This window comes from Pan troglodytes, chromosome 3 (assembly GCF_028858775.2).
Source record: "Pan troglodytes isolate AG18354 chromosome 3, NHGRI_mPanTro3-v2.0_pri, whole genome shotgun sequence".
Taxonomy (NCBI): Eukaryota; Metazoa; Chordata; class Mammalia; order Primates; family Hominidae; genus Pan; species Pan troglodytes.
Genome location: NC_072401.2, coordinates 134,455,257 through 134,516,811, shown reverse-complemented (window position 1 = coordinate 134,516,811; position 61,555 = coordinate 134,455,257). Strand labels below are relative to the sequence as shown.

At 34.6% G+C, this 61,555-nt stretch overlaps 2 long non-coding RNA genes across 2 annotated transcripts; one reads left to right on the top strand and one right to left on the bottom strand.

Moving 5' to 3' along the window:
- Window positions 1-9,503: 9,503 nt before the first annotated feature.
- Window positions 9,504-47,196, bottom strand: LOC107974412 (uncharacterized). The gene is made up of 5 exons (XR_001717152.4): window positions 47,110-47,196; window positions 46,729-47,011; window positions 22,592-22,806; window positions 16,054-16,195; window positions 9,504-9,852 (listed from the first exon to the last, which is right to left on the bottom strand). It is a non-coding gene; the product is annotated as an uncharacterized LOC107974412 (long non-coding RNA).
- Window positions 27,753-31,365, top strand: LOC129143774 (uncharacterized). Its single transcript, XR_008547620.2, has 3 exons — window positions 27,753-27,874; window positions 28,756-28,842; window positions 30,772-31,365. It is a non-coding gene; the product is annotated as an uncharacterized LOC129143774 (long non-coding RNA).
- Window positions 47,197-61,555: the final 14,359 nt, after the last annotated feature.

Genomic DNA, 61,555 nt, shown 5'->3' with positions numbered 1-61,555 from the left:
GAAATATGAAGCCTCTATACTTAGTTCTTAAGTTTCAGTATGGGTCCTCACACTTTTTGGTCTGAAATTACATTATTAGAAGTTGTTGAGACCAACCCCAAACACTTTTTTAAAGTTTGTTTTTCTGGCTTTTATCTAACAATGTTTACTGTATTGGAAATTGAAACAAACATTTCCAAAACATTTTTATTGCATATTAACATAAATATTATGGAAAATAATGTCAGTTTTGAAACAAAAATGAGAAAAGTGGCATTGTTTTACATCTTTGCAAATCTCTTTAATGTCTGCCTCAATAGGAGATTCATGGATTTGTATATCTCCTGCATCGGTCTGTTGTCATGTCGTATGTCATGTAGCCTTTAGAAATTTCCCCTGCATTCTTGTGTGAGAAGAAGAGTGTTAAAAGCAAATAATGCCTTATTATTAGAAGAAAAATACTTCTGACCTTGTGGATCCCCCGAAAAAGTGTTGGAATCTCTAGGAGTCCTTTGACCATACTTTGAGAACCACTGCTACTGAAAAATATTATCCTGCTGATTCAATACATCTTGCTTTTCTCTCAGCTTCACATCTCTTATGATCAGTTGCTTGTGAATTTTTACATTCCAGTGCTACACTAATGGATTTCTGATGATATCTAAGTCAAAGTATGGTGTTAGAGTTATCTGTAACTTTGCATGTGTAATTCCTCTGCTAAGGAAGCTTTCACTCATCTTCCAAACATTACTCAGATGTCACTTTCCCTGTGATACATTTATCACTTGCTTATATTTTTCTTTTAATGTACTTCACAATACTTTTCCTATTTCACAACCAGTCAGGTATTAATTACAGTTTGCAAGCCAAGATGTGTTTAAAGTATTACTTTATTTCCTTTAAATAAATTTGATTTTTACTATTATACTCTGGCTTTCTAAATTTACAGGAAATTATATCTCCAGTGTGGTAGGTTCTCCTTCCCCAGCCTAATGTCCATTCAGAATCTGAGATGCCTCCTTTGTGCGCAAGGAATGGACAGGAGTTTCTGATGACTGGTGATGGTCCATACTGACATTCTCACTGCCTGTGCTTACAGTGGTTTATTCAACTAACACTTTTTAGCTGTTCCCATGCCATGTGTGAAGTGTCAAATCTCTGCTGTGCCTGGTGACCAGCCAACGAACATTCTTCTTTGAGGCCTTGAAGCAATGTCCCATTACTGTTTGGATCTGTACCTCTGGGCCCCACCAAACAATAGTTTAAGGGGAACCTCAACTTACTTCTTGCTTTTCCAAGACTCTTATTATCTTGCCACAAAAACTATTATTCTCAGTAGGTATAGGACTTACAAAACAAGTGTTCAGAATTCTGACAAGCTAATTTTAATTTATTTTTAGTTATATACCTATTCCAAGTACATGAGGCTTGAGGCATACTACTTTCTTGAAGAAGAGGCAGAAAAAAGGTAACAATCTGGGAGAGGGAAAAGAGCAATAATTAATATACTAAAGTTTACCCAACCATACATATATTAGACATATTATTTTATTTGGTGAGTATTAGCTTTGTAGAATATACACGCGTGGATGGACACACATGCCAATACTAGATGTGAAGTCCTGATGTAGGTAGATTCTAGTGCCAAGCATAGTGACCAGCATTTATATAATAGGACCTATATAAATGTTTGTTAAAGTCATCTAGAAAAATATAACTAGGTATTTTTAACTACAAATACATTGTTTATATCTTAATTCTCTTTCCTTTCTCTTTTTCTAAGAGGTGGGTTTTTAAGAGATGGGTTAAAGGCTGTAGTGCAATGGCTCTTAAGAGGTGGAATCACAGTGCACTATAGCTTCGAACTCCTGGACTCAAGCATTCCTCCTGCTTCGGACTCCTGAGTATTGGGGATTATAGCCACGTGCTACTACGTTGGCTTTGTCTCTTAATTCTCTTTGAAAAAGGATGTAAGCTATAACTTGTTCTTTATTATTTGAATTGAGAAACTGAAGGACTAAAAGACCACGTATAAAATATTGATACCCTTCTTTAAGGATTTTAATATACTAAACAAGTTTTTAATATACTAAGAACATTTACTGAATATCAATGCACTTTAGACTCTTTATTGAGGTACTGATAGGAAGTATGCAATAGGTAGGCAATATGTTTTCTGATCCAGAATTGTTTATAAAGTAAAATTTCCTTGCCAGTGCTGGAAAATTATACCGAACTAGCATACTGAAGTATGCACACTAATCTATTTGTCTACTGGAGTTTCTTCTGAGCATTAAATGAAATGATATTTTAAAATAGCTAATACAGTATGTCATGGCTGTTAGATTCTGCTCGATAAATGACAGCTATTTACTTTACTTTTTTATTTCCCTCTAACTATAGACCTTGTGGGTGTATAGCTCAGCTAGCTATTATAGAGCTATGAGGAATACCAGTACCTGCTGCTGCCAATAATTCCTTGATGGATTATCTCGTAAAACTAGTCCCAGACTTCAAAAATTTGTTTGAATTTAGGAAATGAGTTAATATTCTTAATTGTAAGTATCATTTTTGATTTCTACCACACAGATTTTTTATTGGCATCACTATTGAAAATACTTCCTTTTGTCTGACAATAAATCAAAACAAACCCTCATTGTGTTTATGTGCATGGTTACATTAAATATGTTTTAAAGGCCTCTTTTCTCTGAACTGGGTCTAAATATGTTTTTAATTCTTAAATAGTTACAGGAATAGATGAGCTTTTCCTCTGTTTTCTTTACCAAATGGTAGTTCTTTCAATCCCAAGGTTTGTTCAGTGATCACTATCATTGAAATTCTGAGATGTATTTCACTTTTATACTCACTGTTAACTTGCCTAACTTAGTTCATCTAAGCTTGTGTGCAGGTCAACTTTGACAAGTAATTTAGAAGGTTGTCATATTTGACATGAAACTCCTGCGATCATGGATTTTCCACTCTATTAATGTTGTCAACTGAGCTGTTTTCTGGCATTCTAAAATAAATGTGAGGTGTATTTACTATTATTCATAAGACAGATCACTCAACTCTTCTGAATGAAAAATTTTTTACTGGCTAGTAAGGAAAGTTATATTAAAAAAATTTAGTGGGATGATCATTAAAATCCCCACGATGTAATTTAATTGGAATTTTCTTTGGATATACTTAAATTTAACCATTGTGTTGTTCTTTCTTAGGCTAAATGAATACAGCAATAATTTTTTAAAACTTCAAGTCAAGAGGTTTTAGGCTGCCTTTGTTCGTTTCCATTTTGAATCAGCAAATAATTTCTCTAAAAGTTGCAGTATAAATGTACCATGGGAGGCAAGCCTCTGCCTCCCCCTACCGCTTGATGGAGAGGGAAAACTCTTGAATGAGTCTTTAAATTAAGCAGAGGCTCTCTTCCAGAATGAAAGGTTTCTGTAGATGTAGTTCCAGGAAGTTTAACTGCTTGCAAGAAAGTGAGTGCAGCAATCTATTAATCAGCATAGAATAGTGGTTAAAAGCAGGTTCTTTATAGCCAGATGTCCTGAGTGTACAGTCCTGTCTCTACCACATTGGACCTTGATTAAGTTACTTTACCTCCCTTTGCTTCCATTTCCTCAGTTGTGAAAGGGGGATAAAAATAAAGCAACCTGATCAAGTTGTTATGAGGCACAAATGAATGAGTTTTCATTTCTTATTTTTAAAACATTAGGAATTATGGCTGGCACACACAGTAAACCCTATATGAGTTAATAATTATATAAATACATGAAGTTATTTATTACTAAGGTATGCCAAGTACTGGGTTTAGAGAAGAGAGACAGACATGACTCTTGTTCTTAGGAAGATTATAGTCTGGGCAGCAGGGAGTCGGTACACGTGAATAGACTGAGATGGAGAGGGAGGGTGCCACAAATTTCTGCAAGTCAGTATACTGTAATGACCTATTGTCCTTCAGCATTTGTGTTAATTCCATATGCTTTACTCACATGGCCTCTGCTGGGGCTTCATTTTTTCCACTATGAACAGCGAACTTACTCCGTTGCATACCCTCACAAGACAACTGCCATCAATCTGTTCAGGAATGATGGTGTCCCCTGCTCATCAATACATGTATTAATGCCTCGGAAAAGGAAAACTCTTAGTCATTATTTCTTTTAATTTTTTATGATCATATTAATTATTATGCTCTTTATTGATTTGTTATCATCCATATTCTTCTAGTATGGAATCTTTCCAGCATGTTAGGGTAAGTCCTTCTCTGTCTTATTCTCTTTTAATTCTGCAGAACCTAGGATAGGTTCTAGTATATGGAGGCACTTAGTAAGGAATGCATGCATTCATGCATGAATGAATATGCCTGTGTTCTCCTGTGTAAATGTTAATGTTGGATAGATTTCCAGAAATTTGAATTGCTTTATCTAAAGTTAGGGACATTCTAATTTTATGATGTACCATCTAACTATCCTTCAAATGGATTTTACTAATGGACATTTTCATCAAATATGTATGAGAATGCACATTTCTATAAATTCTTACCAATACATGACCTTAGTTGTATTATCAGTCAATATGTGAAAAATATTTATATTGATTTAATTTGTATATCCTTGATGATTGGTAAATTTGAGCATTTAAAAAATATATATATTTTTATATGTATATATATGTATACACACACACATATACTGGCACTTTACATTTCTTTCTCTGTAAATAGTCTGTTTACACAATTTGCTCATTTTCTTATTTTTAAAAAATTATTAATTTGTAAGAAGTCATTTTGTTCTATTGATGCTATTCATTATATATTGGTTTGTACTCTACAACCTTTATAAAATCTTGTGTAGTTATAGTATTTTAACTGTGGTTTCAATTGTATTTATGATATAGTATATCTTCTTATTTTTGAATAACAGCCTGTTTTCTTTCTTTCCATTTTTAAGCATTCTGTGTTGTTCTTGCCTACCGCCATAGCTTGTACTCCTATACTCTTCAGAATAGGAAAGGCAATCACCAGCTACCTTGTCTTCTCCTTGATCTTAGAGAAAATGTCTTAATTATGTTTTTATTTGTCGGTTGTTTGTTTTTGCATGCTTTTTATCAAGTTTAGGAAGTCAATTTATTTTTCTAATTTGCCAATAGATTTTTTTAAAGTAATGGATGGATGTTTAATTTTATCACCATTTCTATTGAGAGGACCATATGAGTTCCTTTCATTAATATGCTGATGTAATGAATTATATTAATTGATCTGTAAACATAAATAAACATACTTGCACTCCTGGAATGAACCCCACTTTGGCATAGCTATTTTATTGTTATTGTTTTTAAACTTTGATTGACCTCAGTTTGTCTATATTTTGTACCTAAATTTTGTACCTAAATTTAATCATGAGTTTTGATTAGTCTTTCTTGTGATGTTTTCATTAGTTTTTAATTTCAAGTTTATGCTAATAAGTGATATTTCCTTTCCTTTTTTCTTTTAGTTTCTTATTTTCTGTATATTACTATAATCATTAATACATGATTATATGTATATGTTTATATATATATGTGATTTCAACAACTGTGAAAACATCCCTAAAATCATAGGGAAAATTAATTCTTTTAGTACTATTTGTAAAATAGAACCTAAATTTTCCACTGATGTAAAATGCCATTTTCTTATAATATATTAAGGACAGATGCTTCTGTGTTCTTTTCTGTTTCATTGGTCATCTTTCATCAATAATATATTCCTTAATAATGACTTTTTAAAATAAAAACTCTTTATAGCTAAAAGACCATAACCCCATCTCTAACATTTTGTTTGTTCAAGACTATCTTATGGATTAAATACTTAAATGTAAAACCCAAAACTGTAAAAACCCTGGAAGACAACCTAGGCAATACCATTTAGTACATAGACACGAGCAAAGATTTCATGACAATGTTGCCAAAAGCAATTGCAACAAAAGCAAAAATTGACAAATGAGATCTAATTAAACTAAAGTGCTTCTGCACAGCAAAAGAAACTAGGGACAGAGTAAACAGACAGCCTACAAAATGGGAGAAAAATTTTGCAAACTATGCATCTGACAAAGGTCTAATAACCAGAATCTATAAGGAACTTAAATTTACAAGGAAAAAACAAACAACCCCATTAAAAAGTGGGCAAAGGACATGAACAGACACTTTTCAAAAGAAGACATACATGCAACCAACAATCATGAGAGAAAGCTTAACATCACTGATCATTAGAGAAATGCGAATCAAAACTACAATGAGATACCATCTCACACCAGTCAGAAGGGCTATTATTAAGAAGTCAAAAAATAACAGATACTGGCCAGGTTGTAGAGAAAAAGGAATGCTCATACACTGTTGGTGGGAGTGTAAATTCTTTCAACCATTGTGGAAGACCATGCAGTGATTCCTCAAAGGCCTAAAGATAGAAATGCATTTGACCCAGCAAACCCAGAACCCAATACTGCGTATATACGCAAAGGAATATTAATCATTCTATTACAAAGACACATGCATCCAAGTGTGCACTGCAGTACTGTTCACAATACCAGAGACATGGAATCAACCTAAATTCCCATCAATGACAGACTAGATAAAGAAAATGTGGTACATATACACCATGGAATACTATGCAGCCATAAAAAACATGAGATCATGTCATTTGCAGGGACATGGATGGAGCTGGAGACCATTATTCTTAGCAAACTAATGCAGGATCAGAAAACCAAATACTGCTTGCACTTATAAGTGAGAGGTAAATGAGACCACATGGGCATATAGAGGGGAACGACACACATTGGGGCCTTATAGAGGGTAGAGGTTGAGAGAAGGGAGAGGATCAGGAAAAATAACTAATGGGCACTAAGCTTAATACTGGGGTGATGAAATAACCTGTACAATAAAGCCACATGACAGAAATTTACCTATGTAACAAACCTGCACATGTACTCCTGAACTAAAAATTTAAAATAAAAAAGACTATCAGGTCTGGACATGGTGGCTCAGACTATAGTCCCAACACTTTGGGAAGCCAAGGCAGGAGGATCGCTTGAATCCAAGAGTTCAAGAAGAGTATCTTGGCTATGTTTTTGGCATTTTGCTCTTTCACATGAAGTTTATAATACATTTTCCAGTTACAGAGGGGGAAAATACTAGAATTTGAATTAGAATTTCATATATTCTATCTATTTCTTGGGAGAGAATTGACATCTTCATGATAGTGTGTTTATCTTTGTTTTCCATGAATATAAATAAGACTTTATTTAGGGATTCTTAACTCTCTTTCAATATTATCTTAACATCTTCTGCATTATGGCTGTTTCTTCTTTTGTTAAGTTTATTTTTAGCATTTCACACTGTGTATTGCTATTTATAATGCTATTTAAAATAAATTACCTAGCTACTTCGTGCTTGAAATACATTTAATTTTTGATAAGCCCTGTTACTGAATGCTTACCACTTCTAGTAACTTATCTGATTATTTTTTAGTTTGCAATTCTGGCAATTATATGAATTTCGAATAATTAGAATTTTGTTTCTTTTTTTTTCCAGTGATTTTCTTTCCCCCTTTTTTGTGGCAGACCTCTGTAAGATTTTGAATAAAAGTGATGATAACAAGCATACTTGTATTTTATATTACTTCCAAGTTAATGGTAGTAACTGTTTCTCATTAAAAATAAGGTTTGCTTTAGGTGATTATTTGAACATCCCTTTTGTCAGCCTGTGTAAGTGCCTTTCTATTCCTAGTGCACTAAGTTTTCACTTGTTGACAATATTATTATGTATAAATTTCAGCAAATAACTTTTCTACATTTATTGGGATGATTTTATATTTTTTCTTTTAGTATATTACTGTACATTCATATTTGTAAAATAAACTCAACTTGGTCATGTTGCATTTCTTTATGCTACTCTTGGTTTGATTTTCTAATACTGTTTTTAGGATTATTATAGGTATGTTCATAAACGAGAAACGTTTATTTTTTGTATCAATTTCAAAGTAAGGTATATGCACTCTATCTAGTCTCTAAATTGCCCTATGTATTGAAATATCTTATCCTTGAAAGTCTGTTTGAATTGGCCTATACAAAAATCTAGGCCTGGTGATTTTTGGATTTCTTTTTTTAATTACTATGCTAGTTTATTTAATAGTTATTATAGTACAAGTGAGGCTTTATTTTTTTCTTAATCAGTTTTATATTTAAAAAATATATATTCAGTTTCACTTAACTTTTCAAAACTGTTGACATAAAATTTGTTTATTATACAATATGATTTTATTTAAATCTCTAGTGTATCTATGTGTCTATCCTTCCACCTGACATAAGTTGCCATGCTTTTTTTATTAGCCCAGCCAAAATTTATCGCTTTTAGTCATTTTCTCGTGTATGTTTGTTATTGTTTAAAGAAGCTACGTTATATTCTTTCTTTCTTTTAGCAGGGAGCTATAAGAAAAGCAAAATCTTAGGAAAACATGACCAATGTACAGAAAAAAATAGAAGTGAATAGAGAAAAATTAGTAGGTACATATGATTGGAAACACCTATTTCTAGATTTTAAAAACTATGAAATCAAATTGAAGAGAGATTTACGTAAAAGACGGAGGTCTTAAAATTTCTCAGATAATGTGAATAAGCCTTAAAATAATCACCAGATTCAGCGTATGATATTCCTACTTAAGCCTATTTTCTAATAACTATCCCTGGTAATTTGAAATAATGATCTCCTGAAAGGGGCAAAGGAGAAAAAAATAGTTAGATTCTAGAGTTTTGTCTACGAAGGATCTTTGTGAATAGCTTATTAGCACATGAAATTGACTTGAAAGAAATACATCCAAAGTCTGTTAAGTTTTTGAGGAAATTGTTTTCTCAAAGAAATCCTGAGCTAGGAGGAAAATTACACTCAAAGCAATCCTCTGGCCCCTACATTTTCATAAGAAAGAAACAACGAGTATAAGATGGATAGTTCCCAAGGGTAAAGAACAAGCAAGTGTTTCCCAGGGAGCAGAACCTGAGGTCATGGAGAACAATAAACAAGGAAGTAACTTTTAGCCAGGAATGTGGGTCTCATTAAGGAACTTTCCCCACAGAGGGGCAAATCATGTGTGTCTCAGTAGGGGTGCTTTGTAAGACCTACCCAGCAGGATTGTATGGTTATTATTATCAGGTGTGTGTTCTGTGTTCTTTTTTCCCTTTCTTAAATGTTACTTGTCTACTATAGTTATCTTATCCCTGCTCTACCACTGACAGCATACATAAGACTGATTGTTTTTATATCATGCTTTGCAGGACCACAACAACCACTCCCAGTCATGATGGAGAGAAGTGTTCAATACCCACAGATCCTGAATGTTGAGCTGATTATACTAACTAGATGGGACTTAGTTTTGTCTACCGTGGGGTGAGCGTATACTACCTGAGGGAACAGGTACACATGAATATTTATTATTACAATAACTGTTTTTGCAGAACTTGCTTACTGCTTACCAACATCCTGATTCTCTTCTTATTGATGTTAGAAATAGACTTTTCCTAGCTATTCTTGCTTTTTTTGTGTGGACATTTCCTGAGGTCTAACCAATGAAGTATGAACACAGTGGATATATATCATTTCTAGACTTGACTCATTAAAAACTCCCATGTATGGTCCTTTAAGCTTTATTTGCTTCCTGTCTAGTGGAATAGAGAAGACTGTCAGGGAAGTCTTGGATGGCATAGGGTGAAGATGGCAGAGTATCTGTTGGCCATTTGGAGGAGAATTGTTCTCTGATCTGTTTACTCTTGTAAACAAGAAATACATTTCCATTATGTGCTATTTCATATTTTGAGTCCATTTGTTGCAGTAGCTAGTTGATCTTGCCTAATAAAAACAAGATTATTGAAGAAGTAACCGTAAACACATGTATTAATAAATTCATCCTGAATGAAACATCATTTACTTCTAGCTTCACATTATTGTTTGTAATCAATTTTACAATAATACTTGTATAACTATGTGGTCCTAATTCAATGTCTAAATCACCAAATTATTTTTTATGGTGAAAACAGTAAGTTTTAAGTGAAATAATTAAATTCAGCATGAAAAGAGCTAAATTAAAGGAATATTTCTGGCTTATGTCATGATCTGTTAAAGTGCATTTTATATAATCGGAAATCTGTCCTACTCCTTTCCTTTGGCTTAGATTTCCTCTATGTTGATTTCTTTTCTGCACAGGTTCTCTGTGGTGAAGATGGCAACTTGCTGACTCAGTCTCAGAATGCGTTAAATCCACATATTCTGGCAAGTGGAGTTCTGCTTCTCCAATATCTCTTCCAGACTAAGTCTCGAAAGGACAGTAATTGATCCACCCTGAGTCATATGCCCATGTCCAAAGCAATGAGTTTGGAAAATTTCATGACACACTCCTAATTTTGTGGTAGGAGACACATCAGAACCACACAATGAGTCAGTCCTATTTATGAAATAGAGGTTCATCTATCAGATGAAAGGGAAAAAAGTTGTAAAAACAAAACAGATGTTCACTAATGGGGATCTATCTGAATTTCACCTGTAACTACAAATGCTCACAAGTAGATTTACAGTTCTCCTAGAGTGTCATGAATTTAAAAACATATGCATGGAATCATAAAGTAATATCCTAATCACCTCTCTCAACTTTCTGTTGAATCTCTCCTTAACATAAAATGAGAATATATTAGCAGCAGGAGAAGGATTATTTTTTCATTTATAGACCTTTATCAGACACTAATGTAGGATTGAGTTTGACCTGATACAGTGTTCTATCTCTGAGTGTTGTCACTCAGTTTCATCATAAATAAAATTTATTTTATATGATATATAGAGAACAAATTTACTTATTTTTCTCATGTAATCATGTAATCAATTGTTCCGACATAATCCATTGAATAGATATTGTGGCATTTCCCTAATTATTTATAAAGGTACTGTTACTAGATATGAATATTTATATATGAGGATATGAATCGTGGCTCTCTGATTTGTTCATTATTTGCTTGTCTATTCCTGTGCCAGTATCATACAATTGGTACTAATATAGTGTTCTGATATTGACAGGAAGAAGTGCTCCTTCTAATGATGTAGTTTTAAATTTGTCTTGGTTGTGCATTTCTTTTTATTCTTCCATAGAGATTTGTGGTTCAGTTGTCAGCTTTGAAAATCACTTTTGGGATTTGAATTTGAATTGCATGAAATTTGTAGACTAACTTGTAGAAAATAGACATTTTTATGATATGAATTTACACATCCTTGTAACCATGGGTGTGTTATTTATTTTCACTTTTGAATATTATTGTGGGTATTTAGTAATAAAAATAACAATCAACGAGTTATATGGTGGTTACTATGTGACAGATGTTGTCAAAGTTCCATCCATATATCAACTTATTATATATTCTTATGGGAAGAGACTGTTATTATCTCCATTACACAGGTAAGAAAATCGAGGTACAAAGAGCTTAAGTAACATGTGCTAAGTCATATAAGAGTAAAGCTTTATTTGAATCCATGCAGTTTGTCTCCAGAGCTTGAAATCCATTTTATTTTATTTTATTTTATTTTTACTTTAAAAAAAATTTTTTTTGAGACGGAATCTCGCTTTGTTGCCCAGGCTGGAGTGCAGTGGCACGATCCTGGCTCATTGCAACCTCCACCTCCTGGGTTCAAGCAATTCTCCTGCCTCAGCCTCCTGAGTAGCTGGGACTACAGGTGGGCACCACCACGCCCAGCTAATTTTTTGTATTTTTAGTATTTTTAGTAGAGAATGGGGTTTCACCATGTTAGCCAGGATGGTCTCGATCTCCTGACCTCATGATCCACCTGCCTCGGCCTCCCAAAGTGCTGGGATTACAGGCGTGAGCCACTGCATCCAGCCTGAAATATTTACCAGTATCTGATATTGCCTCACTAAGAACTTTGCCCAACTCCTTAGTGATTCTACCATTGGCTTAGTATTTTGGATTTTCTAGTAGACAATAATATCATGTGTGCATAAAGCAAATACAATTATTATTACAATAAAATTTTTAAACTACTCATTTGTACTTGCTTTCATAAAGCCTTAGCTAATTCCAACAAAATATTGATTACTGTGGGAGAGAGTGGTAAATCTTGTTTTGTACCTAATATTAAATAAAATGCTACTAAATATAAGTGAGATGCTTGCTATAAGTTTTAGTAGTTAAACACTATAAAGTTATTTCTTGTCTATTTTCAAGAATTTTTTATTATTTTAAATGCATGTGCAATTTTTTAAAAAAGTATTGTTTTGCATCTAATGTTAAATAAAATGCTTCTAAGTATTAGTACTAAATATCAGTGAGAGGCTTGTTGTAAGTTTTAGTAGTTAAACACTATAAAGTTATTTATTTTCTATTTTCAAGAGTTATTATAAATGCATGTACAATTAAAAAAAGTCTTATTTGCTCTTATTTTCTAATATTAAAACATTTGTGCTTTCCTGAGATGAATGCTGTGCTCTCATGAAAGATTGCAGAGTCAAAAAGTAGCCTCTGGAGTTAAGACTTTCTGGTTTTAGAGCCTCCTATGGCCACTTACTAATTATGGGTCTTAGGAGAGTTACTGAACCTTCATAATGGGTACCAATCCTAGATCCTGTCAAAAGGGATCCTTCTCTTGGCGATGACTTTGGAAGATCCTTTGCGTGACAATTAAAAAAAAAGTATTATTAGATCTAATTTATTAGATAACACTTGGATGTCTCTAACTGTTATGGTCGTAAATGTTCAATAGGCTCTCAAAAATGCATGTATGTATATGTTTATATAGATACATATACACACAAATGTGTATATATGTATATATACACACTAATATGTTTATCATAAATTTTATTGATATAAAGGTTGTGTAACACAAGTTACAAATAATAATAAAATATTCAATATTATTTATTGTAAATTCTGTATAGCTGATTGCTTTTCATAGAATGTTTTCATTGACTTTTGCTGAACTCCTGTATATGGAGCCAGCTTACAAGTGTATTCACTAACAAGTGTAGTCCTGGCATGAATGTTGGTTGATATTTTCATTTACATTAATAAGACAGTGAAATAACACAGACATGTATTTGAACTTCACTTGTTCATCAGTGATGTGAGCAACTTCTTTGCCGAATTAGATAATAGGTTTAGAATAATGGAATAATATTTTCTCATTTTTTTTTCTACTAGCAAGGTAATAGCTACAGACAAGACACATTTTTAGGCTTAATGCACGTTATTAACATTTTCTCTATGACTTTTTAAAGTCTAGACAACAAGACAGTAAATGCAACCCTGATCTATAGTATTCGCCCTGTTTTTTTATGTAAATTCTCCCAACATGGCTAATTTCAAGCTTCTAGTGTGGGAGGACATGCACAGTGCACACCATTATATGGTAGCCCCATCTCACAGGTGAGATGAGATAAATAATCTCAAGAGCATATAAAACAGCAAACTGTATTAAAGTAATTAGGAATTGATGAATTTTGAATATTCCTTTACTTTCAATATAATTTATTCAAATATAAGTTTATAAAGTTCAATTTCTAGTAGTATCTATATTAAAAATTGGCTTGCAAAATTTTTGAAAATTTAACAGTTCTTGGGAGCCTGTGTGAACACACTCAAACACGTACATCCCTGGCACATCTGCTGGCGGAATACAGCTCCCACTGCTGCCATATGACAACCCATTGCACTAGACAGATACTTTGCTACACCTTTCAGATTCCAGAAAAACATTCTTCACATCTCTTGGCCTATGTTTTAAACCAAAAAGGTGACCACATTCATTATGAAATGTATAGATTGGGCTGCTCCCTTTGTTGGATATGGACTTTGCTCTTGAGCACAAGGAGGATCTGAGAAGCAGAAGTGCAAAGGAAAAATAGAAGACACATTAATTAACTTGGCAAATCTTTCCTTCAGAAAGGACCAGAGCAATAGGTTTTGCACAATGGCATATCAAGTTAAATAGTGCAGACCTTCTTTCTTTTGGGGCTGCAATTCGTGGTTTAGAGTTACACATTCACTAATGTTACACAAAGCAAAAAAAGAAACATTTTGCAACTCTCAACAGTTGAAATTATCTTGAAATTATGTATGTGTCCTCTACACAAAACATGAAAGACAGGTAAAATCATTGACAATGAAATGACCATTGAACATTTAAATTGCAAATAACATTGTCTTATAAAATACACATTAATATTTAATTAAAATTTAAAAATAAATGCATAAAATTACATTTATTGAAATAATATGATTTCAAATTTGGATATTTATTAATTGTAACTTGTATTTTATCTTTAAGTTGTTTGGTATAAATGTTTACTGAACTATGATATACTTCCAGAAAAAGTACACCAAATTTAAATGTTAGTCTCGAATTTTCACATGAAAAAAGCACGTTTGTGGAACCACCACCTGATGCAGAAACAGAACTTCACCAGCATTCCAGCAGTGTTCCACATTACGCTGACCCTTCTGGAGTCACTGTCAATTCCAAAGAGTAATCTTTATCCTGACTTCTTACATCAGAGGTTACTATTGCTGCTGTTGCTTCTTTTCTATGTATGAAACTCTACAGCTGTCTTTTTGTGTGTCTTGATTCTTTCTCTCAGCATTGTCTGTGAGATATATTCATGTTGTAGCACAAAGATTTAATAGTTCATTTTCCTTGCCATATAGCAATCCATTGCTTGAATATGCCACTATTTCTTAATTGTTTTATTGATGGACATTAGAATTATTTTCCAAATTTATGATAAATATTAATACTATGAATATATGTTGTATATCTTTTGACAAATAAGTTTTTAAATTTCTGTAGATATATATGTAGAATGGTAATAATGGAATCGCAGTGCATGTGTGGGTTAACCTATGGAACTACAGCCTAACTATTTTATAAATAGTACTAGTTTGCACTTCCATCAGCAGCATATGAGAGGTCAAATTTCTCTATACACTATACACCTGCTAACACTTGAAATTTGTTTCGTTTTTCATTTTAATATTATGGTGGATATACAGTGGTATTGCAACCTGTTTTACTTTGCATCTCTTTAATAACTATGACTAACGAATTTCAGCATTTTTCATATATATAAATTTGTCACTTGGATTTTTTTTGAAGAGTCTGTGATTTTCCCTTTTGTTTTCTACTTTTTCATATTGATTTTTAAGAGTTTGTTTTTATTTCATTTATGTTTTTGTTGGATATAACAAATATATATCCAACAAAAATAAATATTTGACATAAATATTGAAGATGTATTGATTTTAATATGCAAATATTAAATATTTTTGCCTTTTTTTTTTTTTTTTTTTTGGAGACAGGGTCTTGCTCTCTTGCCTAGGCTGGATTGCAGTGATGCAATCATGGCTCACTGTAGCCTCCACCTCCTAGGCTCAAGTGATGGTTGGTCTCTCCTCAGCCTCTCAAGTGGCCCGGCCACAGGTGTGATCCACCACTCCTGGCTAATTTTTTAAGTTTTTGTAGAGATGGAGGTCTCATTATGTCGCCCAGGCTGTTCTTGAACTCCTGGACTCAAGCGATCCCCCCAAAGTGCTAGGATTACAGTTGTGAGCCACCATGCCCAGACTTTTTTCCATTCTCAATAGTGTATTTTGACCAAATAAATTTTAATGTAACCCAAGGTACCATTTTTTTATATTATTATTATTTTTCTTTCATAAGAAATCCTTGATAACCAAGATCAGAAGTATAGTTGCCTATACTGTCTAATAAAATCCTTGTTGCTTTCCTTCTATATTTAGATCTATAGACCATCTGCAGTTGACTTTTGTTTATGATATGAGGTGTTAAGATTCATTTTTAATGTGACTGCCTAGTTGATTCAGCACCATTTTTAGAATTATCTTCCTTACCTAATGTATTGCTCCGTTGCTTTATTATTATATGACCTTGCATGGTATCTGTTTCTAGACCCTATTTAAACACTTTTAAAATATTTTTTAGGCTTGTCAATAAAACAGTTTGTAAATTGTAGTAGTTAATAATAAGTCTTGATACCTGGTAATGTAGGTTCTCCAGCTTTCTCCTCTGAGATTGTCTTTGTTACTCTTGGCTCTTTACATTCCTGTATATACTTTGGAAACAGTTTGCCAACTTCTATGTAGACACACAAGTACTCACACAGGCACCAACTTGGATCCTGATTAGGATGGCATAAAAGCTATACATGAATTTGGGGAAATTTATATTATTAAAATACACTTCCAATTCATGAATGTGCTATATTCTTCTAGTTAACATTTTGACTGATACCTATCATTAATCTCATGAAGTTTTCAGTGTACTGGTTTGCACATTTACTTTTAGATATTTGATTTTTATGCTATTAAAATTGTATTATATTTAAAATTTTTATTTTTTTAATAATTGCATGTGTTCTATAGAAAGGCACTATCGGTTGTAATATGTTGGCTTTGCATCCTGAAACCTAGCTAAACTCACTTATTTTTTTTTTTTTCTTTTGAGACTGGTTTCACTATGTTACCTGTGCTGGTCTCAAACTCATAGGCTCAAGTGGTTCACCTGCCTCGGCCTACCACAGTGTTGGGATTACAGGTGTGAGCCACAGCACCTGGCCTGACTTATTAATTTTAATATTTTGAAAATATTTTTAGAGGTTCTGCAATAATAGTCATGTCACCTGTAAATAATGAAAGTTTTCATACATATTTTATTTCCAACTTCCTTAACTGCCATTGTTTAAACCTTTTCTTGTCTGGTTGCAGTTGTCTACCACCTCTTGTGTAGTGCTGAACAAATTTTGGTTAGTGAGAATCTTTGTATTCCTCCTGATCTCAGGATTAAGTCTTTTAAAAATTCATTATTAAGAATAAGATTTACTTTTCAAAAGTTTTCTTTTTAATAAATAATGATTTTTGAATAATATCAAATCATTTAAAAATCTATTGGGATAATATTTTCATTGTTAATGTACCAAAATCTGTAACTTTCAAATGCTAAACACACTTAGCATGGATGGAATAGAACCCACTTGGTTGTGATGTTATTTTTCTCTTTCATTGTTTCATCCAATTTACAGATATTTTCTTTAGAGTATTACCATTTGTGCTAATGAGAGAGGTAGTTCTGTAATTTTTCTTTCTTATAATGCCCTTTTCAGGTTTTTGTTTGCAATTTGCGACATGTTGGAAATACTTATTTTTTTCGTTGTCTTCTAGAAGAGTTTATATAAAATTGATGCTATTTCCTTCTTCAATATTTGGATTTGACTAGTGGAGCTTTTTGTGCATGAAGTTTTATTTGTAGAAAGTGTTAGAAATGGATTCAGTTTCTTTAAACATGCTAGATCTAGTATTCTAGTTTTTTTCTAAGTTGTGTTTTCCAAGGCGTACTACCATTTCATTTATATTTTCAAATTTATTAAAGTTTACAATATTCTTAGGTTATCTCTTAATTTTTACAGGATCTATAATGTTCTCTTCATTTAAATTGATATTGGTCTCTTTATTTCTATTTTCTGGACTAGTTCTGCAAATAACTCGTTAAAAATTGCTAAAAATTCATATTTTCAAATAAAAAATCTTTCATCTGAGATGACTTTATTGTACATTTATTTTATATTTCCCTGATTTTACTTTTATGTTTATTAATTCCTCCTTTCTATTTTCTTTGGTAAGATTTCATGCTGCTTTTCTGCCATCTTGAGATGGAAGCATAGATAAATCATTTATTTTCAACTTTCATTCTTTTATATGTGTTTAAAGGTCTGAGTGTCCCTTTAAGTTCTGCTTTAACTGCCTCTTACAAAACTGGAAAGGTTCTATCTCAGTTAGGTTTCAATTAAAATACTTTTTAATTTCTGTAGTGATTTCTTCTTCAATCTATGCATTCTTTAGGGCATTTGGGGATATTCTAGTTAGTATTTTGTACTGATTTCTTGCTTAATTTCACTGTGGTAAGAGAATATTCTCTAAATAATTTAAATCTTTTGAAACACATTAAGCCTTTCTAAAGAATCAAGAAAATTATCAATTTTGGTAATTATTTTATATGCACTTGAAAAGAATTAAAGTCTGTCATTGTATGGTACAGCTTTCTGTTTATGTCAATATGTTGATGTCATTTATCGTATGTCAATATATATGACAATCGTATATGTCTCTGAATCCTTTGATTCTGAATTTACCCATTTCTTCATTTATTACTGCCAATTATTGGTTCAGCATTTTAAAGCTATATTACAAGGTGCTAATATAGTTATAACTGTTATGTCTTTTTGTGGACTGACCATGTTATCATTATGATATGGCCCTCTTTGCATGTACTAATGATTTCAATCTTAGAATCTACATTTTCTGTTCTTTTTGTTTCACACCATCTTTCTGTGCTTGTTTATGGTTTTATTTTTAACATCATTTTATATTCAGTCTTGTTTTCTTAGTTTTAAGTCATGTCTGTTAAAAGCAGCAGATATATGGGAATTTTTATCTCAGTTTGAAAATATTGTATTTAATTGGAGTACTTATTTTCTTTGTATTAAATATAAGAAGTGATATATTTAAATGTATATCTATTGGTTTATTGTATGTTTTCTACTTATTCCACTTTTGTCTGTCTTTATACTGTCTTTCTTTTGTATGAATTACATTTTTTATTATTTTATTTTTCTTACCAGTGATACATTCTTTATTACATCCAATTTAGAAAAAAATTTGGTCATTATCTCTTCAAATATTGCTCCTGCTTCATTCACTTGACCTCTTCATTTTAGGTTTCCATTCAACAGTTATGTTGAATGTCCCATGGAAAAAGCGTATCCAGTCCAGCTTACAATTCAAAAACACACGACTGTTTTTTCTGAAGTTAATACCCTAATTTTTAGAAAAGGGCAGAATTGCTTTACTTATGATTACATTATCATCATAAAGAAATATATTTTTAATGATCGAGATTTAATAAAATTAATACTTTTTACTTCTTTGTCATATGTGAAATTGGCATTTTAAAAAACTGTGTGGGGATTTTAATTGTGGGTCCAAGCTGTGAAGCAGAGTGCAATATGAGTGCTAGTGCAGCTCGGTGCCAGCGCTTTAGTTTGTGTTATGGCACCAACGCTGTTAACCACCATTGCTTTTGGACCATCAGTGCAGATGTCAACAAAATGGAAAAGATAAATAGCATCTTAGTATTATGATGAAAATATTTTTCACATATGCAGATGACGTTTTAAGAAATGTTACCTTAAATTAATCAGGGTCGAACTGGATTGAGGTAAGGTTATGTTTTTTAAGGGTTCCCTTCTCTCCCTTTAGCCATTTTCCTTGGGGATAGTTAGTTAGGAATTGCAACAAATTGCAACAAAAGTCTGGAATATTCCCTGGGACCTTTTCTTAGCTGGACCCTAAAGATAAATCTTTGACTCTTCAGTGTTAACTGATGGTAGAAAGCTCCCTTCTTTCAGTGTGCATTCAACTTAGCTTTGTAACCTTCTACCTCTTGTCACATCAGATTTTGAGCAATAAAGGTAAATCTGACAGCTTGTTTTATGCTGCTCAAATCTCCAATTTTATCTCTAGCACTGGAGACTGCCTAAAGTTCTTCTGATGTCTTTTTGTTCCTCAGTAGTGGTTCTGTCTCAGCTAAGCCTGGATTTTCAGTCTCTTGCTGTGCCCATTTTTGGTAAATACCTCTTGGAAAAATGTGTATGTAGAATGTCAGCTCAATTTTCTATGATATTCTTCTCTTCAGAATGTTGGCCCCACTTGTCCTTCAGGCTTCTGAAACTTTCTGATTTTCTTTAAGAATTTTTTTTTTCCATTTTTCTTGGCTGTTCCTTTTGTTTTTGGTAATAGTAGTACTGAAAGCTATTACATTCTGCTCAGGAGAGGAATATATTGATTGTAGATTTATTTCTTTTTATTCTGCTAAAGATGATGGTATTTCAGTCTCAACAGTTTTCTATATATAACCTTCTGCAATTTATTCTGGGTGATTATGTCTTTTGGAACATTCAGGTCACTAATTTTTTCTTTCAAAAAATAAGTCTATTATTTTAATTATCTATTGAATTTCATTTTTAATAACAAATATATTTTTATTTTTGAAGTTATATATTTTACAAATCACTTTCTTATAGTGTCCTTTTTCTTTAAGGTATTTATTTCTTACTAATTACTTAAAACATATTTATTTCATAATCTCATGTTTTTTACAATTTAGAGTCATGGGATCTCTAAATAACCTGATGGCTATGTCTAATGACAACCTCTACTAGTGTTTCATTCCTTAAAGTAGATGTTGTTTTTTTGTTTTTGTTTTTGTTTTTTTTTTTTTTTGGATATTTTACTTTAGGTAGCCTTTTGTTCTTTGGATTGTACGAACTTTGGTAAAAAGTTTTTTTTCTTTTTTTCTTTTTGCTGAAGTCCTTAGTTGTCTCACCTTTCCCAGACTGATTTTATTTTAATTTCGTGGATTAAGATTTCAGCATCAAAAATATATTCCAAATTCAGACTTCACACTCTGCGTGGATCAAGATGTAAGTTTTTTCAGGTATATTTTTAAACACCTACTCGCCTAAGTAAGAGGCAGGAGAAGGCATCGAAGTAGTTTTTACACCTTTTAAATTTTTTTTAAATCAGGAAAATACCACTTTGGAGCATGATATAAGTCTCTCAGATTCAGCCTACCACCTCATGCTAGTTCAAGGTAGTGCTTCCCATCTTAATGAGCACATTTCAGGGACTTCTAAGGCTGATGCATGAACTCAGATATTCTTAGACCATCAACTCCCTCTCACAAGCAGAGGCTATCAATTTCCCCTGTACTTCTGGCCTGTGCTAATTTTGTTTTTCCTCTTACTTTACTTCTGTTTAAAAAAATTTCTTTCCATTTTTCTTTTTCTCTTTTTGAATTCAGCTATGTTTTTTAAAACATTTTTATGTTAAATTTTATCCACAGTACCTATATGTTTGCATTCAGACTGTGGGAGTGCTTTTCTAATTAGCTTAGTGTACCATGCTGATGGACATTTTGTTCACAGCTTCATTTCAGTATTACATTGTCATATATCTCTTATGGCTTTGCTGGCCTGAGGCAGATTACTTATATCCCATGTATTACTTCTATAATACATTGTTAGAGTACCTGGAAAATATAGTCTGCAGATTTTACTCCTCCCAGCATTTCAGTTTGTGTCCATTATATAGTTTCTTAATAGTTTCCAGCAAACAATATTATAGTGCTTGGTAGGCAGAATAATCCCACCCCCACCCAACCCTTCCCTGCAAATATGTCTATGTCTGAATGTTTAGAACCTGTGGATATGTTAGGTTACGTGGCAAGGGAGAATTAACATTGTAGATGGAATTATAGTTGCTAGTCTTTCGACCTTAAAATAGGATTATCTTGATTATACTAATGGGTCCAATGGGATCAAAAAGATCATTTAAACGTGGAAGTAGTAGGCAAAAGTGTCAGAGCCTGAGTCAGAAAAGTAGATGCAATGATGGAAGTGAGGTTAGAGTGATACAGTGCAAATATTCAACCTGCCATTACTCACTATGCAGATAGAAGCAAACCACAAACCAAGGAACCTAGGCAAACTCTAAGAGCTGGAACTGGCCATGAAATAGATTTTCCCTAGAGCGTCCATAAAGGAATGCTGCCGTGCCAACTCCTCGATTTTAGTCCAATGAGACCTTTGTCAGACTTCTGAACTCCAGAACTGTAAGATATTAAATTTGTGTTTTAAGGCACTAAGTTGATGGTAATTTGTTAATAGCAGCAATAGAAAACACACTGCCAATCCCCAATTTCTGTTTTAATCTAAAATATTTTGAATGTCAAAGCAGTCATATATCTTCATGACATGGAAAACAGAGGATTAATGATAAAAGATAGGATTCTTTAGAAATTAGCAATCTACAGTAATGGAACACTGTCGGCTTTTAAAGTGTGGCTGTTATAGCTTAAGGGTTTCTGGTTTCTAAGCATGCAGTGAAGGAAGGGAAAACCATGTTTCTACTTTGCTGTTTGTGAAGCTGATCCCTCCTAGATGTAAAAGAACAGTGGATATTTTTTTCTTCATGAAATTATTAGACATTTTAATTAAGGTAAACTACTTATAAAGCAGCAATAGTTTTATTTTCAAAAAAGTAAGTTTTCATGATTTTAAAAATATTTTTTCATAGGTATTTTAGTGTGAACTGGGAAGAGCCTGGCAGAAGCTGTTGTCTTTTTGTAATTTTAATTGTAAATTGAATATTTACACAATACCAATACCAATTGGGGTAGCATGTTAGGTAGTATCAATATGTGCCTATGGATTTGTATAAGCATATATTTTATCATGATAACTCTGGCAAACTAATTTACATCAGTATGTAATCAGAGTTGAGGCTTGTTTTAATTTAGATTCTGGATTAGAAAAAATCAGTACATAAATTCAGACCTGAGTGTTTGTAAGTTGCATTATTTCTTTTGAGATACTGAGACATTATTACATATTTATATATCAAACAGTTAAAAATAATTCTGACATTTTTATGTCTCTACTTTAAAAAAAGCTACAACTTACCCCATCTGAAATGCTTTCTTATTCTGCCTCTGTTTCTTTCTCTCTCTTGTCCTCATTTATTAAGTGCCCTGTGAGCAACTTGGGCATGGTCCATCACCTCTAGATATTTTTGTGGAGGACATCCATCAGTTACATTATGCCGATTAAATATGTGTTTGGAGATTGGAAAAAGAGAATGTTCTTTATTATTTCTAATGCTTCCCTGCTCCCCAGTCCTGTATTTAAGAACAGAGTAAAGTTCAAATGACCGCTTTAAATCACTTTTACTTTTTTAAAAAGGTAGAAAAATATAAACAATTTTGGTAATACAGATAATTTATCTCTACAGACATAGAATGTGGTCTTTTAAGTTGAACATGTCAAAATGAATTAAAATGCTGGAATATCCTAGCTGTGGTATTAATTGATTAGTATTATACTATTATGTTGATTATGTCAATGACTCATAAGCTGTGCCATTTCTGCATTCATTGGCAGCATAGCTGGTTTTTAAAGGACTATTTCTGGCTTCATTGACATTTGTAGTGACCACAGTTCCTTTCAGTCACTTGCTCCATTTGATGATACTTTCTTTATTGTCTCAGTGGTAAAAAATATTTTCAGTATTCATATTTGAGTACTCTGAACACAGAAAAACTCAGACATTGAAGGAATGGACTATTTAACATGCTTAATTATAATAATTCAAATGGCAGATGATGAACTTAAGTTTTAAATTATGTTTTTCATTTGTGGGTTTAGTAGGGTCTTCTTCCAGCTTAAGAGTAAAGCAGAAATTCTGCCCCCTGCAAAAATTCAAAAACAAACAATATAAAAAACTCCCCAAAAGATCAAAAGAAAAAGAAAGCAGCCTACTTGGCCTTAAGTTGATTTATGTTTTTGAGCCAGACATGAATAAACAGAAGCAGTAATTATAGTTCATAGAGTATTCAAAACAAAGTAAACATTATTTATTATTGCTTTCCAATTATGCATTTTTAAAATTTATTTTATTGCTTACTGATTATTTCACAGTCCTGCCACATTAGTATACTTAGACTACTTCTTGTGTTAAAACCAATTAAAATGTATGGATTAAATTTTAATTTGCATTCTATTTCAAGTGCAATAACGTTCTGAAAAATCTTCATATTTCCTCTTAGAAAAAAAAATCAATCTCAGCTACCAAGTACCAATTAGTATATGATTCTTTCAACATTTTAGAAATTTTCTAATAACTTTCAATTTTTTTCACATTATAAGCAAAAACATGCAAATAATATTTTAGTGCATTTCAATATATATAAATTTGTTATTAACTGTTGTGGCTATCTTATGCATAAAATGTAATCATAGAATGTCAATTTAGCTCTGAAACACAAATCTCTATACATAGATATTCATACATTAGAAGTAAAGATATTTTTCTTTTTTCAATAGACTCAGCATTAAACTCATAAGACATACTTCTTGTGTTAAAATAAAATTATTATGCTTTTTAAAGATGATAAGGCAGACATTATTCAAGGTGTGTCTGTGGGGAGGGAGGACTACTGCCATGGGTATAGGGACCATTGCAATGGGATTTATCAGGAGTAGAGGGAGGTTGGGCTCAATTCCAAATATAGCATGATCAAATGGAAATTTCAAGCTAAGTAGTTAGGTTGTTGTTGGTGGATGGATAATTACCAAAAGGAAACATTATGGGTAAGAGGAAAATCTAGCTAAACTTACCTAATATGATTCTTGTTGGACATAGGCCACAATGATCAGACATTACCTGGAGGATGGTGGAGGATAAGGACACAAAACAGATGTCTAGGGTGATAAGATACCAACAGTTGGGGGTTCTTGCTAAAATAACTTTTCAGGAATCATGCTAAAACTGGATTTTACAAAGAAGTGCACATATGGGCATAGGGAAAACTAATGTTCACTTCAAGAATCTGTGACTTGGTGAATTAAACAGTTTTTATATTATTTATACACAGAGGCAAAAGACAATGCACCATACATCTTAATTTCAAAACGTTAACTCTGGTTGTTTTGAATAAAATAATAATTTTAGAAAGGATTCTGCAAGATCATGAAATTTAGGAGTACTCTGTAAAACAAGACTTGGACAAGGACCAATGTGAGCAGAACAACCCAGAGAAATTGCCTAGTTGGAATGCTACCATTCATTCTATCTTCAGCTGATTCTTATTGCTGCTGCTGCTGCTGTCCTTGTTATACTTGACTCTAGCACAGGTGACACAAATAATTTCTAGCTGGACTTTGTATCTTTGCACAGCTTTCTCATATTTCACATTTCAAAGCCTCGGCGAGAAGAATCTTAGTGGTCATTTATAGGCCAATTTCCCAATCTCTACCTACCAAGGACATGGAAAGAGGACCATCTTTCCTCCTTCAATCTGTCTCATCTTTCCTCCTTCAATCTATGTCTCAGGTCATTTCTCCTGCAGGTAAAATGGACAACCAAATCTATTGTTTGAAATTCTGCCTACTGGAAAAGATTTCCTTCTCCACTGTCCTTTAATGCCACCTAAATATGATGAGACTGCTGTTTGTATCTGGATGGTATCAACATGCGACACCATCCTTAAGCTGTGTTTCAATTTGGAGCCATAGTTGTGATTTGAGAGAGAGGCTGCAATGCAGCCAGAATAGATAGAACTGAGAATGTGAGCCAGTTCCTCATGCAATTTAGCTGTGCCTGCAGGACATTCTAGGTTTCTATTCTTTATATACTACTTCCACTTGGTATTAATATGTTGCTGGTGTAGGGGAGGGAATGTATCTTTTCCTTCTACCCATCTTAGGTTCACTGAATGAGTCCCCTTTAAGAAAATACAGATTAACAAAAGGAAAGCGTACAAATTTACTTAATATAAATTTTATGTGACACTGTGTCCTTCATAAAGAACTGAAGACTGAATAAACAGTTAAACCTAGGTGGCTTTTTTAGACTGTTTGATGAAAAGTAGAGTGTCATGGAGAAGTATCAGGGGACAAAGTGGGTATGAGCTAAAGGTAAGAAACTGGAGGAAATTTAGCAAGGCTTGTTCATTTAAGTTTCTGTGTCCCTCTTTCTCCAGAGATAATGATACTCCTTTCCTCTGGATATAAAGAGGGTATCTCTAACTTGAGAATCTTATGACCTGCGTCAGGGGAAAGTTAGAAAAGACTTCCTAGGTTTTATGACCTTCAGGGAAGAAAGGTGGGAGCAAGTCACAGAGACATTTTCACATTCGATTTCTCAAATTCCTTCCACTTAAAATACTGAATATACCAAAGTGTCATATTTTGGGATAGCATGTCCTGAAGCTCATCCCTGGTCATGCCTATCTTTATGGTAGGTAAATCTTATGACACCCAACTGTTGATGGACAACTTAGCTCATGTAGTCCTTTGTTGAGTCTCTACTGAACAAGGAAGCCTGGAAATGCAATAGGAATTATTTATTTGCTGTGAGGCTGTGGCATTGGTCTGACATCTAAGTTGCACTTACTATGATTCTACCTTGCGTGGAAAGCATTATATTATTGTAAAGATATTCACTGTGAAATTACCAGTAGGATTGATTTGTGAGTTCTGCTTCCATCACAGCCTGGATAAACTGAAGAAATTCTCTTCCAGTATCCTCATAATACTTTCCAAATGATATAACTCATATATGCCATTTAAGATTTAAAAAATAATGTTAAGATGCATAAACACAAGTCTAATGATTGAGAATCTAAAAGCATACATTTTATTTTAGTCATTAATTATTAATCTGATAGCTGGCATTAGCCAATTATCTTATCTTTGTATCCTTATCATTAAAGTGAATTTTCTTATATTTCTGATGTTATGAGGATTTCCTGTTTAATGTTTAAAAAATACTGCAGCAAATTCTGAGATGTTTACTGTCATTTTTTTTTCTGTTGATTCATTTAATTAGGAAAATAGGAATTTGAAGGTAGCTTTTAAATTGATCAAAATGTTTCCGAGTAGGTCAATTCTAAGAGAAAGAACTGAACAAACTGGGCTGACTGAGCTTGAGTGTTTTAGCTACCTTTAATCTACACTAAATAAGATAGTGTCTTTAGAAACTGCTGGATAAATTTTAATATGTGTGTTCTCTTTAGTCATGTTTATAAATGAGATTTAATTTTGCTTAATTTGCTTTCTTTTGCTTTTTTTATGATATGTTGGAACTGTGCTAAGTTTATATTAATATCATGAACCCTATAGAAACTAGTCAAGCATAGGAGAGCTTTAAGGAAATAACATTGAGGGAGATGCCCATGTGGTTTTGTGGATAGATCAGTAGGAAGCAGTAGCATAATTTTTCATAATCATGTATCAGAATGACTGCCCTTCCTTACTGGATAAATTAAATCTGTAATGGTCTTGAGAGAAGAGACATGTCCTGCTGAGCTTTAAAGGATTGATGTGGAGGAAATTAGGAGTTTGACTCATTGCAACTGAAATTAGTGGTTTACAATATGCAGTTGGTCAAACATATACTTGTTTGGATACACAAATAGATACTAGCTATTAGTAGCAATCCAATATCAATTTTCCCTTAAGGACAAAGAAAAGCCATTCTGAATGAGATGTCAAAATTTAGAACTAATTAGAGAATACCACTGGAAAATTTTTAAAATATAAATAAGAAAGGAAAGGGTTTTATGACTATCCAGTTCAAATGGAAGTTCTTGTCAGAAAGTAAAATTTAATCTGAGAAATGAAGAATGCAATGGGGCATATCAGGAAATATTATTGTGACATGTGTACGACTCCTATGATTTACAACATATTTCTGGGATAACTTCAGTTTTATGTTAAATAACCAAAACAACTCTTTTTATTAAGTAAGTAGTAATGCCAATTCTATTATTATTGCAAACTGTAGATAGTCAACTACCTATAGGTATTCAGACTTCATAACAACATCATAATAAATGCATGTATTTGAATATTTCTGGAAAAGGAGGCATGGTATAATATACTTTTTCTAAAAATTCAATTTATGAAAAATAAGTCATAGCTTTATAGACTCAATTTCTAAATTGCCTTTACATGCAAAAATATTGCTTTTATTTAAAAGATATCTTTTGAAATATGTTCCTGGACATAAGCCCTTCTGATCCTATGCTTTTTTATTTCTCCATCCCCTGCTTAACACCAGAAGTCCTCAGCAGAGTGAAACTTCATATATAATATTTTCTACAGACAAAGTTACCATCAACATCAACAGCAACAACACGGCAACAGCCAACATTTACAGAACTTTTAATAAGTTCCAGTCACCGTGTAAGTACTTTGCAGGAACTCTTCTTTTCACTTCTCACAACAATCCTATGAAGTGATTTCTATTGAAACTGAGACTCAGACAAATGGAATGAATTGTGAATTGGCCAAGGTCATACAACACCTGCCAGTTCAGGGATCAAAAGCTGTCTGACTCCGAAGTCACTATTCATTTAAAATCAGAGTTGAACCTTTGTCTTCTGTTTCAGTTTCTGCTTTTGTGTAGCAACCCATTTTACAATTTAGTGGTTCTAAAGAACAATCACGTTTACTATATCTTATTTTTGGGGGAGTTGACTGGACTGAATTGAGTGGGTCTTCTGCTTCACCTATTGCTTCCTGGGGCTATAGTCAGTAGGAGTTTCAAAGACAGGAACCATAAGATGGCTCACATAACATGGCTGGTAGTTGGCACCAGCTGTTGACTGAACGCTTAGCTGGGGCAGTCAATAGGAGCACTTTGGATGTCCTCCATATAAGTTTCCTACATTCTCTTCACATGATGAGTGAGTTCCAAGAAGGAACTTTCTAATCAAGTTAAAGCAAAAATGGCAAATCTCTAATGGCTCAACCTAATAAGTTGTATAATGTCACTTCTGTTGTGTTCCAGTGGTCCAAGAAAGTTGTGGGTCCAGTCCAGAGTCAAAGGGAAAGGAATTAAACCACCTCTGATATGGTTTGGCTCTGTGTTTGTCCAAAATTTCATGTCAAATTTTAATCCACAGTGTTGGAGGAGGGGCCTGCTGGGAGGTGATTGAATCATGGGGGCAGACTTCCCCCTTGCTGTTCTCCGATACTGAGTGAGTTCTCAGGAGATCTGGTTGTTTAAAAGTGTATAGCACTTCCTTCTTATCTCTCTCTTTCTTCTTCTCTTGCCATGTAAGATGTGCCTGCTTCCCCTTTGCCTTCCACCATCATTATAAGTTTCCTGAGGCCACCACAGCCATGCTTCCTGTACAGACTGTGGGACTGTGAGTCAATTAAACCTATTTTCTTTATAAATTATCCAGCCTCAGGTAGTTCTTTATAGCAATGTAAGAACGGACTAATACAGAGAATTAGTACCGAGAAGTGGGGCATTGCTATAGAGATACCTGCAAATGTGGAAGCAGCTTTGTAACTGGGTAATGGTCAGAGACTGGAAGAGTTTGGAGGACTCAGAAGAAGATAAGAAAGTGAGGGAAAGTTTGGAACTTCATAGAGTCTTGTTGAATGGTTGTGACCAAAATGCTGATAGTGATAGGGACAATTAAGTCTAGGCTGAGGGGGTCTCAGATGGAGATGAGGGACTTATTGGGAACTGGAGCAAAGATAACTCCTGTTATGCTTTATCAAAGAGACTGGAGGCATTGTGCCCCTGCTCTTGGTATCTGTGGAACTTTGGACTTGAGAGAGATGATTTAGAGTATCTGGTAGAAGAAATTCCTAAGCAGCAAAGCATTCAATATGTAGCCTGGCTGCTTTGAACCACATACACTTATATGAGTGAGCAAAGAGATGATCTGAAACTGGAACTTATATTTAAAAGGGAAGCAGAGCATAAAAGTTGAAACATTTGCAGCCTGGCCAGGTGGGAGAAAAGAAAAATCCATTTTCTGGGGAGAAATCTAAGCCAGTTGCAAACATTTGCATAAGTAGATAGGAGCCAAATGTTAATAGCCAAGACAATGTGTAAAAGCCCTAGAAGGCATTTGAAAGACCTTCACAGCAGCCCCTCCCATCACAGGCTTGGAGGCCTAGGAGGGAAGAATGGTTTTGTGGGCCAGGCCCAGGACCAACACTGCCCTGCATAACTATGGAACGCTGCTCTCTGCATTCCGGATTCTCCAGCTCTAGCCTTGGCTAAAATGGCCCAAGATATACCTCAGGTTGAGCTCCAGAGGGTGCAAGCCATAGCCTTGGCAGCTTCCACATGTTGTTAAGCCTGCAAGTGTGCCAAGGGAGAGTTGAGAGAGCTTGGAAGCCTCTGCCTAGATTTCAGAGGATGTATGGAAATGCCTGGATGTCCAGGCAGAAATCTGCTGTAGAGGCAGAGCCTTCATGGAGAACCTCTACTAGGACAGTGTAGAGAGGAAATGTGGGGTTGGAGCCCCCACACAGAATCTCCACTGGGGCAATGCCTAATAGAATTTCCAGAAGAGGGCCACTGTCTTTCAGCCCCCCGGATGGTAGATCCACAGACAGCTTGCACCATGCACCTGGAAAAGCTGCAGGCACTCAACATCAGTTTGTGAAAGCAGCTGAGGGGCTGTACCCTGCAGATCCTCAGGAGTGGAGCTGCCCAAGTCTTTGGGAGCCCACCACTTGCATTAGTGTGGCCTGGATATGAGACATGGAGTCAAAATATATTATTTTGGAGCTTTGAGATTTAATGACTGCCCTGCTGGGTTTCAGACTTGCATGGGACCTGTAGCCCCTTTCTTTTGGCCAATTTCTCCCATTTGTAATGGGAGCATTTACCCAATGCCTGTACTTCCATTGTATCTTGGAAGTAATTAACTTGTTTTTTTTTTAATTTTACAAGTTCATAGGTGGAAGGGACTTGCCTTGTCTCAGATAAGACTTTGGACCTGGTATTTTCAGTTAATGCTTGAATGAGTTAAGACTTTGGCGGACTGTTGGGTAGGCATGATTGTGTTTTGAAATATGAGAAGAACATGAGATTTGAGAGAGGCCAGGGACAGAATAATATGGTTTGGCTCTGTGTCCCCACCCAAATTTCATGTTGAATTGTAATCTTCAGTATTGGAGGAGGGGCCTGGTTGGAGGTGATTAAATCATGGAGACAGACTTCCCCCTTGCTGTTCTCCTAATACTGAGTGAGTTCTCATGAGATCTGGTTGTTTTAAAGTATGTAGAACTTCCTCCTTATCTCTCTCTTTCTCCTTCTTCTTCTCCAGCCATGTAAGATGTTCCTGCTTCCCCTTTGCCTTCTACCATGATTGTAACTTTCCTGAGGCCTTCCCAGCCATGCTTCTTGTACAGCCTGCAGAACTGTGAGTCAATTAAACCTCTTTTCTTTATAAATTACTCAGTCTCAAGTAGTTATTTATAGGAATATGAGAACAGACTAATACAACCTCTTTTGTGGAGGTGTGGACATTTTAATTTGCCATGCTTCTGATTTACTGCATTGTAGGTCATGTTGATTTCAATAAAAAATTCATTTAGTATTTACATGTTAGCATAATGACGTTAAAATTTCCTTAGAGATATAATTATTAACTTGTTTTTTTTATATATCCTTGAATCAGAAGCATGAAAGGTACCTAACACGACTGCATTAACTAACCTTTTTGTAACTATATGTTTATTGGGATACTTTGTTGGCCTACAAAATGAAACTTTTGTTGCTGAAAAACTAGAGCTATTTTAAAACATTATTTTTATCATTATGTTCTTAAATTTTAGTATTGTCTGTCTAATCTGGAAATGTTATTTATATTAAACCATTTATTTCTGTTTTTTGTGCTATTTTTATATTACATTTTTGGTCTTCTTTGGCAAAAAGTTTCACACAACTTTCACTCATGCCAATGTCAAGAAAATGATAGACCTATTATTTTTCCATAAAGAAGAAAAAAATGACACATTTGGTTTCACACATTGTATCCATGAAAACACCATGAATAATGGCTGAAAATATGCATGCCTTTATGAATTATTTAGTAATTGCAAAATTAACAAAAATAGGACTAATTCACATATTTATGACTTTAATCATATTATTTCATGATATTGCTAATAAACCACCAAAAGTATGCCAATAATACTGGGAGGTAATGAAATTATTTAGGTTGTAAATAATGTGATATAATAGATTTAAATAGTTATATAACTCTAACCAGTATGGGAAAAAATACACTTTTGATCTAAGTATTATTGAAAAAAAAAGCCTGGAGAATGAAAGCGGTAGTAAGTAGAGCTTAAAATAATAAAATAAATGTTAAACAAGTGTATTAGTCCATTTTTGCATTGCTATAAATACCTGCAACTGGGTAATTTATGTAGAAAAGAGGTATAGTTGGCTGATGGTTCTGCAGGCTGTACAGAAAGCATGATACCGGCATCTGCATGGCTTTTGGGGAGGTCTCCAGAAACTTATAATCATGGCAGAAGGCAATGGGGAACTGAACACTTCACATGGCTGGAGCAGGAGTACTAGAGAGAGCGGGGAGGTGCCACACACTTCTAAACAACCAGATGTCATGAGATCTCACTATTGTGAGGATAACACCAAGGGGAATGGTGTTAAACTATGAGAAACTGCTCCCATGATTCAATCAGTTCCCATCAGGCCCCACCTCCAACTTTGGGGTTTACAACTGGACATGAGATTTGAGTGAGGTCACAGATCCAAACCATATTATTCCACCCATGACCCCTCCCAAATCTCATGTTCTTCTCACAACAATCCCTCAAAGTCTCAATGTATTCCAGCATTAAGTCAAAAGCCTAAAGTCTCAACTGAGACCAGGAAAGTCCATTTTGTCTATGAGCTAGTAAAGTTCAAATTGAGTTAGTTACTTTCAAGACAAAATGAAGGTACAGGCATTGAATAAATACTTCTGTTTCAAAAGAAAGAAATTGGTCAAAAGAAAGGGGCTGCAGGCCCCACACAAGCCTGAAACCCAGCAGGGCAGTCATTAAATCTTAAAGCTCCAAAATAATCTCTTTTTACTCCTTTTCTTACATCTAGGGCACACTGATGCAAGTGGTGGTCTCCTAAGGACTTGGGCAACTCCACCTCTGAGGCTTTGCAGGGTTCAGCCATCATGGCTGCTTTCACAGACTTGCATTGAGTGCCTGCAGATTTCCCAGGTGCACCCTGCAGGCTGTTAGGGGATTTAACTTTCTGGGGTCTGGAGGATGGCGGCCTCTTCTCACAGCTCCACTAGTCAGTGCCCCAGTGGAGACTCTGTGTGGGGGCTCCAACCCTACATTTCCCCTCTGCACTGCCCTAGTAAAGTTTCTCCATGATGATTCCTCCCCAGGCAGGCTTCTGCCTGGACATCCAAGCATTGCCATACATCATCTGAAATTTAGGCGGAGGCTCTAAAACCTCAACTCTTGTACCCTGTGTACCTTCAGGCTGACCACCACATGGAAACTGCCAAGGCTCATGGTTTGCACTCTTTGAAGCAATGGTCTGAGTTGTATCTGGGGCCCTTTTAGCCATGCTGGAGCTGAAGTGGCTGGGATGCAGGGAACAGTGTCGTGAGGCTGAGCAGGGCAGCAGAGCACTGGGCCTGGACTATGAAACCATTCTTCTCTCCTAGGCCTCCAGGCCTGTGATGGGAGGGGCTGCCACAAAGGTCTCTGAAATGCCTTCAAGGCCATTTCCCCATTGTCTTCACTGTTAGAAATTGCCTTCCTTTTAGTTATGCAAATTTCTGCAGCCTGCTTGAATTACTCCCCTGCAAATGGATTTTTCTTTTCTTCCACCTGGCCCGGCTACACATTTTTCAAACATTTATGTTCTGCTTTCCCTTTAAATTAAATTCCAGTTTCAGGTCAAGTCTTTGCTCATTTAAATGAGCATATCTTGTTAGAAGCAGCCAGGCTACATCTTGAACACTTTGCTTCTTAGAAATTTCTTCTACCAGATATCCTAAATCATCTTTCTCATGTTCGAAGTTTCAATATCTTGAGGGCAAGGGCATAATGCCTTCAATTTCTTTGCTAATACATAAAAAAGGTGACATTTTCTCCAGTTCTTAATAAGTTTCTCATCTCTATATGAAACCTCCTCACTCTGACCTTCACTGTCCATATTACTATCAGCTTTTCAGTCACAGCAATTTAACATGTATCTAGGAAGTTCCAAACCTTCTCTCATCTTCCTGTCTTCTTCTGAGCCCTCCAAACTGTTCCAACCTCTGCCTGTTACCCAGTTCCAAAGTTGCTTCTACATTTTCGGGTATCTTTATAGCAATGCCTCACTTCTCAGTACCAATATTCTGTATTGGACACAGATCCAAACCATATCAATTTTTTTTTATATTTGAACATAGATTCAAACCATATGAACAAGCATGCTGGTGCAATATGAGCTGATCATTTTCTAAACTGGGCTTACTGAATTCAACTTGTTAAGCTAAATATTGTCTTTGAAAGTATGTTATATCAAAGCACAACCAATTTTTTATTTTACTCTTTCCTGAAATTTATTAAATAACTAAATGATTGCTTGCAACTTCCTTTTAAAATATATTACTGAATGTTAAAACTGATCATGAGGTTCTGGAGGCTCTCTACTGGGAGTTATATATTCATCATTGAACTTAATATACATAAACACTTCAGAGGAGAGCTAATATTACACCCATAATAAAGAGAGAAAAGTTACCATCAGAGAGTGGAATAAATTGTTTAAAATCACACATCAAAGATGTGGTGGAGACTAAATTTGATCCTATGACTTTCTGGCTCCAAGCCTGTGCTATTTAGAATATACTATTAAGTGTCTTAAATCAGTTTTTAAAAGGGTTAACTTTGATATAGCTCACACAATACCCATTTTTTTTTATTCATTTGCCTTCTGTCAGGCACCGTTGAGAGCAATGAGGAAAGAGAAATGGACAACACAACTATCATTGTGGCCTTATTGGTTTTATAGGTTAGTGGCAAAATACAGCCACTAATCAAATTATGATCAGAAATTATAATCACATCAATTTATACTCAAAACATGTTAAAAGTGCCAAGAGAAAAAGAAACAGGTTACTTCTAGATCAGATAACAGGAAATCAGAAAAGTCTTCCATAATGAAAATTTTGGAACTGAGATCCAAATTTATTTGAACTGAGATCTGAGGAAGAGAGTTTACAAACATAAAATGCAGGGAGTACTTGGGATCAGTTCCAGCTGGTAAGAAAAGCATATTAAAGGCCTTGTTTGAGAGAAAGCAACGTCTAGTAATTAAAATAAGGACAGTATTGTACAGCCAGAATCCAAAGAATAAAGGGCAGGGCACAGAAAATGAGTTACTGCAGGCAATGGCAAGATTATGTTTTAGATCATGCTAAATACTTACATTTTAATCTGAGCTAATCATTGGGAAGCCATTGATGTATTTTCAAAAGTGGGTAGCAAATGAGATTTGCATTTTTAAAATTCCCTGTTGGCTACATTGTAGAGAATGAAGGGGATAAATTAAATGATTAATAAGTTTAAGATATCTTTATGTATCTGAGTGGTGATACCATATGACATATTGAATAAATGAGACTAGAATTCAGGGGAGAGTGCTAGGCCATGAAAAAGTATTTTGGAATAATTTGGAATATAAGAAAGCTAACTAAAATAAATAAGGGTGTAGATTATAGAGCAGAAAACAGTGGGCTACTTCTAATTCCTGGGAACACCAAAGTTTACTGAACAACTTAAGAAGATTCAGCCAACGTTGAAGAATGAGAGTAGCAAAAATGTCGGAAGAAAATGGTTTTGTAGCAGCAAAACAAAGTGTTTGAAGCAGAAAGAAAATGGTCAACAATGTTATATGCTCTTTAGGAGTTAATTGAGACAGGAGAGGAAAAAGGTGATTTGGATTAAGTAATGTAGGGACCTTGGTTATTCTAGTGCAAACATTTTGACAGAAGTTAGAGGCTGAAGCCAGATTGGCATGAATTAAGGTTAAACACAAGGTGAGGAAAGAAATACAGAAAGAAAAGACCGGTTCTTCCAAGATATAAATCTTACGAAGAGGATAAGTAAATTAGATTTATAGGTAAAAGAAAATGCCGTCAAGATATTTTGTAAAGCTCTGTGGTAGTATAATTGACTCACAATAAATTGTATGTATTTAAAGTGTAGAATTTGACAGGTTTTGAAATATCTATACACTTGTGAAATCCAAACCACTCTTAAGATTATAAGTGTATTGTCAGCCCCTAAATTCCTTCATGCCCCTTTGGAGTACTTTTCTTCTGTCCTTCCCTAATCCTTTGCCCCATCAAAAGGCACCTACTTATCTGCTTTCAGTCACAGTGATTAGTTTGTTCTTTTCTAAAATTTTATATAAATGAAAACATACAGTATGCTTATATTGTTTATTAGACTTCTTCCATTTAGCATAATAACCTTGAGAGTGTGTTTTTGTGTGCATCCAGGGCAGTCTAGAAGGGCTTCAGGATGACTGACTCTAGGCATTTGGTATTTGTCTCTGCCAAAAAGCAGAGTCAAAATAGTGATGAGATAATCACACTTCAGATAGGTCATCTGAGAGAGAAAACTTGAATAAAAAATAGTCAAGTGATAGGAAGAACATAAAGCAAGGAAGGAGAGGCAAGTGAGGTAGCCTCCTCAGCTGGGATCAGCAGGGGGCCTCTGCGGGGAAGGAGAAAGGGTAAGTGAGTGAACTTCAGAGGTTCACATCCCCACTGCAGACTCCTGCATCCTAATTGTGAAAAAGACTCTAGATCCTCATGGACTCAAAGGCTAACATAGGGAGCTGCTTAGAGACTGTGCAAGGCATTGCTTCAGAGAGGGAGCTCATGCTGGGTCCCACATACCTCTTGAGCCCTAGGGAGCTATAGCAAGATGCCATATTGAGAACCCAGCCACCACCAGACTGCATCCTACTCTGGGGCATAACAGAACCTGCATCTCCACATCTCTGGAGACTTATTGACATGCCCTGCCTACAGCCACACACCACAGCTGGCTGCTGCCTTCAAGGATAAAGGTGAGCCATTGGCAAAGACCCTGTTGCCCCAGCAGTAAAGCCACTATGCATTTCCATATGTACTGACATCAGATTTCCCCACCTGCAGCAGCTACAGCTATGGATGCAAAAGTCAGGGCTGAAGTGCAAGTAAAGTGTACTCCCCAGCCACCTGCATATGGCTGCTACCACTGCAAGCAACCCTACCTTCCCTAGTAGCAGGGCTGTAGTGTGGCCACTGATGCCCCAATCCACTGCCTTGGGCCTGGGGATTACTCCACTCCTGCTTACCACAGCCAGTGCCTTAAAGCACCACAAGGGGTCCTGAGAACAGGTTTTCCCAACCTAGCTCTGCCCCTCCAGTGCCTGAGCATGAAGTTTTGGGGTCTGGGAACCATCCTGTCCATCTACCGCAGTAGGTACCCAAGCCCTCTGCCCAGAGGCCTGAGGTTGGGCCCACCCAATGTACTGCTACCACCACAGTGGGGAACCATCTGGATGTGCTACCTGTGGTCCTGGGGACTGGCCCATCAAGCCTGTCACAGCCACCACCAACATCAGAGTAAGCTGCTTTGGACTTAGAGATTAATCCCACCACTTGCTGATATCACTCAAACCACTCATATAGTCCAGGGCCCCAAGGACTCCCTCACTGGCTCAACCCACAATTGCTACTACCAGTACACACACAAGTTGCATGGAGGCCCAAGAAATGGCCCACCTGGATGCTAACATTGGTACCAGAATATACCACCGTGGTGCCCAAAGTCAAGAACACTCAGCTTACCACTACCATCACTGGGGCCTGAGGACAGGCCCACCCAGTGTCCCCATTCTCAATAAAACTTCACCACAGCCTCCACTACCAATTGCACCCTAAGCCACTGAGGAAACTTAGACACCCCTGACCTTGTTTACAACTACAATCGTATGGAGAGTATACTATTGCATGCACCCAGAATCAAAGCCAAAGTGCCCTACCTCATCAACACCATAGATACATCTTCTGGAAAAAGTTCTTTCATACAAAAGCAAATTCAAAAAATTAAAAGAAGTGGCTGTTACATCACATGTTCAGAAATCAACTTAAGGGCACAAGAAAAATGACAAAGGAACACAACAATTTTCCAGCAACAAATTGCAATGAAGAAATTTATGAAATCCCACAAAAAAATTCAAAATAATATTAAAGAAGCTCAGTGAGATACAAGAGAATACCAAAAATAATACAAAGAAATCAGAAAAACAATTTAGGATACAAACGAGAAATTTACCAAAAATATATCATTAAAAAATAAAGAAATTCTGGAGCTGAAGAATTCACTGAATGAAATACAAAATACATTCAAAAGCTTCACAATAGATTAGATCAACAGAAGCAAGAATTTCAAAACTTGAAGACAGGTCGTTTGAAATAACCCAATCATAACCCAGTCAGACAATTAAAAGAAAAACAGAATTAAAAAGAATGAGCAAAGCCTTAGTGGCATATGAACACCATAATGTGACCAAATATTTGAATTGAAAACTTTCCAAGTCTAGAAGGAGATTTAGACATCCAGACACAGGAAACCCAGAGATCCTGAGAGCTACAATGCAAAAAGGTCTTTCCTATAGCACATTACAGTCAAATTGTCAAATTCAAAGACAAAGACATAATTCTAAAAACAGCAAGAGAAAAGCATTTGGTTAGTTATAAGGGAAACCAATTAGACTAATAGTGGATTTCTCAGCAGAAACCTTACAAGCCAGAAAAGAATGGGATGATGTATTCAAAGTGCTGAAAGGAAAATTGCCAGCCAAGGATAATATATCCCCTAAAGGTATTCTTCATAAATGAAAGAGATGTAAAGTCTTTCTCCGACAAGCAAAAGCTGAAGGAATTTCTCAAGGCTGACCTTACAATAAATGCTTAAGGGAGTTCTACACCTGAAAGTTAAAGAGTGATATCTACCATCATGAAAATGCATAAAAATGTAAAACCCACTGTTACACCAAGCACACCAACAAGGAATAGAAAAAGCTAAAATAGGATCATTTCAGAAAACCACCAGACTTCAATAACAAGCAATAACAGAGAAAGAACAAAGGATACAGAAAACAACCAGAAATCAACTAATAAAATGGTAAGAACAAGCTCTTAAGTATCAATAATAACCTCGAAGGGAAAAGGATTAGTTTTTTCACTTAAGAAAAGGTATACTGTATGAATGCATTAAAAAAAACATAACCCAACTTAATTCAGACTATACGAAACTCATATCACCTGTAAAGACACATAGAGACTGAAAATAAAGAGAGGGAACAGAAAAAAGTTATTCCATTCAAACTGAAAGCAAAGCAAACAGGGTTACCTGTACTTACATGTGGTAAAATAGACTTTGCATCAAAAACAATAAAAGGAGGCAAAGATCATGATATAATGATAAAAGGATAAATTCAGCAAGAGGATATAACAATTTAAAATATATGTGCACCCAACACCAGAGTACTGACATTTATAAAGCAAATATTATGAGATGTAAATGAAGAGACAGATTCAAATACAATAACAGTTGGAGACTTCAACACCATGCTGTTAGTATTAGCCAGATCATCTAGAAAGAAAATTAACCAAGAGACATTGGATTTAAACTGCACATTAGGTAAAATAGACCTAACAGACATTTAGAGTTTTTTATAAGGTGTAAATTATAACTCTTTTCTTTTGTGGATTATGCTTTTAATGTTGTATTAAAGAAATATCGGTTTAACCCAAATTCATAAATATTTTCTCCAGTGTTTTCTGATACAATTTTTGAGTTTTAGGTCTTACATTTAGATATAAAATCCATTTCAATTTAATTTTTATATGGCATTCATCTAGATTGGAACTTTTCCAGTAAAATGTGTTGAAAATATTAACCTTTTCTCTTTGCATTTTCTTTGCACTTTTATCTAAAATAAATGGACCCTATATGTAGATCTACTTACAGACTCTATTCTGTTCCACTGATCTCTTCTTTACTTGTATGAGAGCGCTACATTAAATGGATATTATTCTTTCCTAAAATGTTTGATAGAATTCAGCGGTGAAAACATTTGTCCTGACAATTTATAGTAATAATATTACTAGTAATATTATTAAATATTACAGAACCATATCTCTTATTAATATGGATGCAATAACCCTCCACAAAATATTAGAAAATAAAATACAACTGTGTTACTCAGTGTTCTCTAGAGAGACAGAACTAATAGGATAGATGCATTTATGAAGGAAAGTTTATCAAGGAGTGTTGACTCACACGATCACAAGGTGAAGTCCCACAATAGGCAATCTGCAAGCAGAGGAGTATGGAAGCCAGTTCAAGACCCAACACCTCAAAAGTAGGGAAGCTGACAGTGCAGACTTCAGTCTATGACTGAAGGCCCAACAGCCCCTGGCAGATCACTGGTGTAAATCCATGAGTCCCAAAACTGAAGACTTTGGAGTCTGATTTGGAGGGGAGGAAGCATCCAGAAGAGGAGAAAGATGAAGGCCAGGAGACTAAAACAGTCTAGTCCTTCCCTGTTCTTCTGCCTGCTTTATTCTAGCTGCAGTGGCAGCTGATTAGATGATGTCCACCCAGATTGAGGGTAGGCCTGCCTCTCCCAGTCCACTGACTCAAATGTTAATCTCCTTTAGCAACACCCTCTTATATAATTTTTGAGTTTTAGGTCTTACATTTAGATATAAAATCCATTTCAATTTAATTTTTATATGGTGCTTCTCTAGTTTGAAACTTTTCCAGTAAAATGTAATCAAGATGGCTCTGGTATAGTCTTTTACTCTGCAGCACAGAGCTTTGTTATGGCAAACACTTTTAAGTCATTTTGAAATAGTTGTATTTCCTCTACCTTTGTCAGAGCCAGGAAGGCATCTTTCTTAACTTGCCCCTGTGAGAACTTAGGGGAGGTGATGTTCCTGGAGGTAAACACCCCCAAAATATGTTTTGACTTCTTTGTGAATTAATCTCCAAGGATTCTCTCTGTTTCATGCTAGTCCATACTCAGCTTCCAGTATTTAGTTACAATTACAATGAGGTATCCTATCAGTTTTTGGCTCTAGTGGTTTCTGTTCCAGGTAAGCAAATCTAGCCTGTGACTCTCTGGATCCATCCCTCTCCAGATTTCCCGGTGCCTTTTTGCCTTGCAGTCTCAGTGATATGGTTTGGATTTGTGTCCTTGACCAAATTGCATATCAAATTGTAATCTCCAGCATTGGAGGAGGGGCCTGGTGGGAGGTGATTGGATCATGGTGGCAGATTTCCCCATTGCTTTTCTCATGATAGTGAGTGAGTTCTCATGAGATCTTGTTGTTTAAAAGTGTATGGCACCTTCCCCACTCCCTCTTTCTCCTGTTTCAGCCATGTAGGACATGCCTGCTTTCTCTTTGCCTTTTGCCATAATGGTAAGTTTCCTGAAGCCTCCCCAGGCATGCTTCCCGTACAGCCTTTGGAACCTGGAGTCAATTAAGCCTATTTTTTGTTTAATAAATTATCCAGTCTCAGGTAGTTCTTTATAGCAATGCAAGAACAGGATAATGCACTCAGTTCTCTAATGTTTCCAAGAAAAGTCACTGATTTTCAGGTTTTCCATATTTATGTTGTTGCAGTTATGATGGCAGGAGTGATAATTTCCTAGCTGCTTTAACATGTTAGCACTGAAGCCAGAACTTCTATGATATGATTATTCCATTCTTTTAGCTTACTTTGATATATTTCAGTTTAGAAATAGGATTTCTCTACATTTTACAGAGCTTCATAGTTAAAGGAAAAAAATAAGCTAATCTAAAAAGATAATTGAAAATTTAGATATTTTGAACCTACATAATACAGCCATGAAAGAGTTAATAGGTCACCGGATTAATATTGCATTTTATAATGAAGATACTTGAGTGAAGTTTATTTTTATCCTTTCAAGATATGTTGCTACTAACAGAAGTAATAAACATTCTTTGGTCGAATATTTTCATGCATGTTAAATTCTCTATTATGATATTTGCCATTACAAAGTGATTGGCAAAGTACATATCAAATGAAGTCTCCCATCTCAGTGAATGAACACTGTCTTAACAGTGCACTCCATTTAAGCATCTTGCTAAAGGACTTCAATTTTGTTATAAATGCTTCTTGTATTAAATTTTCAAAATTTACTTATACTCTAAGTAAAAACCTGAATTTGATTCTCTCAAATTACTATATCAAAACTAATGGAAGATATGTTGCTGTTGGTTAATTTCAGTTTGAAATTCTGTAATAAATATTTCTGGAATGGTGATGGGTTGAAAACTCCAAATCTTATGCTCCCCTTTCTGTCCCCGAAAGCTATCTGACCCATAATTATTATGTTTAAAATTTAAATTACTATTTTATAATTCTATGAAACTTTGTATGATAATTAGAGATATGTCTAGAGCAAAGTAATTTCAAATATAACTATCAGCTTTGGGAACCTGAATGAGGCAAGCCCAAATGACAATGACTTATGTCTCTGCATCCCCAAATTTCCAGAATATATCCTCTGAGTATCCAGGAAGTGGGCTTAAGCAATGTCAAACTGAAGTTTGTCTTTTCTGTTTCTGTGCTGAATTGGAAGCTCTTATATTTCATGAAATGTTTGATTTTACTATGCAGTAGTAAGTACCTCTAACTGACTGTTAGGCACTTTTGATTAAGAATAAATCTAGTTGATCATTTATAATGAAGAGAATATTCATGATATTTTACTGACCACACAGCCTCAAGGATCTCTCTAAGACTGTTTTTTAAGAAAGAAGATGGGATTATAGATCATTGGTTATCAGTCTGGATGAACATAAGTATGATCTCAGATATTTTTGAAGAGTGCTGAAACCAAGGTATCTATAGACAGAGATTCTTATTTGGTTAGATGTAAATATGACCTTGGTTTTAGGATTAGATGTAAATATGACCAAGGTTTTAGGATTTTAAAAACTATTCTTATATACAGTCAGTATCAAAAACCAGTGATCCAATGACTATAAATATGTCTTTTTAGATTGGTTCTCATGACCCTTAGTTCAAAACTGAAGAATTTTATTTCCTAATAGCTTGCTTTAGTTTTGATAAATGCTGTGATTTGAATGCTTGTCCCCTCCCAAACTCATGTTGGAATTTGATTGCCATTTAATAGAATTAAGAGATGGGAATTTCCGAGGTGATTAAGCCATAAGTACTCTGCCCTCATGAATGAATTAATGTCAATGTAATGAGAACGGGTTTGTTATTGTGGGAGTAGGCTCCTTGTAAAGAGACAATTTTGTCCTGGTTTTCTTGTTCTGTTTCACCCTCTCTTTGTCCTTTTACTGAATGGTGTCTTCTGCCATGTTATGTCACAGCAAAAAGGCACTTGCAAGATGCTGGCTCCTGATCTTGGACTTCAGAGCCTCCAAAATTGTGAGAAATAAATTTCTGTTCATTATAAATTACCCAGTCTGTGGTGTTCTGTTAGAGCAGCACAAAACAGACTAAGACAACAGACAACCATAACAATGAACAATGCTGAAATTCCTTTTTAATATATCACTGCTGAACTTTATTTTTCTCAATGAGCACAACTAAGTTTTTTAAGCAGAAAAATTTCTGTACTTAACCCTGTTGTTAACAGCCACTATGAGTCACCAACAGAGTCCAACACTTGCTGGGGCAAATGGTGTTTGAAAAAGTCTTTATAATTTTTTTTGCTTGATCTCTTTATGCTAAATTTAATGTACCCAATGAAAATGAAATATCAAGTACCATGAATGATGAATCATTTTATTATGCATTCCCGATAGCTGATCCTCTTTTAAAAAGTTGTAAATTATTTTTCTTAATCTTAGAGCTTTTAAGAAATAAAACTCAGATTATTTTCTCTGAACATTAATGTATAAAAACAGTTAACATATACTCATGAAATTATATATTTTTAAAAAATAAAAATATGCTTCAATTTAGTTGTAATTTAACCTTAGTTCCCAGAGCTGTATAAGTATTATACAGAGGATATATACCAGGGAGTCTTCAATTCCCCGATAGGAGCGATTACACAAACAACTGTGAGGTTGACTCTTTTTGTTAAGTTGAATTAATGCCAGCTATACTTATGAATTAACTTTGAAACATTTTGTGCCACAGATAAAAAACAGAAGTAAGGCTATTTACAATTATTTTATTTTTATTTCAAAAAAGCAAAAAATTATCAGATTTACAAAAATAGTAACATATTTTAATACCTATTTGCAATTTATACTCTTAAAATACTATGCAATTATACTATCCATAAGGTAATTTTGAAATTTGTAAGAAAGCATACTGTGTAATATACAAAAGACCCCAATTTAAACTAATATTTAAACATCTTTCAATGTTCAATAGCATAAACTTCATGAAAATAACATTAAAACTAGCTTGGAGGCCTTAAAACAATATGAAGCATAACATATGTAACACTTTCACCCTACAACCTTAAACGCAGAATATGCCTTGCATATAAACATAAAAAGTTTTAATTTAGGTACATCAGAAATAATCAGATGAATTGTCAATTCTAGTAAATGAAGTGGTTGTATGATGGTTTCTATGAGCTGTATGCTAGCAATAGTAATATTTTTCACTTTTTCTGGAAGTGTCATATAATATAATTAAACTTGTCTTCTGTCTTTTGCAATTGTAAAAGATGTCTTAAAAAAAAAGCCTAAATATGGGCTGGGAATGGTGGCTCATGCCTGTAATCCCAGCACTTTGGGAGGCCAAGGTGGGAGGATCACGAGGTCACGAGTTCGAGGCCAGCCTGACCAACATGGTGAAACCCTGTCTACTAAAAATACAAAAATTAGCTGGGTGTGGTGGTGCGTGCCTGTAATCCCAGCTACTCAGAAGGCTGAGGCAATAGAATCGCTTGAACTCGGGAGGCGGAGGGTGCAGTGAACTAAGATTGTGCCACTACACTACAGCCTGGGCGACAGAGTGAGACTTCGTCTCAAAAGAAAAAAAAAAAAAGCCTAAATATATAGAACTTAAGTAATACATAGAACTACTTAATGTAAGAGGTAGGAATAAGAGTCATGTGTTTGGATTTAGGTTTATTGCTTTTTCGTCTTGCCAACTATCCCTTTCTCAAATGTCTTGCTACTTGAAATGTGTGCATTTAGCTCACTATTTTTTAATGTCTGGCCCATTTATTATTTAATATATTGTAATATATAAATGCATCATATTCTGATCTAGATTTTAAGTTACTTATATATCTGAGAGATCTTTTTACATTTGTTTTAAGCTCTGTAGGGTCTAATAATATAAAAACAACATCTTTTAGAGATTTAGCATATATGTTGACATTTTCTTCTAACAATATTGATAATTACTCTAGTCAAGTCTTTTCCTACTCCATGGAAATATGGACTTTACTGTATTATTTCTTGCTACATCCTTTGAGGAGATGTTGTTGAAAAAATGTTGGGTGGGCAGACTACATATTTTTCTTTTTCAACTTTTCCTATAAACCATAGCATAGGTCTATATAAATCACCAGATTTAACTGTAAGGGGTAAATCAATGGACGACTGGGCAATTCCATTTAGTCTTCATGTAAGTGCAATGAATTAAATAGTATTTACACTGCATTTTGCTTAAGGGAGAGTGGAATAAGTAGTATTGTTCCTGAATTTCTATATTGGATTTTCTTACATAAAGCCACTGCTTTGGTTTGAATGTTTGTTCCCTCCAAAACCCGTGTTGAAATTTAATTGACATTGTCACAGTATTATTAGATAAGACCTTTCAGAGGTGATTGGGTCATGAGGGCTCTGGCTTTATGGGTGGAATTAATGCTGTTATAAAAGAATGAGTTTGATCCCCTTTTCGCTCTTGATTTTCTGTCTTCCACCATGGGTAAAGATGCAGCAAGAAGGCTCTCACCAAATGCCACACTTTGATCTTGGTCTTCCCAGCCTCCAGAACCATGATAAATAAGTTTCTGTTCATTATAAATTACCTAGACTCAGGTATTCTGTTGTAGCAGGACAAAATGGAATTAGATAACCACTAAAGCTTATTTTTTCTCAGATATACTGTCAAATGAAGTACTATTTTTAAGATTTCTACATATATAATGCCATTTTCCAAAGACATATTTAGGAAAAATTCTAGTAATTTCTAACTCTTGTATTAGGATTTAAGAAACATAAAATCATCTCAGTGTAGCTACAAAGCAGTAAGTACTTTGACTAAGTTAAAACAATTAATAAAAGAAAGAGAAGGTTGAACTCTCAGAATGCCCTTCTTTTCCCATTATTTCTTCTTTAAAACCAGGGAGCTGGCTCGTTTACAGGAAAAGGTAATTTTAAAAAATCAAAACAAAACTGTTATTGTCTCATTCATATGAGGCTTGAACTTGCCTAGAAATGGCATATCAGAAACACATTTATTTATATATTAAGTTAAATACTCTTGGATAGTTAATGCCACTTTGTATTCTATGACTACTTTTTCTGAAAATCTAAATAGTTTACTGAATCTTTCGTGTATGATTATGGTAAACTGTCCAAAAGGTCAAGATGATGAAAGAATTACCTCTTATTTTAGATATTGTGGTAAAGCTGAGATTAGCAGTTAGTTAGATGCACACATAAATAATAAACATAATGTGTAAATGAAATATTGCATGTATTGTCTTTATGAGATCTTACACATTTGTTTTTAACGTTTAGCTCAGTACTAGTTATATTCACTCCATAATTCATCTGAGATTAGGTTTTAGGTGTAAGCAGTACCTCCTCCTTTACTTAATATGTGCACAAAGTTGTTTGGAGAGACTGTCAGGCTTAATTTTCTGCCAATGAAAAACGGTCAAGAGGTTAGATATATTCAATAATAATATAAAATTATTAGTTTTAAAAATTCTACAGGATATACTTTACATATTTAAGGCCTTACTTTTAAAAAACATGTTTAATGTTATTTCTATAAGAACCTTATAGTCTTTAGGATTGCGTGTGTGTGTGTGTGTGTGTGTGTGTGTGCTTGGTTTTCTCTATGAATTCAACTAATAATGACAGCAGCACCATTTATTGATATTCTATTCTATTTCAAACATTATTTTCCAGGCATTTCAGAAATGCTACTTCATTTAATCTTTTAAAAATCCTATAATACAGATATAAACATACCCTGAAGTCTCCTCTGATACGTGGCTTTTTTGCTCCTGTAATTTGTCAAGCAGGAGGGTAGTTCCTCGAGTGGGAGAGGTTACAGCTCTTCTACTCCCACCTCCCACAGTTAGCTTGCTGAGTAAGCCAGTGACGTCACAACTTTTTCCGCTCTGGCAGTTGGGCTAACAGGAGAGAGTGGCGTCTAATGGTTTCTTCTCTCACATTGTTTGGGGAGCAGAAGGGAAGGTTACAACTCTTTTACTCCCGCCATCCCCAGCTCAGCAAGTTCCAAGTTCTTGTCCTGCAACAAAGGAATAAGATATGTCGACACCAGAAAGTAAATAAGGCAGAAAAGAATTTTGAGCTATAGAAGGAAAACTCTCAGCTGCCAGAGGGGACCTGAAAGCCGGTTAGCCATCTGTGAGGCTGAGTCCTGGGGTTTTCATGGGCTTAGAATGGGGAAGTGCATGCTGATTGGTCCGTGGGTGGTATTGGAAAAAGCACCATTGGATTGGTTAAAGGGCATCATTCAGAAGGAACCAATTGAGAGAGAGTGGGTAGGACAGGGATAGTTCTCACTGCAGCTGTGGACTCTATCTGGAACTGGCAGCTTGGATCTCAGGCTTTAAGCTGTCCTTGGTTTGAGGATCGGGTTTCCTGACTCTGCCTGCCTAGGAGTTTGTCTGTCTCCTGTCACTATCACAGGCATTCATGATCTCTTAGGTAATACTTCACTAGCTTTTAACATACCTCTCTCTTTCAGTATCTTCTGAAACTACTATGGCTCATACGTTTACCAGTATTTTTTTAAATGAAACATAGATCAGATTATGAATAAGAAACAAATGTAATTTATGATAGTCTCCAAGTAAAGTACAAATTTCATCCTATTTTTATGTCATTCTTTATTTTACAAACTTCTCTGTTTACATATGCCATGAATGGATCCAACTAAATTTAACTATTTGGGAGGCAGGAAACATAGTGGCTAAAATATAGGCTTTTAAATTTGCTTTAATGTTGCTTAACTCTGTGACCAGGAAATGTATATCTGTAAAATTAAGATTATAGTATTTAACTATCACATAGCAATATAATACCCATATACTGGGGGTAAAATGCTTAATGTATACACGTTGTTTTGTTACTGCTTAATATGTGTTAGCCCTTATGTTATTTATTGAATGACGTCCCCACAAAAAAGAAAGGTTAAAGTCCTAACCCTCATGACCTCAGAGTACAGTCTGGTTTGAAAATAGAGTTGTTACATATATAATTATTTAAGATAAGTCTTTTATATTGGAGTAGAATGACTCTCTAATCCAATGTGAATGGTGACATTATAAGAAGACATGGAGACATAAAGATAAAGCCACGTAAAAACGGTGGCAGAGATTAGAGTGTTGAATCTACAATCCAAGGAATGCCAAGGGTTACCTGGGCTATCACTAGAAACCAAGAGCGAGATGTGGGACAGTTTCTCCCTCAGATCCCTAGGAAATAACTAACTATGTTGAAACCTTGATTTAAGACTTCTAGAGTCAAGAATTGAGAGAATAAATTCCTGTTGTTTTTAACAATCCAGTTTTTAGTACCTGGTTATCACAGCCCTAGGAAACTGATACATCTTATTATATCAACTTTTCTTATATTCTTTTATCTTTATTCCTCTGCTCCCACTTTCCTAGTTGTGCTTTTCAGTAACTAACTCCTGCTTTTGCTTTAAGCTCAGTTCTCTAATGCATGTCTGTACCTCTATCATACAATCCACACTCTTAGCTATTAATTGATATATATCTATATCATATCCTTTATCATAATATGATTTTATGGTTTACTTATATATAGTCTGCTTTGCTGGAATATAAACTCCCAATATTCAAAAACTGAAATGTATCTGCTTTTGATTCTTTGTTAGTCCAATATCTTTCACAGTGTCTTGCACATGAAAGAATCTCAAAGGTTTGTGAATTAGAATTGTTTTGGTTTTTGTTTGTTTTTAGTAACTGTGACCATAACAGAGTATTGTTTCTAGAATTTCTTTGTAATGCTAATTCTAAAATTTATAGAAATATTGAGGGCTTGTAGAAAGCATTTTGGACAAATATGCTAAGTAAATTCATTTCTTTATAATGATCTGCAATTTGTTAGACTACAAATATATCATTAACATTTCAGCATTAAATAATTTTTTGTCAGAATATTTGTTTGCAAATTAGAATAATTCCAAACTTCTGAAGATTCCATTTTTAAAGAAATTCATATATTTAAAATTTAGGTTTTATCAAGTTCAACATTATATGCCTAATTTTAAAATTGTTAAATTATTAGTAGAAACTTGGAGAAGTATTTTATATCCAAATATCATCAGCATAATTTACATTTATATTTTCTTATATTAAATCACAAAATAAAAACTCATAACTTTTAAAAATTTCTTCCTATTTAACTAAAATCAAGATATATAGAATATTCCACATCTGCCATTTATTTTGTTAAAGCTCAGTAGATAAATATATCCTCATTTTCTAATAATAAATAATGTGTTTGTAATTTAAGCAATAAGATACCCCCAGCAGGCTGAACCCTGGGTAGCAAGGGGAAAAACATTATTTTTGATGCACTTGACCTTATAGTGCATACCCAGGAACATGCTGAGTGTAATACTTTTTACTTATACCCAAAGAGTAGAGGTTACTATTGGAACCTGACAGGATTTGTGAGGATTCAAAGGCCAGGGAAACATAGCTCTGACTAGGAGACGGCTCTGTTTGTGGTTCACAGAGGTAAGATGTACACTTTACCTGTGTCTGTTCATATTCGGTCAATTATATCACCATCAGACTTGTGATGGTCACATGTTTTATACCTTATGGTACTTTGTTAACAGAAGACCAAGAATTCTATGGAGGAAAAATTAAGAGTTTATTTTCTATTAAAACAAAATTTGCAGATTGGGAAAGCACAGCCTTCAATACAATGAAAATGTGCTCTCTGAAGAACAAAGCAAATGGCTATCTTAAATAGAGAAAATTCTCACCCAGGTTTTCACTGAGGACAATTTATGCAAATGCAAGTTTCACACTTGTTTAGTTCTGATTGGTCAAAATAGTCAAGCTCTGATTGGGTGGTTTCCAAGCTCAAAACCAGATGTCTCTGTCAGATGTTTCTTTCAAATGACCAGTTTCAGTGGTGGACTGGGTAGAGGGAGTCCAGCCACAGTTTATCTTGGCACCAACTACAGGGACTGGTTTGGTTTGATTGTTGAAAGAGAATTTCTGTAGCACCTTTACAACATCTTTCCAAGAACACAGAGTATTGACCGTTCTCTCACCCAGCCATGGCTGCCTGATTCTGTTTTCACTTTGAACATCTCCATTTGCCATGAGAGTCTATTTTTTCTGTCATCTGGGGCTATAATTTAACATTGCCATGTAAACCTGCTTTCTCAATGTATTTTCTCATATAGTAGTTGAAATGAGATTTGATTTTAATTTGAAAAACATAGTGAATAAATTATAGGGTCTTTTTTTCATTATAAAGTGTTAAAACTCGGATAGTTTATATTTCTCCTGTCAAAATTTAGTATATATCCATGATTGAAAAAATGTGAAGGAAAAATTTATGGTCTGGTTACAAGCAGAATAGCATTCTTATTTGTCTCTAAAAACCACTTTTTAAGGATTAATGAAGTCTCTTCAATGAACATTTCTTATATTAACAAAACCCGATCCTATCCTGAAGACACTACTTCCTTGACTCCCTTCCAGGTAGAATTTGTTGTCTTGCACTCTGACTACACATCACTGCACAAAACTATGGTAAATGTTCTTTTCACTTTCTCAGTGTTTCCGTGTTGTTATTCCTTGATCTATTTTTTAAAATGAAAAAAAAGAAAAGAAAAGAAAACCCACTTTGCCCCTTTAGAGCTCATGCCATTGGGATAAATGCCTTTACCCTTACACATCCATAGTATCTAACATTTTATTGAAAATGTTGTCCCATGGGATGCATTATTAATACTAATTGTAGAAACCCAGTCCAACAATATGGCTTTTCAGGTCCTTCACGTTCTCATCTCCAACAGCTTATCTTCATAACACGTTTTAGTTTCCTACTCTTTAGACTTTAGCACCTGCAACAGCAGGACTAACGAATATTAAATTCAGACCCTTTAAATCTCACTTCCTATCAACTTTCTCTCTTATTTGCCTCCTAATTTTTTTTTCTCTGTCATGTTGGGTCCTCAAGTCCATTTATGCCTTTAATTTCATCTAGAGCTCTCTACCCTGCTATAATAGATTTTTTCTTTCTTTTCTTTTTTTTTTTAATTATACTTTAAGTTTTAGGGTACATGTGCACAACGTGCAGGTTAGTTACATATGTATACATGTGCCATGTTGGTGTGCTGCACCCATTAACTTGTCATTTAACATTAGGTATATCTCCTAATGCTATCCCTCCCCCCTCCCCCCACAGTGTGTGATGTTCCCCTTCCTGTGTCTATGTGTTCTCATTGTTCAATTCCCACCTATGAGTGAGAACATGCACTGTTTGGTTTATTGTCCTTGCGATAGTTTGCTGAGAATGATGGTTTCCAATTTCATGCATGTCCCTACAAAGGACATGAACTCATCATTTTTTATGGCTTCATAGTATTCCATGGTGTATATGTGCCACATTTTCTTAATCCAGTCTATCATTGTTGGACATTTGGCTTTGTTCCAAGTCTTTGCTATTGTGAATAGTGCCACAATAAACATACGTGTGCATGTGTCTTTAGAGCAGCATGATTTATAATCCTTTGGGTACATATCTAATAATGGGATTGCTGGATCAAATGGTATTTCTAGTTCTAGATCCCTGAGGAATCACCACACTGACTTCCACAATGGTTGAACTAGTTTACAGTCCCATCAACAGTGTGAAAGTGTTCCTATTTCTCCACATCCTCTCCAGCACTGTTGTTTCCTGACTTTTTAATGATCGCCATTCTAACTGGTGTGAGATGGTATCTCATTGTGGTTTTGATTTGCATTTATCTGATGGCCAGTGATGATGAGCATTTTTTCATGTGTCTTTTGACTGCATAAATGTCTTCTTTTGAGAAGTGTCTGTTCATATCCTTTGCCCACTTTTTGATGGGGTTGTTTTTTTCTTGTAAATTTGTTTGAGTTCATTGTAGATTCTGGATATTAGCCCTTTGTCAGATGAGTAGATTGCAAACATTTTCTCCCATTCTGTAGGTTGCCTGTTCACTGTGGGGTAGTTTCTTTTGCTGTGCAAAAGCTCTTTAGTTTAATTAGATCCCATTTGTCAATTTTGGCTTTTGTTGCCATTGCTTTTGGTGTTTTAGACATGAAGTCCTTGCCCATGCCTATGTCCTGAACAGTATTGCCTAGGTTTTCTTCTAGGGTTTTTATGGTTTTAAGTCTAACATTTCAGTCTTTAATCCATCTTGAATTAATTTTTGTATAAGGTGTAAGGAAGGGATCCGGTTTCAGCTTTCTCCATATGGCTAGCCAGTTTTCCCAGCACCATTTATTAAATAGGGAATGCTTTCCCCATTTCTTGTTTTTGTCAGATTTGTCAAAGATCAGATAGTTGTAGATGTGTGGTATTATTTCTGAGGGCTCTGTTCTATTCCATTGGTCTATATCTCTGTTTTGGTACCAGTACCATGCTGTTTTGGTTACTGTAACCTTGTGGCATAGTTTGAAGTCAGGTAGTGTGATGCCTCCAGCTTTGTTCTTTTGGCTTAGGATTGTCTTGGCAATGCAGGCTCAGGACTTTTGTGCTAAGACTGAGACATGAGACAGTCCTGCCAGAAACCAGAGAGGTTAGTCAGGTTGCTTCAATCACTGTAGCCCTGAAATACTCTTGCTCTGGTTCCACCAGCCTGGTAAAATTACAGCCTAATTCCCTGGAGAAAATCACTCAGCTTGTTAAACTGGCACCACTGGAAAATATAGTTTATTTTTTTCTTAACATTGCCTGAGAATACAGTGTCATTTATGTCACCTAGTGTGGTCATTTGTAGGTGAGAAGACACTCTGGCTTTTTGATTTGCTAGAGTTCTTGCACAGGTTCTTTCTTATCTGTGTGTGCTGATGTTCTTTCAATCATTGACGTTTCTGTCTTTTGAATGTTTTTCTTTTTGCTTTTATTTTCTTTGATGCCCTTGGTGATTTTATTGTGGTGTAATGTGGGTTCAGTTGACTCTTAACTTTTGTTTCTAGAAGATTTTAGGGAGCCAAGGTTCAGATTATCACTCCTGGATGGTGTGCTGTAACTCAGGGGATGGGGACTAGGCCCCTGGCTTTGTTCTCTGACCCCTCGAGGTTAGGAGCCTGCTGCACTAGAGGGGCTGAGTTGTTCCCAGTTTGCTGGCCACAACACTCTAATGTGTGATGCCAGTCAAAGTGCTTCACTGGTACAGCAACAGTGGTATTCATGCTCACTCATGTGTGCCAGCAGCTTGGCAGTGTGGTGAGGTGCACACACACTGGCTAGGACAGGGTACTAGTGGGAATAGGGCTATGGCATTCCTGTGCGTGCTTGCACTGGTAGCAGTGGCAGCATGACAGTAGTGGGGTGCTGGCAGGCTCAGGGCTGTCAGCCTCTGTGCATGCATTTGCACTATTCAGCATTGGTGATGCACAGACGGAAGGGCTGCCAGCATCCATATGCAGTGGTGGCTGTGGGGACAGGGCCACTTGCCTTTAACTTTGACTTTACTATTTTCTCTGCCATTTTCCATTGCTTCAGCTTGTAAATTATGGTCTTCATTCCAAACAGAGTTCACACATGACCTGAGATAGGAAGTATTATTTGGCTTATAACTTTATCTGACTTAGATATCTTATACTTTAAAATAGGAAGCCATATATAACTCTCAAAACACATTTGTTATTTAGAACATAAAATAAAACTTAAAACATATACAAAGCCTCCAGTTTCTAGGAATATGGATGGGAGATTGCTTTGCTTATGGGCGATAAAATATTGTTGACTAGGTATGGTCTGCCTCTTTCATTAAAAAACACTAAAAATACATGAGTAAAATAAATGAAATAAAGAGATGATAAAATATAATCTCCTGGCCCAAATGCAAATAAAAACAAATTCCAAAGAATTAAATTTCTCCAGAAGGTAACTTTACTGTGAGTATATTTTCTCAACTGGAGGAAGTTGAACTTTAGGCTTTTCTGCTTTAGAAACAAAGCACCAGAAATGAAACCTAGAATAGGTTTGGTATGGCCTATGGAGTGAGGATATATTTGGCATAAATGTGGAATCCCAAAGCTATTCTCTCACCATAACAGCAAACCAAAAGAAGCTCTCCTACCACTCATTAGCAGGCACCTGCAAGAAATCGCCTTATCTTCAGCAGATCAGCAGACAACAGGAGGAAGTTCCATGCAGGTTTTAACCAACAAACTCATTCATTATTTTAGCAAATAACACTTCATATTGATTTGATCTTTGGTTTGTAACAAACTAGTAACTAAGGTTCATAGAGATATGGAAAATAAAGCAAGATAGGGCAAAGTACTTTGTTTAATTTCACGAAGTTGTCAAATGGCAGAGTTAAAACTATCTATAGTAGCAATCTTCCTCAGCTATTAAACTGCCTCCCTATTTCATGATGCTCCCCCAAATATCACTTGAAATATTGATGTTCAAATTAATAAAAACTTACGTGTTTTTACCCTCCATTGAATTTTTGATTGCCAAATTCCTAACTCAAAAAGATATGTTCCTATACTCACTTTAGATTTTATGGAATTAAAATGTCATGGCAAGAGTGTATGTATGTGTGTGTGGTACATAAGCTATGAGTATTGACTTCCAGATTTCTATAGTGATTTTCTATTGCTAAATCCAAATATTTATATGTTTGATAGACAACATTCACAAAATAAAATATTTTAGATAAGATAGTAGAATAAATTAAAAAGTTAAAGATATAAAACCCATTATATTTCTTATTTAGTTTCCATTCTATAAATATAGATAGTATATAATAACATGTAAAATAAAACATACATATAAATATATATGATAGAATGTCCTGAGTTTATAATATTTTCTAGTATCCCATACCTTCTATTTATTCCATGTTTATTTTAAGGAAAAAAAATTCTATGTCTGTTTTTAAAGAATCTATAATATGAAAACATTCCAATATGCATATGTTCTTATAGCAGGAAAACAGAAAGATGTTCTTTCAGACATAAAGGCCCATACTCACATAAATATATTTCCCCAGTGGAAGTCAAGTAAAAAGAGTTTGAAGTATAATAAAATTAACCATGAGATAACCAGTCAAGATAGTTTAATCAAAATGCTTGCCATTAATAAATTCAAGTAATAACAATCCCGGCTTAAAATTATGAACTATTTTAGACCAAATAGAAAGTAAAACATCAGGGGAAAGGAATGAGGAAAATTCCCAACTTCTCTAAATTGGCATCCAACATTCTGAAATATCTTAATCTTTCTGCAACAGACATTTAAGATAAAGGTAGTATGACCAACAGCATCCAAGAGATGTCAAGAGGATTGTTAGATATCTCTTTCATTCAGTAACCTCTTTCTACATGGTGGTTATGTTACCTTTCCCCTAGCGTTTCCTCAAACAACCATGTGGTAGCAAACCAATGATTATAAGAATCTAAAAACATGTTCTTTTTAACTTATCATAAGCATATTTTCTGGTATCACCATGAGTACTTCTTTGTCCATGAACATGAGGTATCTTCCAGTTTTTGTGTGTGTCTTTTATAACTTATTTTATCAATGTTTTATAGGTTTATGTGTAGAGATATTTCACCTCTTTTGATTAAATTTACTCCTATTTTTTATAGCTATTGTAAATAGGATCGTTTTCTTGATTTTTTTTTTTACAGATAGTTTGCTTTTAGTGTTTAGAAATGCTACTGATTTCTGTATGTTGATTTTGTATCATGCAACTTTAGTAAATTTGTTTAATTGCTCTAGCAGTTTTGGTGAAATCATGAATATTTTTTCTGTATAAGATCATGTCCTTGCAAACAGGCACAACTTAACTTCCCCATTTCCAATCTGGATGTCTTTTATTTCTTTCTCTTGCCTAATTAATGTAGCTAGTACTTCCACTTGAGTATAAGTGGCAAGAGTGGGCATCCTTGTCTTGTTCTTGAGTTTAGAGGAAAAGTTTTCAACTTTTCCCTGTTAAGTATGATGTTAGCTGAGTATCATATATGACCTTCATTGTGTTGACATACATTTTTTCTATATCTAATTTGTTGAGAGTTTTTTTTTATTATGAAGAGATGTTGAATTTTGCCAAATGCTTTTTCTGCATCTATTTAAATAATCATATGGTTTTTCCTCTTCATTCCATTAATGTGGTGTATCCCATTTATAGATTTACATATGTTTATTCATCTTTGTATCCCTGGGATGAAGCCCATTTGATTGTGGTGAGTGACTTTTCTTGTTGTAATGAAGGATTTGATTTGCTTGTTGTTTTGTTGAAAATTTTTGTATCTATATCCTTTCGAAATATTGGCCTGTACTGGTGATTTTTCTTTTTTTGTGTCCTTTTCTAGCTTTGATATCATGGTAATTCGAGCCTTGTAAAAAAGTTTGGAAGTATCCCCTCCTCTTCAATTGGTTGAAAGAGTTTGAGAAAGATTGTTATTAGTTCTTTAAATGCTTGGTAGAATTCAGCTGTGAAATTTTCAGGTCTTGAGCCTTTCATGGATGGCAGATTTTTATTACCGATTCAGTCTCCTTACTCGTTGTTTGTTCAGATTTTCTATTTCTTGATAATTCAATCTTGGTAGATTGTATGTGTCTAGGAATTTATCCATGTGTTTTAAGTTATGCAATTTGTTGGCTCATAATTATTTACAATAATTTATTATTATCTTTTGGACTTCTGTTTGAGTCATAATGTCTTCATTTTATTTCTGATTTTATTTATTTGCATTTTCTCTCTTTTTTTATAGTCTAGCTAAAAGTTTGGCTATTTTATCTTTACAAAAAACTTTTAGTTTTATTGATCTTTTCTGTTGTCTTCCTAGTCTCCATTTTATTTCTGCTCTGATCTTTTGTTCTTGTTTTCCTAGTTCTTTGAGGTACAATGCTGTTTTTTTTATTTGAGATCTTATTTTTTTAACATAGGCATTTATTGCTATAAACATTCATCTTACAGCTGTTTTTGCCATATCTCACGAGTTTCAGTATGCTGTGTTTAAATTTTTATTTGTTTCAAGATCTCTTTTTTTGAGACAGAATCTTGCTCTGTCACCCACGCTGGAGTGCAGGCTGCAGTGGAGTGATCTCGGCTCACTGCAGCCCCTGCCTCCTGGTTTCAAGTGATTCTCCTGCCTCAGCCCCCCGAGTAGCTGGGATTGCAGGTGCCTGCCACCACATCCAGCTAATGTTTGCATTTTTAATAGAGACGGGGTTTCACCATGGTGTCCAGGCTGGTTTCAAACTCCTGACCTCAGGTTATCTGCCCGCCTCGGCCTCTCAAAGTGCTGGGATTGCAGGCATGAGCCACCATGCCTGGCCTTCAAGCTCTCTTTTTATTTATATTTTTATTTCTTCTTTTACTTTTTGGTTTTACAGAATTGTATTGTTCAACTTTCAAATATTCATAAATTTTCTAAAATTCCTCCTGTTATTGATTTCTAATTTCCTATCATTATGGTCAGAAAAGATATTTGATATGATTTTAATTTTCTTAAATTTGTTAAGCCTTTCTTTATGACCTTACATTGATCTATGGAGAATGTTCCATTTATACTCAGAAAGAATGGATATTCTGGTGCTCTTAGAATGTTCTATACATGTCTATCAGGTTTATTTGGTCCACAGTGTTGTATTAATACAAGTCTACTGTTCCCTTATTAAATTTCTGTCTGGAACATCTATCCATTGCTGAAAATCATATACTTAAGTGTACTAATATTATTGTATTAATGTGTCTTTTTGTCCTTTAGTTTTGTTAGTATTTTCTTTATGTATTTAGATGCTCTCATGTTGGGTGCATCATATTTTCAATTGTTATTTCCTCTTGATTCTTTGATCCTTTTATCACTATACAATGAAATTCTTTGTCTCTTGTGACAATTTTGACTTAAAGTCTGTTTTGTGTTATAGATGGATAGCAACCTCTGCTCTCTTTTGTTCACCATTTGCATGGGATATCTTTTTCCATCCCTTCACTTTCAGCTTTTGTGTATGCTTAAAGCTTAAGTGGGTTGTTTGTTGACTGGTAGCATATAGATGGAGCTTGCTTTTTTTTTTTTTTTAATTCATTTAGCCACTCTGTCTTTTGACTGGAGAATTTCTTTCATTACATTTAAGGTAATTATTGATAGGTCAGGATTTATGCTGCCATTTTGCAATTGATTTTCTGACTGTTTTGTAGTTACTTGCTTTCTCTCTTACTGTTTAGCTTTGTGACATGATTTTTTTGGTGGTGTGCTTTAATTCTTTCTTTTTTTATTTGTGTATCTACTGGAACTTTTTTCTCTGTGGTTACTGTGAGGCTTACATAAAACATCTTTTAGTTATAAAAGCTAATGACAAGTTAAACTGGTAACATCTTTACTTTGACTGCATCTAAAAGCTCTACATTTTAACTTCTCTTTCTCCTTTATTTTATGTTATTGATGTCACATTTTCCATGTTTTATATATTGTATATCCATTAACAAATTATTGTAGCTATGTTATTTTTAATACTTTGGTCTTTTTTATATTAGCATTAAAATTTATTTACTTACCACCATTACAGTATGAGAGTATTTTAAATTGGATTACATTATTACTTTTAGAGCAAGTTTTATAGTTTCATATGCGAGATAGTTCTCTGGATGGCTTTGGACTGACCCAGTTCTCCCTCCTTCCTTTGTTTGCCTATATATCTCAGAAAAAATATAGAATGTACTGATAATGCAACACCTTTAGATAAGGAACCACTGCTCGAAACAGCCTAAACCTTTTTTTTTTTTTTTTTTTTTTTTCTGTCTCTCCTACATGTATCATCTTAAGTTAGGGCAGAACTCTCTGGCATAGCCGCGGTTTTGTATATGTTCACTGGAGGCACGGTGCTCTTCAAAACTTTTTCCAGGGACTCACATGGCCCTTGAGGTATATAACCTAGGGTGGGTTGCCTTTTGGCTTCTTCCACTTGTGGTGCAAGTTGGACACATGCGGTGAATACCGCATCACTCCAGGCAGCTTTCTTAAACATTATTTTTGTACTAGAGGATTAGATAGAGTCATAAAGCTGGACTGTAAGGAGCTGGGAAAAAAGGTATTAGTTGAGTATGTAAGGATCACTTTATCTAGTCTTTGGTGTAAGCAAAGATATTGCGGCTAGGACCTCAAAAGCACAGGCAACAAAAAACAAAAATAGACAAACCAGACTATATTAAGCTAAAAAACATCAGAACAGAAAGGGAAACCAATCAATATAGTGAAGACAGAATCAGTTGAATGGAAGAAAATATTTGCAAACTATTTATCTAATGAGGAACTAGTATTGGGGATATACAAGAAACTGAGCTCAACAGCAAACTAAATAAAAAAATAATAATAATCCCATTAAAAAATCGTCAAAGAATCTGAAAAGACATTTATCAAAGGAAAACCTACAAATGGCCAACAAGTATATGAATAAATACTCAACAACACTGATCATCAGGGAAATGCAAATCAAAACCATAATGAGATATCGTTTTATCCCACTTAGAATGGCTATTATAAAAATTAAAACCCAAATTAACAAATGCCAGCAGTGATATGGAGAAAAGGGAACTCTTCAAAATTACTATATATTTTTTAAAAAGTATTCATTTTTACAGCTGTTTATAAAACTTATTTCATCTCATATTCAGAGGATACATGTGCATATTTGTTACACGGGTATACTGTGTACTGGTGGGGATTGGGCTTATGGCGTACCCATTACCCAAATAGTGAACAGTGTACCCAATAGGTTATTGTTCAACACTTGTCCCCCTCCATCTCCTTTGTTGGAGTCCCCATTGTCTATTATTTCCATTTTTATGTCCTTGTGTACTCATTGTTTAGCTTCCATTTTTAAGTTAGAACATGTGGTATTTTGTTTTCTGTATCTTACTTTACTTAGGGTAATGGTCTCCAGCTCCATTCTTCTTGTTGCGAAGGACATAATTTCATAATTTTTTTATGGCTGTGTAGTATTATCTGGTGTATCTATACCACGTTTTCGATATCCAGTCAACCACTGATTGACACATGTTGGTTCTATGACTTTGCTATTGTGAATAGTGCTGCAATGAACATATGAGTGCAGGTGGGATTTTTGGGTTTTTATCTTTTTAATGTAATGATTTGTTTTCCTTTGGGTAGATAGTAGATAGTAGTTGGACTGCTGGATAAAATGTTAGTTCCATTTTTTTTGAGGAATCTCCATATTGTTTTTCATAAGATTGAACTAGAAAAGATAACTCTTGTACACTGTTGGTGGAAATATTAATTAGTACAGCCATTACGAAAACAATATGGAGGTTCTCAAAAAACTAAAAATAGAATTATCATATGATTTAACAATCTCACTATGTGGTATTTCTACAAAGAACAAAAAATCAATATATCAAAGGGATACCAGCACCCCCATTTTTAGTTAAGCACTGTCCACAATAGCCAAGATACAGAAGGAAACTGTGTCAATCAACTGATGAATGGATAAAGAAAATGTGATTTTATATATATATATATACACACACACATACATATGTACACACACATATATATGTTATATATTTTGTCATGTATGTGTATTTAGAAGACAAAATCTGTTGAATGAGAGAAAATATTTGCAAACTATTCATCCAATGAGGGCCTAAAATTGGATATATACAAGAAACAAGAAATATGTATGTGGGGATATATGTATATATACATATATATATATATATCTCACATTTTCTTTATCCATTCATCAGTTGATGGACACATATATATATATGTGTGTGTGTGTATATACACACACACACACACACACACAATGAAATACTATCCAGCCATACAGCAGAATTAAATCCTGTTATTTACAACAACATGGATGGAATTGAAGGTCATTATGTTAAGTAAAATATGCCAGGCACAGAAAGACAAATATCATTTGTTCTCACTCACATGGGGTAGCTACAAAAATTTATCTTATGGAGGCAGAAAGTAGAATGATAGTTACCAGATACTAGGAAGGATGTGGAGGGTGTGGACCAAAAGAGGTTGGTTAATCAGCACAAATATTCATTCAGACAGAAGGAATAAATTATATTGTCCGATATCACAGTGTGGTGACTATAATTAACAACAATATATTGTATATTTCAAAAGAGCTAGAAGAGAAAATTTGAAATGTTTCTAGCACAAAGAAATAATACATGTTTAAGGTGATGGATATCCTAAATAACTCAATTTGATCATTACACATTGTATTCATGTATCAAAATGTTACATGGACCCCATAAATATGTACAAATATTATGCATTAGTAAACAATGACTAAAAATGTTTAAAAAACAATAAAGACAAAAAAGAAAATAATAATTTAGTTTTTATTTTAATTGTACTAGAATGTTTCCAGCAGGCAAGTATTGATATCTGATTTATGATACATATATACTTTATATATATATAAATTACTCTTGCTTTTGTGTGGAAAACAAATTGTGGAAAGTTTGAAAGCAGAAAGACTATTCTTCAAGCTACTTCCAGCCGGGAAGAAGGGATTAAAATGAAGCTGTGTCAATAGTTTTCTTTTTAATAGAAGACAGGGCAAATTCTTTAAA